At 42.9% G+C, this 71,443-nt stretch overlaps 3 protein-coding genes across 5 annotated transcripts; 1 reads left to right on the forward strand and 2 right to left on the reverse strand.

Annotated features, from left to right (window-relative positions):
• Positions 1-1,769: 1,769 nt before the first annotated feature.
• On the reverse strand, positions 1,770-5,252 carry LOC119012162 (melanocortin-2 receptor accessory protein 2A-like). Its single transcript, XM_037085706.1, has 4 exons — positions 4,303-5,252; positions 4,074-4,208; positions 3,480-3,579; positions 1,770-2,860 (listed from the first exon to the last, which is right to left on the reverse strand). The coding sequence occupies exons 2-4, from the start codon at positions 4,189-4,191 to the stop codon at positions 2,380-2,382; spliced, it is 699 nt and encodes a 232-aa protein (XP_036941601.1). The 5' UTR covers positions 4,192-4,208; positions 4,303-5,252; the 3' UTR covers positions 1,770-2,379.
• A 10,624-nt stretch (positions 5,253-15,876) lies between these two features.
• On the forward strand, positions 15,877-17,734 carry LOC119012163 (protein ripply2-like). 2 transcript variants are annotated; one of them, XM_037085708.1, is made up of 3 exons: positions 15,877-17,064; positions 17,202-17,272; positions 17,376-17,734. In XM_037085708.1, the coding sequence occupies exons 1-3, from the start codon at positions 16,963-16,965 to the stop codon at positions 17,542-17,544; spliced, it is 342 nt and encodes a 113-aa protein (XP_036941603.1). In that variant the 5' UTR covers positions 15,877-16,962; the 3' UTR covers positions 17,545-17,734. The 2 variants fall into 2 exon arrangements, with proteins under 2 accessions (XP_036941603.1, XP_036941602.1); XM_037085707.1 differs by having other exon boundaries at positions 15,884-17,076.
• Positions 17,735-42,805: 25,071 nt separating this feature from the next.
• LOC119012158 (single-minded homolog 1-like) lies at positions 42,806-55,481 on the reverse strand. 2 transcript variants are annotated; one of them, XM_037085700.1, is made up of 12 exons: positions 55,272-55,481; positions 53,909-54,377; positions 51,976-52,058; positions 51,772-51,861; positions 51,527-51,635; positions 51,266-51,351; positions 50,203-50,402; positions 49,981-50,087; positions 49,629-49,776; positions 46,347-46,503; positions 45,849-46,233; positions 42,806-45,407 (listed from the first exon to the last, which is right to left on the reverse strand). In XM_037085700.1, exons 2-12 carry the CDS (start codon positions 54,081-54,083, stop codon positions 44,665-44,667), a joined length of 2,283 nt encoding a protein of 760 aa, XP_036941595.1. In that variant the 5' UTR covers positions 54,084-54,377; positions 55,272-55,481; the 3' UTR covers positions 42,806-44,664. The 2 variants fall into 2 exon arrangements, with proteins under 2 accessions (XP_036941595.1, XP_036941596.1); XM_037085701.1 differs by lacking the exons at positions 51,976-52,058; positions 53,909-54,377; positions 55,272-55,481 and having other exon boundaries at positions 51,527-51,631.
• Between the last annotated feature and the right edge of the window lie 15,962 nt (positions 55,482-71,443).

The raw sequence follows: 71,443 nt of genomic DNA on the forward strand, positions 1-71,443 counted from the left end.
GAAAGGCCGATTTGGCGGAGTTAATGCTGATAGACTATCTGGTATTCTGGGCATAAACCTTCCATCAGCTTAACGTACGTAGGTCGGCATTCGCTCATAATAGCGAGCAATGTTCTTTTGCATAATCGCCGCCTGTCGTGGCTCAAAGTAATTTAATTTGTTTTGACGGTGAAGAAGAAGATTACATCATGAATAAAGACAGAGACAAGTGGCACGACCGTGTAGGTCCTATGACTTATGGCAAGTGTTCATGTCAAAACAGATACAAAACATGACAAGACATCCAGAGACATGACTTATATTATATTATATATATTAAAGCTGCATTCTTTGATTCTTTATGGGTTTTTTTGGCCACTTGAGGGCAGCGCGACAGGCTTTGAACACGACGCTGTTGTATTGTCACCTCGAAGCTGATACGGCGGACATGTTGGCAAACACTTGTTTAATTGTGCATCCAGCAAACGTGGAGCGGTGTTTATCCGGCCTTGCGTTTTCGAGCCATCTGGCAAATCAAAGCCCGGCATTCGCTCTCATTTCAGCTCCGCCAAACTCTTGAGGGACACGTCTGGCTCTTTGGTTGCTAAATGCCTTTCTGTCTCTGTGGCTTTTGGTGCCAGGCAGGTAGAGTTCAGGGAGTTTCACTGTCAGAGACTGACTAGCTGGAAACCCTGAAGCCACCTGCTGCGGTTGGAAGAGGTGTTGATGAGAGCAGGGAGGGGGAGACTAGTATGAAAAGAACGACGCAGGAAGAGAAGCTTAAAGCACAGGCACGACAAATAACGTTAACAATGGCATGTCAGCGAGCGAGCGCGCACAGTCCCGGAGACGTCATTACACACAGGGATTTAATTCATCGTTGAAAGGAGCTATGATGTTAGAATTTTAGTGCAAAACGTTCAAAAAAATAATCAAGAAAATTTGAAGGAATAAAAGGTTTGATTCCGTGTTGTGTTGCAGACGTAGGTACTTAAAGTAGCATGCTAATCAGCTACACGAGGCCTGTCCCGTCTCATAAAAGTAAGAAACAACGCCTTCATGTAGCTGCCGTACGGGATGCTGAATCCCTCTTGTAGTGAATAATGGACAGAACTGTTTATTCTTGCCAAACGGACGTTTCGGGCAAGATGCCCTTCATCTGCGTGTATTCTGGCGAATTAAAATTTCAGAAAAGAAAAATAATTTTGCCAGGACACACACTGAAGAAGGCCGTCCTGCCCTAAAAATGTCCGTGTGGTGACGAGTAAACAGTCTGATGAGAGTGCTGTCCTTGTTTTTTCTTCTTCTGTCCCGTCTCGTACCACTTTGTACCTCAAGAGGGAGACAGCATGGATCTAATAAAATCTGGATACAGCGTTGGCTATGGCGCTCCTTTCATTCCTGTGACAGCTGCTCACGAAGTCAAAAAAGCTCAACCCCCTCGCTGAGGGCGGCACTGGAGACTTCCGCCGACCGAGCCCGTCAACTTCCGATCGAGCAAACTTGAACAGAGATAAGACTGTTTAATCTTGAGGCTCTTCCAGACCATCAAATTTTATTAGACCAAATGGCTCGAATCGCGATGATGAGTCATTTCACAGCGTTGTGTCGCTTACAAAAATGGATCCACAGCTGCTTGTTTCCCAGTATTAGCTTATGGGGAAAAAACCCCAACACAGCCTGCCTTAAGTGTGGCATGAGTGGGTGGAGAAGCAGTGCTGCCCCCGAGAGAACTACTCCTCCATAGCCAGTCTGCTTTTAAGAAATGTTACACCACAGCGATGTTCAGTTGAGTCTCAAATCCATTCAGGCTTTATTTGGACGTTCAAAGAGAACTACAAAAGTAATATATCACACTGCCACCCAAAGTCTCACGTCAACCAACCCTGTAAACAGAACAAGAGATTTCACTTTGTGCAACCTATTACACGGTTCGAGAACACTTCACCTTTTCTAATCGAGGGCACGTCATTTTAGAACAAAATAATTGAATTTCATGCTTTTAATCTCGTTTGGAGACCAGCTGGCATTTGCGTCCCGTTGGAGAGATAATGTCCATTGTTCAGAGTTGCACAAGATAACAGGACAGCAATAATAGAAGATTGAATTGTACAAAGAATCCTTCCCCGGTGACGTCCCTCTCATTCTGTGGCGCTTCATTCATCTGGTCCTGGAACCACTCAGACGAGCTTAGTGCTCAAAGGTAAATCTTCAGGAAGAAATGTCACTTCATGTGGACTGCGGGCCATCTTTTGTGCTTTCTCGCTGTTTTATCTGAGTGAGCGCTTGTTTAAAAAGGCTAAAAGAAACTCCGGGTGAGTGTGCAACAGGTGGGCATGTGTCTCCCTGCTGGGTCACAAATGAGGGGAAAGCGAATCGCATGATGACGCAGAAACAGCCTTAGTGGATGTCACAGTGGGCATCCTGAGAGTGAGACTGGCGCTCCAGCATGTTGGACGCCTCGTACAGCAGATCGTCCTCTCCCAGTGTTGAACTCTGCTCCAAGTTCACAAAGTTAGGGATGTTGAATTCGGAGAAGAAGGCGCACTCTTTGTCCGTCTTACACTCCTCTATTAGTCCACTGAGAGGCCGGCGTCCCGCGGTTTCCTCAGCATCCTCCTCCAGCTCATCCATCCCGGAGGAGCTGGTTCCTCGGGGCCGGTCGCAGGCGTCCTGCCGCGCCGAAGCCCCCGCGTCCTCTCCTCTTTTGTCGTCCGGCCTCCGTTTCCCCTGGTCCTCCTCGTTGATGTAGAAGTGGAAATAAGAGTGGGACTCCCCTAGCAACGGGCGGGAGAAGGCTTTGTCATTTTCCTCCTGGGGACCATCGATGTCTACCAGACAGCTCCCCGGTTGATGGCGCTTTTCAGCAGAGTCTAGGTTTCTGTGGAGAAAAGCAAAATAGATCCGGAGGGAGATTGCAGCAGGAAAAGGAAACTGTCAGAGGCTTTCATTATAAATTCTGTCCTCAATTAACCTGCGGTTGAGCACTTGAAATAACTGATGATTTCTCATTATGATCTGTGTCTGATTTTAAGAATCACCCCGGTGCTCTTTCCTGAAATTACATTTAGCCAGCCAATGGGTTTCCCGTTCCATCTTGTCATAACCTCAGTCTGGCCTCAAACACAAGTGATCTCTCCAATTCCCACTCTTGATCTTCACCTGACATGGCAATGTCCCCTTTGGCCATACCAAGCTCAAACTCTGCTGTTCACAGAAGCACACCGACGCCCTGAGAACAGCCACCAGGCACCCTTAATCAAAGCCCTTCACCTACATTTTCTGTTCAATATTAAAAAAAAAGCGAAAGTAATCACCTTCCTGTCGCTCTGCGCCTTTCCCCATACATTATGAGCTCACCCACAGACAGGAAATCTGCCCCGGCTCTGATGAGTCGTGCGGGAGCTGAATTGTTCGAGCTCTCCTTGATGCTGAGAGAGTCCCCACAGGGGCAAATTGGGGGGAAATGAGAGGAATCTGTAAGCTGCAATTATACTCACTCCTGATGGGGCGCTCCGGTCTTTGTGAGCAGCGTGAGAACAAAGAACATGAAGATGACAAAGACGGCGAGTCCGACCCAGAAGCCGATAACGATGGAGTCTGAAATGTCAAAGAAGATGATGTTAGAGCGCATTGCTTTGATGGTGGAACCCACCTCTGCCTCTCCCTCTGTGCCTGTGATTTGAATTCCTCTCAGGGGGGGAACCTCTCCCCAATTACTCTGTCAAAGTGAGCAATCAGTGTTTTCTAAAAATCTGAGGGGCCTGTTTGTTTGGTGTTTTTGCCTCATAATTTGTCTTGCAGATTACTGTTGGGAGTATTAAAAAAAAAGGTCAGTCCAGCAGGTGCTGCATGGAATATCACTGCCAGTCAATTAGTTGGTGTCACTGTGAAGCTGAGGAGATAAATAATGGGAGTGATAAAAAAAAAAAAAATACGTGCTGGGGGTGACAAACCAACATGAATCAACAGTGGTGGAGGTGGTTGTTTGCAGACTCATGGGCTTGGTTTGCACGCACACTGCACAAAGTGAGAGGAGGTGAGACCAAAGGGAGATTTGGGGGGGCTGATGTCTGCAGCTGGATTCATCTTACATCTGTGCGCCTTGAGTCCCTCGAAAGACACTGGCTCCTCGTCGTCGTAATACTCGTACTGCCACACGTAGTCACTGCGACGTGCGCTGCTTTGGCTCCGGTTGTGGAAGTCGGACATTTTCAGACTGTGTGCACCTTTTGGGAAACATAGTAAAACACATGAAATCAACCCGACAAAACGACGCGCAAAACGTCCGTAAAAGTTTTTTTTATTTTGTTTTTTACAAACCTCCGGTGTTGCGAGACCTTCCACCCCGGCGTTGTTGACAAAACACAATCTACAGCCTGGGAAATTTGGGGAACCGGCGGGCAACCGCTCCTCCTCGGGTGCTGTGTCCGTCTTCAGGAATTCACCAGCGCGCCGGAGAGGTGGTGAGGAGGAGCGGGGCGAGCCATCGTCTTCGGCGTTGCGCGTAAACTCCATCCATTTATCCAAACGCGAGTGCCCCTCCTGCCAAGGAAGGGAGCAGCCTTGTCGGCGAGCTGCTCAGTGCGCATCACCGTCAGCCAGCGTCCTCTGGCCCACACTGCTGGCTCGCTCACTCTCTCACTCGCTCGCTCACTCGTGAGATCACGCCGCAAACCAAGGCTCCCGTTAACCAGTCAGTGATGCCGCTCTCTCTCCCCCCAAGACGTGACGAGGCTCTTTCACCGTCCTTGGAGAGGGTCCAATGGATAGAGCAGGGTGAGCTTTGATGTGCGCGTGATTTACATATCAGTTTAGCTTTGTGAATATTTTTGCATATTGCGCTGAAAAGTCTGAAAAATGTCAGAAAAGTGAAGATCTTGGGAAAGGATGGCTGGAGTGTACCAGTGTGGTGGATATAAACACACCATCAAGAGTTTTGCACCAAAATCTGCAGACATATGGGGCTTATTTAAAGAGACAATATGTAGAAATTCCACATCAAGATGTCTGAGAAGGACTCGTCCTTCCTTATGTATTTTGTTACATTGTGCACTCAAAATTATCCCACACGTTACCACGTTTAAACCCAACCCAGAGAAAACCACACGTTGGCCGTCATGCCGTTGCCTCATGGCGCTGCCTTGATGGGAAAATCCACAAAGGAGACTAAACTTAAAGGCACAGTTTGTAACTTTTGCCTCCAGGGGGCTCTCTGTCTAAACAAAAGCCATTCGAGAGTTGGCTGCTGAGCCTGACCCTCTGGAGGATCAAGATCCCAGAGTCACATCAGATGCTGCTGTCATCCAGAGCCGCGTACTGACGGGAGGAGAGCACAGAGACTCATTTTTAACTTTGGGGATAAGAAAAGTAGATTTAACTTCACTCCTGATCATCAGCTGCAGAATGTGATGTTGACTGCCGACTGAAGTTGTTGGGGGAACTGTACTTTACTTCAAGAACAGAGAGGACAGGGGAAAAGAAGAGAGAGAACTGGAGTCTCTGCTGAGGGTCTGAATTTGTGTGCACCGTCGCTCGCTCACATTAGTTCAGGCCGAATGCAGCAAAGTAATCTGGGTGTTCGGGGCGAATAAATGCTGCTTGAGTAACCAGAATAAACACGAATGACTGTCCGTCCTTCTTGCATCACTGCTGATGAAAAAGCTAAACGATGCGAGTCAAGCTCAAATGTGCACAGAGGAGGTTCTGTTTTAAAGTTTCGTCCATGTTAAGTTCAGTTACGTTTGCAATGTTCATTTTCTATAAGTAGCGACTGGCGACCAAATGAAACATGCTGTTACCATGAGTGAGTTTGTGGATATGAATATTCTCGAAGCCATTACCTCGTCTGTGAACACTCGCGCCTGAGTCCTGTCAGATAGATTTTCCTCAACAGTTGTGGTTGTTTAATGGTGTATTCAGCACAAGTGAATCAAAATGTCCCTGTCTTCTCTGAAACAGTCAAAAAAGTCATGAAGTAAACTGCGTTTCCCCTCCAGCTCCAGTCGGTGTACTAAAGCACCCGACAGTGGAGGCCGGCTCTGTGGATCACTGCTGCAGTCAGGTCGATTATCAGGGGTGAAAATGAAACCACCTTCTAATCCCAGACGGTGAGAAGGTCATCTCTGAGGTCTCTCTCTGTCAATACACTTCTCCAATTCAGTGCAGAATCTGACGTGAATCTGGGTGTTTATTCCTCCAGAGTGTCTGGCTCTGCAGCAGACTCTTTCCTCGCTCTTGTGGCGGAAGTTACAAATCGTACGTTTAAATATCATCATTACTTTTTCATTAAAAAAAGAGGAAGAAATGTAGGGAGTAAGTTAGAAAGTGGAAACTACAAAGCTTTGCCTGAACCCAACCTGCTAATCCCAGCCGACCTGAGGTGACTACTGTTTTGTGAGCCCTCCTGTTTTTACCTCCAGGCTCAAATTGTATGGGCTTACTTTCATCTTTACAAGAGTGTGACACACCATTCATCTGAGGACAAGAACAGTCCATCTAGAAAGATTCATCATTAATGTCAGTGTGCAACTGCAGCATCCGATAATATCGAGCAGTAAGATGTGATCTCATATAAACCTTGGCTCAGAGTTATTAAAAAGCAGCCTATTTAGTCAGTTTCCTGGATTTTCACCATCATCGTTCCTTGGTGACCCCAGAGTTCATAATTGAAAAGTTACTTTTTACACATTGTGCAACCATATTGACTGTAATGTTTTAAACGTTTTCACACAAGAACTCCATGCACTAATGGATTGATATGATTTATGATATATGCGTGATGGAGAGGATCACATTTAAACTAAGACACCAGGTTGATATCCTTGAAGAAAATTGGTTGAAATGGCTCTTTTATGTGTCAAGTATAAGACCGTATTTTGTGTAAGTGCAGAATCCCTGTGTTTCTCAGTTTAGTTATATGTGCCCACGCAAAAAGGAGAGGGTATGGTGTGTGTGTATATATGTGAATATGTGTCTATGCACAAGTGCTATGTGTAAACTGACTGAGCCGTCGAGATAAGTATGGATGTGGGTGCATGTGTCTATGTATGAATGATATATTTATGCTGATTCTGCCGTCTTATTTAACATTCAGATTCTCCCCATGTTATGTGTCGTGTGCCCAGTTGGCCCATGTATGTTGTTTTGTAAAAATCAATAAAAAAATAAATTACACACACAAAAAAATCAACTCCATTCACTGTCCCGTGTTAAAGATATAAAGGGGATCAACGGGAAAATAAACTGGAAATAACACCTATGTACGCCCGTGGACGTAAATGGAGCTGAATGCAAAATTGCCAATTTCAAGACAGTCAGATACATGAATGGATGATTTAAACATTCAACTGTGCCTATTTCCTATTTCAATAGCCCACTGATTTCACACGAATGGCTCCACAAACACCGGACTTAACAATAAAGCCCTTTTTATTGAAGAGTTATCCCATGTCAGTAGAATTTCATCACAGTGAGTCAGCAGTAAGAAAACCGACCTCAAATCTTTCATAAAAGGCTCAAATAACATGTTATCAAGTGGCTGTAGGCACAACCCAAATCTTTTTAAAGCGGCAGATAACGACATCTCAGGAAGGTCTTTGGGTTTACCAAATACAGCCATGTAATTAGCCACCCACCAGCTCTCCTGATTACGCGCATATCTAAATGACCTGACCATTTGCTGTTCCAGCAGAGCGAGGGATTGTTGAACTAGCGCAAACAAAGTAACCACGACTAATGGCTTTAAATTACCACCGAGGAGAATGTGTTAATGTTGGGATCTGCCTTCTTGAAGCTGGAATCGCTTATTAAAACTCTAAAACACCACACCAGAAAATGCCCTCTTTTCACGCTTTGGTAAATCATCATCCGAGCAACAGGCTTCATAAGTCCTGCATTACTTTAATTTCTTAAGTACCTCTCGAGCGGAGCCACTCACGGTGTCTATTCATTCACCGATGCCCCGTGATGAATTTGCCGCATCATAAAAAAAAAATCACATTCACCAGATGGAGCACAAATGCATAAACATGCATTCAGTTATTTGTTTGGAGACACCGTCACAGTGAAGCTGGAGAGCGGCAACGCGTCCGCCTCCACTGGATGAGTTCAGGTCCAGGTTAAGGTTCAGCTCACAGAAGCTCATGAACACAAGACAAGAAACCAACATGTATGTAGGACTCTGCATCGGACTGATCGCAGTGTAGACCTGCAGTGTGAATGATGTCTTTTTTTTTCTTCATTGCCTTTACTCTTGCCAAAAAATATCTGGACACCTCAGCTGTAAGGCTCCCTGTCTTTTTCGCAGAGCTGGCATCATCACAGTCATATCTGAACACAGTCCTGTTCCAGATCCTTTAGATCGAAGCCACTTTGTGTTGGATTCTGAAACATTTGGAATATTCTGAAATTTCACAGAAGAGATTGCTCATAGCAAATCACCTGCGGTTAAAACATGGTGAAGATTTGTCCCCCAATACTAGTCCCCCAGTCGAGATTAGTGAAAGATCGTGTTTAAGTCACGGAACTGTGTATTCTTAAATGTTCATACACTGGATGTCTTTGACGAGGGACCCACAGCGTTTTAAACATTTGTAGGTGTGACACCACCGCATACTCTTCTGTGAGACATGAGAACCAAACTGGGTGCTGAATGAGTTACTCACAGCTGTGATTCAGACAGTGTGCCATCACCTCAATAACACCTCTTTGAGTGTTTTCATATAGTTGTGCTCTTTGTTTCCAGATAAGATCATCACGTCTTTCTTGTCGCTCTGCTGCTCAGTCGAAGGAGAGAATAAGTTGAACCGTACTATAGAAGATACATTTGCTTTTGCAGTGAATTCCTCACCACAGTGGATATTTCCCCCGAAGGCCCAGACTTTTACCAATTAAGAGTAGAACCGTGATGTCGGATGATGACTCACAAATGGGCTATTATAGTGACATAACATGCATTTATCAAGTTGCATTTTATTAAAAGCTGTAAGGGGTGGAAAAGCTACATTAAAGCTTGCTGTTTACAGAAATGTGTCTTATTTTCACATGCTGCTCGGCAGATCTACATTTCAGTGAAAGCGACCAGTTTCTCAGAGCTGTCTCACTGCCTCTGCTTTATTATTGTTGTTTGTTATTTTATTTATTTATTTATTATTTTTTGCTGTATTCTTGTGGCTGTCGCTTTGTTCTGCAGCGGTCACGGGGCGATGCCATGCTGTGCTGATTGCACGGTGGATGTTGCAGGGGGGGGCTTTCATCTACAGAGATGTGTTCAACGGTAGCTGGCAGCTAAATGGTCAAAGTACTTATCAGGAGGGAGTGAAAGCTCTTTGCACGGCCACCACGACTTACATATGTGCCAAAGCAATTTTGCTGCACCCAACCTTCCGTGTGCTGTGACTAACAAGCGTACAAGAACTGAAATTACTACTGACTGCTTCATTATGATAATCAAAATATACATGAGGTATTAAAACCAAAACAAGTCGTTGTAGAAGAATGTCCCTGACGTGCTATTAAGAGCTGTTTTCACAGTGCCATTTGATAATACAAGATATTTTCATGTTTTGTTACTTTGTTTGTGTTATGCATGGTGATGCTGATATTTCTGTCACACAATACGGACAAAAGTGTTTCTAACTAACCTTTAACAGTTATGTGACAAAGATAAGGATCATCATGGGGCGTCTTTAGTTTTCACAGCCTTGAGCAAGGTTACATCATTAAAACATTACATGCACTGTACTTGTACAGAGTTCACTTCACAATAGGAGATAATTAGAAATCCATTCTCAATGTCAGCTTTCTGTGTAGGTTTCTGGCACGGTGCCTTTATGTATACAGTGAATGACATCTGAGTTACCGATCATCCTCTGTCACATACGATGTTCAGCTTCTCACTGACGTTTACTGAGTCCAACCACACGTGAGGTTCGACTCAACCCACCTCTGAAGAAGCCTGCAGACCTCTGATGCATGTAAATGACCCTGACCAGCGGATGCTGCACCCTCTGACTCACCACTGCAGGTTCTGTATGTGAGGCATGTTCCTACTGAGATTCCGCTCTACCAACCCTCACATTTACTGGATAGAAACCGATGTGAGAAACAAAGCGAGTGGAGGCTGCATTTTTTCAACGTGTCGGCCCTCCGCATCCCGGCCGCTCGTCAATACACTGCTTTTCTCCAGTGGTGCTGTGGGTCAATTTTTCCGATGTTGCCTCCTGTTTGCTTCCACTTACTTTACTTGCCCAATAACACGCAGCTCACAAATCCTTTCTACAGCTGCGAAGCTAAAAGTACGCACCTGCTTTGAATGTGTCCGTTTATGTATTGGGGTTGGGAGCATTCAAGGCTTCAGAATGGATCGCATGAAATATTCATGGTTTTTGCATCAGCATTGTTGCTACGTGCATTGAATCCTTCTGATATGGCTCAGATAAATATAGAAATTCCTCAGCGACAGTGAAGTTGCATCATCAAGATAAAGCTCAGCGGTTGATCCCTCTTTACTGTCTCTTGTCACATCCTGTCTTTTACTTTCTCCCAAAAACTCTTTCTGTAATTCATGGAGAAAAAGAAAAGAAAATTTACCGCACACTGGCACACTGTGTGTCAGAGTTTCAAGAACTTCTTGTCTTCACAGGCTTTAATTCACTCTGTCTGTCTGGGTGATCGAGGCTTCCCTATTGCGGCTCTCAATCACACACTTAAACTCACACTTTTCATTCAGCAGACACTGTTTTCCCCATCCTTCACTCTGCAGCATCCACCTTAAATACCCTTTCCTCCTCCTTTGTCTCCAGAATTGACTCACAAAAGTGATATTTTTCAGTGCATCAGCCCTGATGGATGAGTCTCTCAAATCTGCTTTTTGTAAGCCAAAGCCCGAGACTGTGCTGCATATTGAGCAGTCACAGAAGCGAATCCGAGCCTCCATCTTGACCCTTGTTAAGGGATTTAGTTCTTTGCTCAGTGTGGCAGAGGGTTAGCAACTGAAATTAAGATGACAGAGTGGGAAGGAAACAGAGAGGAAAGGGTAAAACAAACCCAGTGTGGACCAGCGAGTTATGATAGGCAGTCAACGCAAACCACTGATATGTTCACAACTGTGCGTTTCATACGGAACGTAACTGGAACACTTGAAGACACAGTTGGTGCTGAGAGGTCAGTGTATACAATGCCGTCATAGAAAACTGTCCACAACACGTGTACTGTAGCAGCTTGTAGATCCATATTTCTGTACTTAAATAAACAAAGCTATCTGAATATAAAATAGTCCCTCAGACTCTGTTTTCATGGCACATCCTGTGATTTTTCATGATTATAGATGTATTGTTTTGTAATTTTATATGCAGACATTTTTTCTTCCTTCTCTGAACGATGTTTGCTTCTAATTCTACTGGTCTTTTACCATGCCGGCTGGTTTCCAAGGGAACACTCGGGACTTCAATTAAACTGGGATCTGGATCATACTGACCTCCTGCACACATAGCTGTTCTCAGAACATAATTCCAAGCTCATGGAGACCCACGTAAACAAACTCAAAGTCCGCCATGACCTCACATCTTATCAGGGACAAAACTTTGGGCCCGCACTCGGTCTTAAAAGAGAATGTACCGTACGATTATTGAGCTGCGGCTCCTTCAGGTGGAGGATATGAATACCAATCAGGTTTGATTAAACTGCCACCGGACACTTGATGGATGAGCGCTGTGCTACTTTTCCTTCCAGCTCAGTCCTTATTAAATGACTTGGTGATCAATGATCGTTCATACAAAAAGGTCGCTCCTGAGTCGCAATTAAAACGAAATCAATCATTACAACAAGAAGTTAAATTGTCACAATAAACTGAAGCATCATAATCAAGAGCAAAACAACAGACAAAAGAATCTATGTTTCTCAGAACGTGCTCAGTGAGGCCATTGAAACAAACAAAAAAAGACCCAAACCTCGCTCCCTGGGAGAGAACAGTGCGAACAATAACTGATGCAACACACAAAGCAACTGCCAAGCGGTGCATTGTCTCTCACAAACACAACCACACACAAAACATGTCAGACGATTTATCATGGCCGCAGCAAGAATGCAGGAACCTACAGAATATTTCAAAGTTCCCTAGAAGTTTTACCTTTTGAATCAGGGGCTGAGGAATGACAGAGCATGACGAAGCTTCTGAGAAGCCAGTCTGACTCCTCAGATTTGTCTTCTTCTTAGACTGAAATGTAATGAAAAAGTAACTTTCGAACAAAGTCGGCAAAATCAAGGCCTCACTGACCGTGCAAAGTCCCAGCAGGCATCAGTTTGGATATGAGCTGCTCTGCGTCTGTAGATTGAGTATAGATTTAAAAATGGCCCCCTGTATGACCGTTGAGACCACCTCTCCATCCTCTCCGCAAATCCTCCAGTTTTTGTTACATGATAATTAAATAGGTTTTCATTTGGAACTGGGAACTGAAGCATGTTTGGAGGAAATTGGGAGAGCGTAAATGCGGAGAGGAGGATATGAAAAACCTCTCAGCCTCCCAAACAAGCTGCTCAGATCTGGTATGGACATGCGTGAGTGCCTGAGTGGTTTGATCACAAATAGACGGCCCTAAGTCCGCCCCTTCATGCCTGGCAACAACGTACGTCTCTAGATCTTGTGTGATCATGACAAACAGACACAATGTTTTTTGCACGGAACTTGATGCGCAACATGTGCTGAATTAAAGAGAAAGGCTCAAATGATTAATCATTTGTCATACGCAGGGTTTCGCAACCGTTTCAAAAGTTTTTCATAACACAACAACTCACATAATTGAGCATGTTATCAGGGGAGTCTGGGGACTTCCTCAGCTGCATCAAAGACTACATCAGTGTATACTGTTTACTGGATTTGTAAGATTTGACATGTTTACCATCGATAAAATGTTGTCTTCTTTCATAAATTAGGCCTAAATCAGTCAAAGCTGTGTGTTCATCAGCTGCTAACTGTTGGCAGATATGACGTACTTACTTACTTGACACTTACAACTAGAAAAGAAGAACCGTATGTATTTAATGTTTTGCTAAATAAACATGACGGCACCAATGATTTAGAATTTGTCATAAATGGCATTTCATAACATTTATAATGTTTCTCCTGACTTTTAAGGGAGTTTGGGGACTTCCTCCACGGATGTCAAAGAAGTTGCTGTATTGGTTGAAACCGACATGTTTGCCGCCAACATAACGTTGTCTTCTTTCATAAATGTAGTGTAAATGGTGAGATCAGTCGAGACGCGGTGTTCAGGCAGCCGCTGAATGTTGCCAGAAGACGCGCTTTAGGCGCTGGCGGCGGTAGAGCAGCGCTGCAACAAACCGCCATCCTCTGCAATCAAAGAAAGAACTTTCATTTAATGGCACGTTCACAAGAAGGCAAGAGTGATTTTGAATCTGTCATGAATAGCATTTCGATGTGTAATACATTCTGCCTGGTCTTGTTGCAAAGAGGACGTCGGTTGAGTAGGTAGGCGTTTATTTGGTGTGGCCCAGGACACGTGTGTGGACACGCTGCTAAAAAAACCCACCTCCTAACGTACTTGGAGCCGTCCACTTGTGATGTGGGGGCTCAGGACGGAGGTTTTCATCACGTCTGAAAAGCATCGCCATCCCTGAGCCTCTCATTCATGGAGTGTATTCCATACAGTGTGTCTGAAAACAGTTTGGCTCAGACTGAGCCGATGTATCACATTCAACATGTGCTTCATTACAGTGTGGATCAGAGGAGGGTCCTCTTTGAGATCCATCTTTCCCAAGAAAACAGCACTCTTCTCATTAGGGAACGCTGTGTGTTTAGTAGCTCAGCGTGGATCAACCACCTGCCCACTGAGTCCCGGGAATATATCAAGCGGACAGTTAAGGCGCGACAGATGCCTGATGTAGTAACATTTTTCTTTTTTTCCCCCCACTGAGTGTCACAGAGTGCGAAACTAATAAGAAGGCTCCTCGACCGAAGACTGATTCAAAAAGGGAGCCCGGCACAAGAATAATAGCTGAAATAATGTACCACGAGGAGCATGAGGATGTCAGAATTACACGACTCACATCCAGCTCGATCTTGAACTAATCACCTGATAATGAACTCATACAAAATTTGGGAGCACATTTGAAATCGGCAATCAAAAGTGATGGGGTCCAAAGAAAATATAAAAGGATGAGGGTTACAGAGCGGACCACAAAGAAAAGTGAGTTTTTGTGGTTGACTGTTGCCATGGAGAGGGAATTTTTGCTGTTTTTGAGTGTCAAGAGTCTTTGAGGGAAGGAAGAGAAAATGAATTGGGGCGATGAGAGGGAACATATCCTATGAATAATAAGCCAGAGAGAGGGGGAGGGGGGGGGGGGGGGCGGTGATATTGATTGAGGTGATATAAGAGAAAAATATAACAAGGGGGTCCTCGTCGTGAACTTTTCAGGCAGAAATAAAACACGGATGTCTGAAATATTACATCTTTTTTTTGTGCGCCATCGAAATCTTTAACAAAACCTGTCAGCGGGCTCTGTTCATCTCCACCGTATCCTTTGTGATTCATTTTAATTCAGTGGATTGAGCCAATAAGGGATAATAGCTCTTTTGGCTCTCCCTTAATTGTGCCCTTAATATTTTGGCCATCCTTGCACGAGCGTGTGAGGTAGTGGGCGTTTTTTTTAATTTCCTGGGAGCCGGCAGGAAAATTCAGAGCAGACAGAGAGCTGGCTTTACCTCTCCCTGCTTCTTTCTGCACTTCCCTTCTGACATATTTCACACAGTGCGACACAACATGCTGTGTAGAAATATTCAAAACATACAAGGTGGGTCTTTCTGGTGGAGAAGAAAATAGTGTGAAACCTACTAGCTGACCTACTTTTACAACCAGATATATATGTATATTTCTTTTACAATGTTGCATTAATTTGGCCCTTTTTTTTGTGGCGGCGCAGGTCATCTGTTTGAGCCTGCTCGAGCCTGTGACGCCTCCGTGGATTTTTTCTTTTTGCTGCCATTATAGAACCCAGCATGGCAAAAACAGTGAAAGGCTGATGAAACACAAAAGCAGGGCAGCGAGCAGAGCCAGACCCAGACCCAGCGCCCAATTAGCTCCAGAAGCAGAAAAAAGGGAGACCGAGGCAGAGATCTGTGTGGACCTTATTAGTGTGGAGCTCTGACCGCTGTACTCCAGAGAGCGGTGTTGTGATGTGGATGGAGCAGCTGGTCAGAAGGAATTTAATGCTGGTCATGCATGGCGAACACAGAACCCCAACCCCCCCCCCCACACACACACACACCTCCTCCCCCACCCTCCTTCACTGCAGGCCGTGATTACATGTGATGCTTGCAAATGCAGCACCCATTAGCCCTGAATGGAGTCCGATGAAAACACACACTCGGAGTCCTCTGAGTTCTCAGCTGCTTGTTTTGCTGGCACTTATTTCTCAAACAAATGTGTCACATGTGACACTGATCCCCCCTCCTTTAGCATCTTTACATCCCGACCCCACACTGCCCCCTACTGGCGCACTTGGGAGAGGAAAACGCTTCCACTTTTCTGAGGAATGGGACTAATTAAATGAATGGCCTTCACGTGCATCTCGGGTGTAACGCACTCGAGCACCGCACCTGCCGCGAAGAAGAAGAAGAAGAAGAAGAAGAAGAAGAAGAAGCCATCAGCGCCAGAAGTCCTGCTGCTGCTGCTGCTGTTCACACACAAAAGGCTGGCGCGTGTCGACCCCTCCTCGCTGAGCACGCGCCTCCCTCCATCATCTGCGCCCAGCGGGGCTGTGACAGGAGGGCACGTGTTTCTTCACACCTCGCGCACGCAAATGGCTAAGCAGACGGAGATAGGAGAGGAGGAGGAGGAGGAGGAGGAGGGTGAAGAGTTCATCAGCAAGTGAGTGAGTTGAGCCCATCCATCGCTTCTTTCGTGACCCCGTTTTTTTTTCTTCTTGATTTGCGATGAGTGAGTCACAGGTTTTCCTCCCTTGACTTGTTTTTAATCGTCACAAATGCTTCTTTTTCATTTCCCCCCCCTTACTTAAAAAATAATAGAAATAGTTTTTGCATCACTACCTTTCTGAAGTCATAACACAATTTCATGCATGGCTGAGTGCTTCTCTGCTTTATCTTGGCCACATCAATCGTAATGCAGCGATTTGAAAAAATAAATCCATAAAATAACTTTTTTTTTTTTTGCAAAGGGGGAAAAAAGTGAGCAATTTCCATGCATGAATCACTTCCTTATTGTCCATATGAGATCAGAGGGCAACATGACATGAGGCATGAGAACTCCTTGGACTCCTTTATCTAAGTTTTCTTGAGTTTTTATTCATTTTTTTTTTAATGCTGCTTTTGTCCAAATGATGTGACTTTATGTTCCAGAGAGCGACAGCAGCAGCTCACCTTTAGTTTAGAGTTGTCTGCCTGCCCACATACAGCACAACACAGAAGTGTCTTGTTTAAATACTAAAAAACACCCCAACATGAAATAACCCTGAAAGCTCGTGCAGATCATTTTGCGTCCCTTTTTTTGTGCATTTGGAGTTTGCGTAGCGTGTGCATCAAAGGGTTAAACACGTCACATTACCAAAAAGAATACAAACTAAAATTATACCTCTAAATTTGCCTGAAATCCTTCAGCACTGGGCTGCAGTGGAGGGCAGGTGCGCCCTAAGAAATAAAACAAAACGTTTCAAAACTGACCAGAAAGCCTGAAGTTTATCTTGGATGCACGTTTCAAATGTGGCGAGGGATGGGTTTGATTCCAAATTCTGAAATTACGAAAGAAAGAAAGTGGCCATATGGTTGGAGTTTGCCAAAGTGTGACTTCGCACCTCACCACCGTGGCGCATGGAGACACTTGGGGACGCGTCAAAGCGCAATTTGGCTCCGGCTGCGAGGGCCCCCTGATAAATAGGAGGCTCCTGCTCACCAGCCACACAACGCCTGAGGACTTTACGCAGGACTGACCGCTATCCTACAAAGCAACCATGGAATCTTTCGCTACTAACAATGGATTACCTTCTCTTCCAATTGGAGGAAACGTTACCCAGCAGCCTGGCCTCTTCTGGAGACCGTGGACTGGAATAACGGCCGCGCACACGGTGAGTTCCGACGACCTGAGAGGCTCGAACGTTTTTAAATTCAAACTCGTGTTGTCTGCCGAATTGAAAACTTAACAAGATCGCGTTCTCTCTCTCTCTCTCTCTCTTTCCCTTTTAAATTTCAGGCTGAGTCTCTTCATGGAGACCTTTCAGCCGCAAAACACTCCAAAACTCCCCAGTTCGTTCATCCAGTGAAGTAAGTAAAGATAATTTAAACTCTCTTTTAATTCGTTTGCACGTGGTTTCTTTTTTGGAACTGTCTTATTCATCCCTCCTCTCCTCTATCTATCTATCTAAAGGCTGATGTGGCCGAAATCGAAATGTTTCGATCACCTGTACCAGGACGCAGAGGTGCTCCTGCGCAACTATCCGGTCCAAGCGACCATCTGCGTGTACACGGACATCAGCAGTGATGAAGACAGCGACGACGACGATGAAGAGGAGGCGATGGAGAAGGATCTGAACTAACGACACTGACCTGTAGAATAACGTGATAATATATTCCTTTTAACTTATTGACTGTAAATATGTGTACATAAACCTTTTTTTTTTGTTTTGTACTTCTTTACTGAAGACGAATGTAAATGTTTAAGTTATTCCTTTTTAACTTTTCTACCTTTTTTTGTAATTTTCTGAAAAATTGCAATAAAATACTTAAAATGAATGTCGTTGTTTGGGGCTTGATTATTGATTTTGAAAAATTCTAAAGTGATTTTTACTCCACTCATTCACTTCTGAACTACAGTGAAATGTTCCTCTAGTTTCATGGTTGCAAACAGAGTGTAGCTGACTTGATATCAGAAGTTGTAGGGTGTTTTTTTTTTGTCTGTAACTATGCGGTCAGTGTGTTCGACACATCCGCCTGCTCCTGGCTGAACTGCTGCTTTCCCATGGATGTAGTAGAGTGTCACGGTGGTAAATGCACCACTTCCTGCCGCCTGAAGTGTGGAAACTGTGTGACAAGTGGAAGGTGTCGGCTGTGTCAGGAGAGCATGAAGATCTGCACCGAGATAGTCAGTCAGTCAGTCTGAGGGGAAAATGTTTGTAGACCTTCAGTGAACCAGCTAAAAACCAGATCACCTTCATATGTGAAGACATTGTTCTCTATATGCTATCTGCCGTTATCTGCTTTTTTTTTTTTTTTTTTAAAAAAAGGTGTTTTCTTCCTGCCATTCACAAAATAGAGCATGAGCGAATGGATGGATGAATGGTTTATTCCAACGGTCACATATCTAAGTAGGATCAGACAAAACAAGGCAGCAGAATGTAGCAATCAGAGCTGCATTAACACATTATAGCCCTGCAGCGAATGTACCATGTCTGGCCTGTGCTGACACTTGTTCCTCCCACATCTCACTGTCTCCGTCATCTCGAGTTAAAATCACCCACCAGCACAACGTGTGTGTCCATAATAGGCTGATTAATTTAAATGAAAAGCAGTTTCATTAGAAAATGCACCATGTCAGGACAAAAATCATCTTAAAGTCTTTACTTGGCCAGTAAAAAAAGGAGATTAAAACACACAAATTGCTACAAATTGTGACGTAGAACATACAACAGGGAGCTTTTGACCTTGTAAAACAATCTCAGTTTAGCACTTACGACCTACATGAGCAAACTAATCCATCAGCGAGGTGATTGGCTATTTATGTGCCAGCTCTGTAATAATTTTTTTATATCTGTGACCGGGTCGGATTCAGATTTATCCTGGTCGGATTCTAATTATGAATGATCATAAACTCCGAGTGCTGAGGATGAACTGAGCGGTCTCACAGCCTGAGGAGAGAAGCTGCTCTGTAGTCTGGTTGTGCGGCACTGAAACAGAGTTTACCTTGTTCCGTCGTCGTCACATTGCAGTTTTTAATCTTACAAACTCCATAAAATAGATAGGTGACCTCACCCTGATGCATCCTGCACACAGCTGTATTTAAAGAAGAGAAGTATTTTTGCTGAAACAGTTTTTGAATTCTTATCCTCCAGTTCAAAACAATCCAGTACTGCACGTGTGTGTTTCATGAGTTTGCTCTAAGTTCAAGTATTTGGATTTAAAGAGGCAAAAATGAAGATACCATTCATCTTTCCTATGGGTAATGTACTGTGTAGAATAGAAGAGAGATGAGGAAAAGAAAAAAGAAAAGTATTGAGTACATTGCGTCTCTCTCACTCACTTCCAGAACAAATGCACGCACCAGCCAGGTCGATGATGTTTATGAAAGTGGGCGGTGATGCTCATACTGCTTATGTCCGGCATCAACAACAATGAAATTTCCTCAGAGCAACTTTGAGTTCTTAATGGATACATTTACACAAAAATGAAAATTAAGTCACTATCTCCTCAGCCCCCGATTCAGGTGAAGTTTTGTAGTCAAAACAACATTTGTGGAGCTTCACAGCAAAGCAGCGCTGCAGAATTCTCCTAAAAACTGAAGTAGATGGGACCTTTTGTTTTAAAACAGAAAAACAGAAAAAAAGAAAAAAAAAAGTGGCCTGCCTGGTTAGTGATTCTGTGAGAATTGAATGGAGTTTGTGTGTATATATAAAGTTATTGGCACGCAGAGGTGAAGCAGTTTGTTGTTTAGAGAAAAGCATGATGCCCTTGTTCCAAAGTTTCTTAAAAGCTGCATGAGATTCACATCATTTGAATAGGATTATATAATCAGGTGCTACATTTCCCTCTGCGCTCTGCAAAACATATGTTTTGGCTTCGGGCTTCTGATTCTTGCAAATGATTGTTTGAACACATTTTGCCCGACTGACCTGACGACTTGAACCCTTCAACCCAACCCGGCACCAGCCTTTCAAGCCTTTTCCGTGGGAACCCGTGGGATCGTCTTTAGGTGTTTCTCAGGGTGCAAAGTTTGCACACCTCTCTAACGTGAGACATGGTGGCCTCCTGAGTGCACTGAGCGACCTCCACTCAACACACTGTATTCCAATTACAGGACAGACTTTTGATAACAAGTGAAAACAAAGCTGCCTTTCCAATTACCTTTTTAATCCTCACACCCACGCTGATACAAAGATTTATTAGGCCGGCGCTAATATATTTAGTCATTACCAAGACTGTGGAGGTGTAAAGCAGCTAAGAATGCTGAGCTGAGATTTCAGTGTTGGTTAATAATGACATGCAGGGCCTGATATTAGGAGTTGCAGTGATGTGATGAAGCTCTGATAACCTCTTCAACTCTGGCCCCGGACCAGACTTTCCCAGGGTTGGGTGTCAGACCAGAGAGTGTCACTTACTTGGGTGTGAAATTTGCTCACCTCCAGAGTTAAATCTAAAACCAGGGACTGATGCCCTCTCTGGTGAACTTCCAACCTTTACTGTGCACACGTAATGTCAACTGAAGCAGATATTTTCTTTTTTGTATATGCAGTAATCACCTTGTGTTTTCTATCGGACTGGTGGTAGAAGCTGCACAGTTAAGAGTCAGAAGGCCGACTGTACCAGGCTGTTTCAGGCACATAGTGTGTGTGAGTGTTCAAAAAGTGTTTACAATGAAAGACACGTTATATGTGATAAATGAATCGGACCAGAATGTGTTGACTCCAGTCATCTGAGTTTTTCTGTCATTATCTACTCCGTCTCATGCAAATGGAAAGTTGGGCGAACATTTTTGGAGCTTCACAGCGAAATAGCTTTGCAGCGTTCCCCAAGAACAAATTGAAAAAAAAAAAGAGACAAAAAACAAAACAAACATAAAATGTTTTCTGTAGGTATACAGCAATACAAATATAGCAAAGTTATACTGTAAACTGTAAATCAGTATACATGAAGTAGGCGGTTATATCCAGTGTATGCGTGTCTATATACAGTACAGCACACACAGCATGCTTAGTTACATGAATAATGATGGATGATATGAACACAGTGAAAACAGTGTAAAAACAGGAAAGTGTACATATTTAATTTGTACATAATCCTGTGTCTACGTGCCGTCCTGTCCCAACGTCTCTTTGTAAACGTTGGTGAACTTTGCGCAGTTTCAGCTTCTCGGACACACGCTGCCCTTTTCCCAGGAGCTGGTGTGAATCTGGGCGTGAGGACTCCACACCTGAGGGGGTCAAAACTGTTCAGGCCCATGTTTGACCTTTGTGGCATGCATTCTCTTTTTGCCCCTCCCATAGTCGAACACAAAGCTTTAATACAAGTTAAATTCAGTTTTTATAAAATAAAGAACTGAGGAGACGAATAGAACAGTTCTTCCGATCCAGTCTGAGATCAACACCCTTTGCAGATTTAATTTTCAGCCTTTTAAAGGTAGTGTCTTCTCAGCAAACTCACACAAATAACTCAATACTCTGTTAAGTAATCATTTAATTGTGTTAATGAAGTTAATTTGGGGAGTGTGACTGCTGGCATGCCCCTGTGAACTCTGCCTGAGCCGGTGGTGTGATCGCAGACACCAGAAGAGGTGACGAAGTGTGACTCAGCCGAGCCGAGGCTGAGGCGAGTGCGCCGGCTTCTCACAGTCACACCTCTGTCTGTCACTGGGAACGGAGAGCTCGCTGTCAGAGTCGTACCATGTCATGACGGTTTACATGCAGGGGTAGTGGCTGATTTATGGCTGCTCACACGTCTGTGTTGTTTTCAGTGGTAGTTCAGCTGTAAGCCAGAGGGGGGCAGTGTGCTGTGGCTTATGTACAAGCTCCAGTTGAGGAAGTGTTGGTGGGAGATGTGTTGAGAATGTTTGCTGTTGCCTTCAGACAACTGTATTTTATTCATGTGTACAGCTAAAGTGTTTGAATCAGTGTTTACTGTCATTCATGCAAGAAAAAAACTGTTCCAGATGTTGAATTAAAGAAGAAACCAAAATATGATTGATGAAAAGCTTTTGGAACATGAGTGATTCATTCACTAAATCAGTTTTAGACATAATTTGATTTCAACTCTTGGTTATAATTATCCAACTGTATGATTTATTATATATTTGCTAGAATTTAAATGAACCCAACTTTGAAGCTGTTCCTGGACCAAATAGCAGAATCCATCACTATTACAACTCTAGAAAAACACAAGCATTAATATATTTTTCATGATGTCTTGTTCTCATTATTTTCTGTCTTGTAACATTTTCCCAGAGGTGATCAATGATTTACTGACAGGTAAATCGTAGATTACTGACTCACATCATTATCGCTTCTTACAACTGTGTTGCAGTTATTTATGGTTTGTTTTTGTTTTGTTTTTTTAATTATTATTGTTGTTCGTCTGTATGCATTAATTTTCTTCTTGTGTTGTATATTTAGGTGTATGGGGCTGGAGGGAAGGGATGGTGAATATATGAATATTTAGTATATTGTTATGCTGGTATGTTTATTTACTGGTGCTGGTTATTGCACAACTCTTTGGAAACAAACAGGGATCCTGAAAAATAGAGAAAATACAGGTGATTTATATATAATATATTCAAGTATATAATGATATATAAGTATATAAGTGATTTCTGAGACACTGATGGATAATGATACAAGACTAAAAACAGATTTAACTTAAATGAGTGCTTGTCAGAGAAGCAGTGACGTATAGTGTGATGGACATTCAGCTGTCAGTGTAAGATCCACCTGACACAGATAAAGTCTTTCTCTTCTTCTTCTCCTTCTACATTAAATTGTTGAGTGGTGATCTGGTGTTTCCCTTGTTTAAAGTGCAGCACAATAACCATTTGACCAACAGATGGGGCAAGATTCCTAAAAATGAGATTTCAAACTGGCTTTGGGTCTCATGATGCAGCTTTAGAGTGCATCCACCAGGGGGCTGTGTTGAGCCTGTACAGTATCCAGGTTGTATGTCACATTTACCGAAAGGTCTGAGGACCGTGGACGGTTTGAAATGTCACTTTTTAAGACGAAATAAATACAGATAGCATAATATTAAATATTAGATTTCATAAATGTAGTTATGTTTCATAATTCATATTAAGTGCCTGTAAATCTTTGATTTATGGGCAAATTCTTGCTGTCTGCAATTAAATGGGTTGCAGTATTTTCCATTGGAAATGCAGTCAAAATGTTCTCATCAAAATTCATCTTTAAATGAATTGTGTTTAGATGTAAGTGGGAAATACTATTAACCATATTAATATATGTATATGTATTTTTGCTTTAAACGACTGAAATGTAAAAAGTGAAAAATTAAAACAGATTCTAACCAAAAATTTACTTTGATTAAAATTATAAATGTGGCTTGCCGCAGGATCCAAAATGTATTTAACAGAATAATAATTAATAAAATAAAAGTAAATCAAAAGTGAAAAATGAAGTGAAAAAGAAAGAAAGGAAGAAAGAAAGAAGCTTACTTTGGAATAAATAGATTTTCAAAAGCTAAATTGTAACCAACATTTTCCTCCTTTTTCTGTATTCATTATTTATACTGTATCTTAATAATTTGGTCGTGTAAGTGTGATGTAAGCGGCTCCCTCACGGCACCGCACATAATGCAGCACCCTCATCCATCCTGAGAATATAATGCACAAAAACATTAAGTGATTACGCAGCAACAAGGCTGAGCAGCAGCCGTGGGGTAATGAGATGATGGACAAGAAAGCATAAATCTGTCACTGCAGTGAAACGCCTTCATGTGTGCGTCTCTGTTGAGCGGGAGAAACCACAGAGCTGCTCTGATTCCTCTCAGCACATAAACATTCTGGCTCACGCGGCTGTCGAAGAGATATAGCTGTTGTGCTTTTCTCCACCTTGTTATCTCACCCTCCACTTAAATAGTTAGTTTGGTCTCCTCTCTCCGAGATGTGTGCAGTGGAGATAATTACAATTTCAGCAACGTTTGCCAGGTGATTACCTCATAATCCCCTATTTCATTTGATAAGTCACGCATTGATTTAACTCAGAGTTGGACCTAATGGAGTATCTTTTCCACCGCCACAGTGATTTGTATGCCGGGGCGAAAGGACAACGGTGGATTGAAGGCAGAAAAACAGCCGCTCGCCATTCGTTTTTTTTTTTTTTTTTTTTTTCGTTTTTTTTTCCGCTCAGTCGCTGGTGAAAGATGAGCAACGAGAAGGCTGGTTTAATCACGGCAACCTGCGTGCGAACAGTAAATCACTGCTATGGCTGATACAGTAACGTGTGGTGGTGGTTAAAATGGTGCCACATACACACATAGAAGCTCCCTGTTTCCTTTGCTGGCAGGCAGGGAGGGGGATGGAGTGATGAAAAGATGAGAGATAAGAAGAGTGAAGGGAGTGAAGAGCGACCTGCTTGGTATTCACCTGTCTCTCTGGATCAATAAAGGTAATTTGGGCTGATTCCTCCCTGTAGGCCTCTTAGCAGACAGACGGGGAGAGGGGTCAGCCACTGCTGAGCTGCGGGGAGCTGGAATAACTTAGAAACACACTCTGCAAATTACTGCCCCTGTTTGAGAATCTCTCATTCAGCTATTCCACTGCCCGACATGAGCTGCAGTGTGATGCAGAGTCCTTACTGGAGGTAAGAAAGGGCTTACTGCCCTGTCACTTCTAGACCTCTACATGTTTAGATACATAATAGATACATACATGCCTGGTATGATGGCATATTTAGATATTGTGGCTGCCTTTTAACTGTCTGGCCCCAACTTTCTGCAATTTTCTCAGAATTTACTGAGAAGAAAAACACTCAACTTTCACCCTTTTCCCAACCTTGAAGGACAAGTCTCTGGAAGGTACAAGGTACCCAAGTGATTCAACAAAAGCTTTTGAGCATGCTTTTCGAAAGGGTGTTGATATCATTTTTTCAAATTAACTGCAGAGGCTGTGTCCTCGAGTTCAGAGGCTGTGTCCTCATGTACAGAGGCTTTGTCCTACCAATGGCCCTTTGTGCAAGTGATCCCCCCCTCTCTCATTGTGCTTCCTGTCTGTGTTCCACTGTACCATCAAAATAATGCCAGAAAAATGCCAACAAAACATCAACAACAAAAAGCTGGCAACCAAACAGTTCAAGGCAAGGTTACGATACCCATGAAGAAGACAGTGCTGGGGGTCGGAGCTGGGCGTTCAGAGTCACAGGTCAGGATTTATAGATTACCATGGAAATAGAGGCGTCAGGTTGAATGAGGAGTAATTCACACATATTCATATTCAGAAGCCTTGATCCAAGATCAGAGAAGGAGATGTGATTTTCCATTTTAGGATTTTGTTAAATCTAATGTGTTCCTGCTTAAATTAGCTGTAAACCTTTTGACAATTTTAGCTTTTCTCGCATTATTTTCTGCGCCCTTTTTTCACATTCCTGGCCTTTCAGTCTCTTGGGGCTGCAGCAGGTCTCGTCCGTTGGTTATAGGCATGGAGGAAGCCCTCCGTCATGTTGGGTCACCAGTCTGAGAGGAATGCTTCGTGTCAGGGATGTCAGGGGTGGAAAGGGGTGGGTGGGGGTGGGGGGCTCCCAAGGGAGACAAAGCCCACAACGACTGAACCCCACCTCCAGCCAGTCACTGCTTGCATGTCCTGCTTGTGTAGTGGGTTTCATCAAAGTACACAGGTGTGCACCGCACCTGCACGTTGACACACATGCATTCTCTCTGTCACTTATATTCAAGCTCAGCGCTTTGACCTCGTATTGGAGCTCTCACATGTTTCCAGGCACACTCATATGCTCACACATGCTCTCTTACTTTGCCTCTTTTAAAAAGTATTAAGTTGGCTGCAGAGAGTGCATAAAAGGTTTTAATGTATGTTGAAGAATGGAAGTGAAATAGGTGATTGGTGCAGGGTATGGAAGAGCAGGTCCCTTTTCAGTTTTCATGCACTTAATTGAGGAGATGAATGGGGGTCCACAAACCATTCCCATTCCCATTCCCATGTTTTGTTTCCTTAAAAGGGGGGAAAAAATGTGGTCCTGCAGCCTGGAAAACTTAGTTTGAAGGGATGCAGTGAGATCCAGTTTACTCATAAGCCAGACTCCTGACACATACGTGAATAAAGCTTCAGAAAACTTTAATGATGTTGTTATAGAAATGAAGTCTGAAGTTTGTGACTGTGCATTAAACAATGTTTATATCAAGCTTCATGTACAAAGTTCAAAACCACAATTTTTTGTGTGAAGTTTTCAATATTTTGTAAAAAAATAAAAATAATAATAATAATAATAATAATAATAATAATAATAATAATAATAATAATAATAATAATAATAATAATAATAATAATAATAATAATAATAATAATAATAATAATAATTTAAATGTGTAGTAATTCATAATTTAAGTAAAATTACAGAGTGTAATGTAAAACAAATTTAAGGTTATGTAAAACTATCGTGAAATACAACATACAATATAAGAAATGAATTAAACTTAGAATTACAGGAGAAGTGACTTAATACATTTCTGTACATGAAGTAAGTAAGTAATTTGATGTAACAAGAAATCCTGAAATAAGTCATTATGAATAAGAATATTGAGATAAATGTCCAAAGGTTTGAAATTAGTGGAAAACCTGTTTAAGACTGAATTACTTGAGCTCAGACTTGCTGAATATTAGTAAATAAGTCTTAATACGATTTTAGTTCACTCAATAAATGAAGACAAAGGAACAAGGACACTAAGTTAAGATGAAAGAGTACTTGGTACGACACAGTATCATTATGCTTTTAAATGAAACAGGTTATTTTGAGTGAAAGAGATATGGTATGGTATGAATGACATAAAATACATATTGAGTTTAAGGATACGCAACCAAATCAAGATAGAAACTAGTAAGCAACTATTACCTTACCATACCTGATATGTTCGTCTTTTACCGAAGCGTAACTCTGCAATAACAGTCCATCTCAAACATCAAGTGTCTTGCAGAAATGTGATTAATAGTCTACTTTTGCTTTCCACATCCTACTATCAAACTTCAATTATCTTTCAACATCATTAATTGTTTCTTGAGGAAGCACATATTGATAGTCCAACATGTGCAGAACTGTTTGAGGCCGACTTAGCTGACAAGTCATTTCCATTCTAGTACCCTGACCTAATCACCATATCTTATTATCATTCACATGAAAACACTAATTACAAAGGCAGGGTGAACCTGATTTATGCTAATGGAAACGTGAATATGCGACGGATGCATTAATCTAGAGTATAGGACCCTGCGCTGGTGTTAACTGTGATTAGCATGTGATTACCATAGCACGGGTTATATCTACTGGAAGCCCTGCGTCTGATGGGCTCGTGGAAATCTCTCCACTCACTGGCGGGGAATGAGACTGTGACTCTTCACGGCATGAGGAAATAACGTTAATAATACAAAATGAACAATTTTGATTGTTTTCCTCTAAACAAAAAATATCTAATTAGCAGGGAGTCACTTTTTAACATTTTCTCTTTTCAAATTAGTGGAGTAGCTAAAAACATGGGGGGGGCATTAGAGCTTTCTGTCACGGGTGCTTCAGAGGATTAGCACAGAAAAAAAAAAACAAGACATAGAGTGCCGGAGAAATATGTTAAAGGGTTAGTTCACCCAAATTACAACCCTTTTTTTTGTTCAGATGGATTTGAGATATTTATTTGTGCCTCCAACCCAAGACAACAGACGTGAACAGAATCTTGTTTAGGGAGTGCGTAGCTTTGAAGAGTAATTTCTGCTGACACATTTTCACAATTACTGTGAACTAAACCATCATAACGATTATTTCTTTGGTAGAAAGTAGTTTTAAAGTAAACTGTTCAGAAATCTTCTCAGAATCTCATCATATGAAACCAAAACTTTCTGCATGAAAGATACCATGACAGGTGTTTTGGGGGGGAAAGTTAATTTAAAGAATATCTAACATTTATGCAGTAAAATGTCAACAAGACTTGAAATGAATTTTGTTGAGTTGTTCGCTTAATCATCCCAGATATCCCAGAAGTGTCAGAACGGTTATACCCCAGAGCGATCTGTGATTTTATTTAAGGTTTTGGTTCAGGTCCAGGGAAACGTCAGATGATACGTTGGAGGGTGAGGAAGAAAGGTGGTGGTCGTGATAAACCATAAAGTGAAAACAGCCTTGTCAATAAACGTCTTCTTGAGACATGTCGGAGGACAACAAGTCCCACGATTCCTAGCTACTTACAAGGTCATCAAACTGCACCATTTTAGTTTTAATTGTTTTAACTGAAGGACTGCTATAGTGCCAGAAACTGCATAAATGACAATTCTCTAGCACTTGACAATCAATCCAAGGGGTGAAAGGGCAAAAACCAACAATATGTTGGTTTGTCTCCCAGAACCATAATTGTTTGTTCGATGGTACTGACTTTAAACTTTAAAAATGTGCCACAAATCTATAATTCCATTTTGAGGTAGTTTCATGAAAAAAAAAACAAAAAAAAAAACAGGGCACTGTAATTTTTAAGTAAACATTTAAAAAGTTTCAGCAGTGGATTAATACACATTTGGGGCTATAGTGACAATTTATGGCGGGAGCAGAGCCCAGGGGTCTGTAAAGGGAATAGCTTATATACTTGGGGATTCATTTATTGTTGGTTTGGGTCTTTTCGTGGCATTTGTTGACATTATAAAAAATATAGAGTATCAACCGATCCGATCCATTAAACGCTCTCAAGTGGTTTTTACTTTGACATTCAAGTGAGACGAATGGTTGCGCTTAAAACCAGATATGAAACCACTCAATTAAGCAGGAAGCAACGTTTTCAGCAAATCTCTTCACAGCACATTATCTATCATATAATTTCACGTTGTTACGTGGTGTATTATGTCTCCAAACCTTCACCATCCACACACCAGACACTCGGATGTGTTGCGCACAGCGCTTCCTTTTAGCAGAGTGCAGGTGTCTCCCAGTGGCAGTCCCCTGCACCATCTGTTCCTGCAGCAGCACCACCTCCATGTGGCTTCCATCGGACAGGAGGATGCGTTTGTTTTGGGAGACACGAGAGCACAAAGAGAGGGGGCCCATCCCTCTATCCCTGCTTTGATCCCTCCATTGAGAAGACCCAGGCGTGGCCCTCTCTCGGCTTGCGCCTGCCTGGATGGCTGGTCCGGCGGCCGAGACTGGGGAGCTTTGCACATGGCACTCCAGCAGAATGAGCCTATTGACGAAGGCAACAGATTGGCTTTGAGTGTACCTGATGGTTATACCCCACTTCCCCCGGCTCGTCCCCCCCTTCTCCCTCTCCCTTTCAACCAACCAAAGACAATCCCCTTGTCTCGATCTTTGCAATCAAATTGCCCGTGTGTAGTGGATTTAAGAGAGTGGCAGAAGCCTTTGTTGGGTAATCTGTGCCGAAAAGGAGAGGTGGTGTTGAGTGTGGTCCTTTTCTTAGTCGGGATTAGGCTTGGTTGTTCTCTGTTAGCCCTCTTTAGTAGCTTGGCAGAGATAGAACAACTCTGTGATGGTGACAGGTACCGGACCAGCCGGTGGATTGAATAAAAAGTGCATGAGAGCGCACGTGCGTGCGCGAGAAGTTTGTATTGGGGTGGATTCATCATTAGCCGGGCAGAGGGTCATCTGGCTTTAATAGGTGTACTCAGGTGTTGGTTCCGATGTCTGCAGCAATGGAGTTGTTTGCTGTTGGGAATCAGATCCTGGCTCTCCCCTTCCCCCTCTGCCCTCCCTCTGCCCTGCGCCGGTCCCTCTGCACCCCGGCTAATACCAGGCTCATTACACCGCTATCGATCGGCCCTCGCCTCACACCAAAGGGCAAAGAAGTCCTCTCCTCCCTTTCTCTCTTTTGTCACTCTTTTCCCCTCTTATACCTTTTTTATAATCTGCTCTCTTCTTCCGCGCCCTCTCTTCTCCACCGACTTCGGACACACTGCTACTTGGCTCTGAAGAGATGAGCGTAATGATAAAATAAGCATGCAAGGGTGAAAGCCACTAGAAAGCAGACTGGAGATAGACACTTTCTGCTTTGTTAGACGCTTTGCTTACGTGGTTTTGTTGACTGCTTGTGTGCAGGATTATAAGGCGGATCCAAGAAAGAATATTCAAAGACTTTCACTCCATCCGTCGCTCAACCCCCCCTCCCCTGCCGTCGAACCCCCCACCCCCCAACCCCCTCTGTCTCTGAGCCGTCATGCTTCTTATTCTAATTCTTTTCCCCTTATCTCGCAGGAGATTTGGTGTCTTGTAAAATAACACCCAATTTATTATACAAATCTCTGTAGAAGTATGCAGCCGTACAGTACGTGGGCCGAAGTGTAAACACTGTGAGGTCTGAGGTCTAAGATTACAGCACTTTCTGTAGTAGAGAGTGCAGCGATGGCATCAGACAACAGATTTTCTGCACACACGCTTGAGGCAAAGTGCTGAATTAAAGGAAATCTATTCTGGCATTAGCAACGTTTTAGGGGCCACTGCAAGGTATTTTTAAAACCATGTCTTTAAAGTGGATTTTCACTTGAAAAGAGATGAGAAGACTCCTTCAACTGGTAAAAAAGAAGAGATAAAAATAAACTTTTGATGCACTAAACTCCATGAAATCACTACTCTGTTTTAGTTGGGAATTCAGTTTAGAAATATTAAGATTATTTAAAAATGTTTTGCCTGAACACCTCTTACTCATTTAGAGAAGGACTAATAGTGTTTCAGGACACTATTTGTACACCTGAGATTGAAAAAAAAAAGACTCATAATGAACACATTGTGACTGAGCAGGAAAAGAAATTAACAAGAAGAACAATTATTACAGGAGTATGACCTCAAACATTGTAAAAGGCTAACATTTAAACTGTATACCAAATTCACGATGACCAAAATCCTAAATAATTTCCATGCTCATAACAATATCCATAGTATACTGTACATTGACCACCATGTCTGTAATTATATTTCATTATTTATAAAACAATTAGTTTGATGGAGGACTGCGACCCCTCCCCGTCCAGAGTGCAAGAGAAGCTACAGTCGCCGCTAAAATGCGAAAATGTTTGGTCAGTGTTTGGTTTGTCCCTTCGGGGCTGCTGTAGAATCAGGGATAGACTCTGTAGATATTAAAGGGTCATTCAAAGTAACGTTTGCTTTGCACTTACCAACTTCTACTTCAACCTGAACCAGAGAGCTCATTTGAGTTTTCTAAGGCTTGCCAAAGTGCGTCTGCGACACGCAACAAAAGGCCTGCCCTCTCGGCTGACAGAATTTATTTGCATTTCTTCAGCTACAGTAACTCGGCAAGGGGCCGTCTGTCCTCTGACCTCACAGCTCACAAGCTGCATCGCCTGTTCAACCATAATTGCTTGCATACCATATTACACCATACTTGTCGACTTCTTTGCATTTGCATCCTCCGGCACCCCGGTTGCAGTGACTTCACCCTGTCGTGTTGTACAGGTTTATAATGGAGCACTGTTCAGAGCGGCGTTACAGAGGTGACGCTGGGTCTCCTGTTGTTACCCAGGTTGGCTACCTCTGACCCCCCGCTACCTCTATGTCTTTGTTTCACGGCTGACAGAAGGAGTGCCAGAGCTCCTCCAGCTCGGGTGATTTATGACCAGCAGCTGCTCTTGCAGCCCATGACCCACACAGCTGGGTGTCAGATGTGGTCTCCCTGTAAGCAGAAACTTATCTGGCAATGCAACATCAGTCGAGGGCTGGACAGAGAGAAAGACAGAGGGGGGGGTAAAGAGGGGAGAAGACAGAGTAGGAGAAAGATGAAGTGGCAAAGAGAAGGAATGAGACGAAGCAGATGAGGGCGAGAGCTAAAGAAAATAGATTCAACTGCACAGAATTAGTCAGAGCTTGAGAGGTGTGAGGGAGACATCCAATCCTGACGCAGGAAAAAGTGCGACATGTGGTTCAAGACAATTGATTTGAATGCGGCGGCTAAGCTCCGCATTGATTTCTGCCGGTGTGGAGAAAGCAAAATGTTTGTATTATTTCATAAGCCAATTAGCTGCAAGGAGACTCCTCTCCCTGTGTGCCTATTGACCCACAGTCTGTGGCTACAGCTTTATTGTCTGGGGGGGGCGCTCTATAAAAGATCAATAACAGGCGAGTGATTGGATTATGGGGTAATCAATGCATTGTGCTAATACATCGCGAGTGATTACAGGGCACTGGCTAATAAGAGGCCTTAGAGAACTGTAATGACATCACACTCCTGCTGGCGGCCGGGAGAAGAGCACGTGTCTTAAATGAAAGGATGAAATGATGCACGTGTGTGTGCGCGCGTGTGCAGGTGCATTTCATATCGCTGGGTGTTTATACGTGTGGATGTGTGCAGGGGGGTAGTGTGGGGGTAGATGATGGGTTGATTTTCCTGATTCTTCAGACAGCTGAAGGATAGCACTACCAGATGGTGCGTGATAGCTCTCTCAGAAGAGGCCATCATCAGTTTCCTGCTGTAACATAGTGACAGGGCTCCATTCTGATGCTGGGTTCACTGCAGCAGCATATGTGAAGCCGTCAGACTAACGGCTGTGGAGAAATACGCTGCTCACGAGCGCCGCAGTCCCGCGTCTTAATGGCGTTTTAATGTGTTTGTCACACTGTCAGAATGACCAACGTGTGACAAATGTTGTTTTTTAGTGGATAATATGTAGAAACTATTTCCTCTTAATGTCTGTGGATGGGAATTGCCGCCAGATGTTTCGTAGCACCGGCAATTCACAAGATTCTGATGCTCACGGTCATCATCGTCAGTAACAACAACATTAACGCTCACTAGTGAGCTTTTTATTTGGTGCCATGGATCAACTCAACAAACACACTTCTAATTGTTAATATTTCAGTCCTGTGCGAACTATGTATCGCAAAATTATTTAAATTGGGGGAAAAAAAGACATATTGTCGCTTTTGCTTAACTGTGTATTTTAGGGCAAGAATTTTTTCCACATATGTAATGTAATGAATGTAGACCTAATTCACATGTGATAATGTACATTTCTCATGTGGAAGCTTTCATACATATGTGAAAAAAGCCACTCACTTATGTGATGGCCAGTTCACGTGTGACGACGTTTTATTTTCACGTGAGAATTTTTGTTCACATGTGATAGAGGCCAATTACCTGTGAGGATGTGAGAAAATGTGGAATTCACATGAGAAGTATCTGATTTTTCTGTGCCATGTTTATGGTTTTCCATAAATCCATACGTGAAAAAAATGACATATCGAAATGTGTGAAAATGTAGGATTCACATGTGAAGACGCATAATTTCACTTGTTTTGATGAGCCGTGTTTTGTTTTCACATGTGGAAATTCTAATCCACATGTGAACAAAAAACATATTATGTCATTCACACATGAAAGTGTAAATGTGGAAGTTTTATGTGAATCAGCCAATCATGTGAAAATAGCCAACAGCTGATAAATGTGGAATTCACACATGAAGAAGGAAATTTCACATTATTCAGTCTGCCATGTTTAGTTTTCACATTTGGGGGAAAAAAATGTGTTGATAAGTGAAATTTACGTGGGAGATGGCAAATTGTATGTGTTTTCATGTGCCATGTTTTATTTGTACATGTGAAAATTCTTAAGCAAATCACATTTGAAAATGTAAATTCCATGAATGTAAATTTTTATTCCTATGTGAAAAAAATCACTTGACATGTGATAATAAATGTGGAACTCACATGTGAAGAAGTTTCAATTTTACAATATTTCGTGTCATTTTGGACATGTGGAAATTTGTATTAATTTGTGGGGGAAAAAAAAGCCAATCACACACTGATGTAGAAAATGTACATTTCCCAAGAGGAAATCCTCATTCAAACCAACAATTTGTTAAAAAGTCCAGCTCACATGCTCACATCATCTTTTCACATGCTAAATTTCTAGTTCACATGTGAAAACAATCCATAAGCCTTTCACGTGTGAGACTTTCATCAGGGGGATAGAATTATTTTCCCAACTCAGAAAGCAACACTTAATCCCTCAGTATTTCTAACAGAGACAAGTTATTTTTCTCGTATCCCAAAATAGGAGGCCAGAATTCGAGAGTCCATTAAGGACCAACGAGCGAAAAAGCAGCCAGCTTGAGAAGTTGTCCATTGTCTGCTCTGCTGAGAGGAGAAACGTGACTGGCAGCCTAATCTCGTTAGACACTTAGCACCAGAATGCCAGAAAGTAATGATGTAATGATAATGATGAACCTTTTCACAACTAATTATCTGTGTTTATCAACACGTGTCAGGCCATTCACTATAATTGAGTGAGTGATGGCCACCAATCTCCTCACTGCCTTACGTTATTACTTTAATTTGCCAAGTGTTTAAAAAGTCTCAGTGATATCAACAGTGTGATATGGATACACACTGCTGGTGTGTTCAGGGTTTTGTGCCACCTCTTTATCTACCTTTTCTCTCCCTAAAGATAAGACGAAGTCAAATGAACGAGATGTGGTTTAACGCCTTAAATCCTTTTTAAGGTGTCTTTGTTTGGCTTCTTCTTAGCTGCTTTGTCCTGAGTCTCCTGCTCAAAGACGAGCCGGAGACATCATCTGGTCCCGGAGACTCGCACGGGGGGGAAGCTTTGGTAAAGTTTCTGTTTGCTCAAGAGTTTAGGAGGCTTTCATGTGACAAATTGTAAAAGAGCTATTACAGGATAAAAGGAGAGGAGATTTCTAAAGATGGTGAATGTGAGCTGTGTGGGTGTATTTCGAGCCGGACTTCACTGAAACGCGAGAGGAAATGAAATAGAACACACTGAAGCATTGGCTTGATTATTTATTTATTCATTTAATATTTTTTGTCAGTTATTTATTGATTTAGCTTGTAATGTCATTTTTCTCTATGAAAATGCGGTAAAAATAGATGATTTGCTTATTTCAGCACTCATTTTGATACTTAATATCAATATATTGATAATATGTAGATTCATTTGAATATGAAAATAGATTTTAACCAACATATGGAGACCATGTTGTCTTTCTGGAGCAGTGCAACACTGACACAGGAAATGACTTTGTGTGTGACATCAGACTTGTCTAAGTTATCTGTGTCTATATGCTAAACCCTCGTCCTGTTCCACATGACATGCACAGCCAGGCGCCTTGACGCCTGTTTCTCACCGCTGTCACTTCCCTGGCTGTTTAAGTGTCCGTTTTAAAGCTGCTCCGTCCCAGAGGGCCTGTCTTTTTACCCATCATTCCTGTCGAAAGCACTAATCACCGCACAAAGCTGAGGGAAACGCGGCATGCGCTTGTTAGCCCTCGTCCCAATCTTCTGCCATGTCCCCCTTTGACATCCGCACGGGCACTTAATTCCACCCTATTATGTTCTTATGTTTCTATAGCCTCCTAATGAGACAAGAAAGGGGAGTATCAGGTTGTGTCCATTGATGCGACGAGCTCAGCGTGTGTTGAATGCGTGTGAATGCATGTGCCGATGCTCTGAGCCATCTGCCCATCACGGGAACATGGCGTGTAATAACAGAATCATGACCGTGGAGATCAGGGCCCCGGCAGGGAGCCTTGTATTCATGGAGCTTTAAAGGCAGCCATCCAACACTGATCAGACACGCCCAGCTCGTACCCCCCACCCCACCGCCCCTGCCGCTGCTTTATGCGCACCCCGAACCCTCACGTACCCCCTGATTCCATCCTCCCAGCGGCTCGGGCCTCAGCCTCCATGTTGCCAGGGGTGACGTGGCCGCCAGGGTCAGAGGTTCTTGTTGAAGGTGAGGTTCAGACAGTGGGCCCATCTGATAGGACCATCTGGACGAGTGACCTGACATAATTAGTTATTAATTCTTCTCAAGGGGGGGGGGGGAGAAGAGAGGGAGTTGGTTACACACAGCTAATGCTCTTACTCACACTGAGGCTGTGAGCACCAGGACCACAGATGTAACTAGTTTTTAATCCATGATTGAGGCTTTTATCTGCAACTGATTACATGTTTTAGTTTGCTGCTTTCCTTTTAAGTCATACCAGTGTTTTTAAGTAACATTAAACAAGCTGAATATAAATATAATGTATTGAGATTATGGGACAAATAATATGCTATCAGTCAGCTTGTCCAATGGAGGATGTCTCATTCCTGTTTGTAGGGACATTGGTCTTATTCTCGCACACACATAGCCAAACTCAAAGGGGGAAAATTTAAGTTGAAATCGTTAGAAAATTAACTATCCTATTAAAAGAATACGGAGACATATCATTATGCTGTCTGTGCAATGTGCTGCAGAGATAGCTCCTGAAATTAGCATACTAACTAGCTAGCCCTGGGCCCATCTAGGTCCCATGCTAGCAGTGTAAATGCCTACCTCCTGGTTGCCGCGTTCCCTGTCCGAATCGCTAGTTGCACGGCTAACTGAGCTGACTAGCTAATGGCCGCCACAGTCCGCAGAAGTTTGCAGTCACTCTCATAATATTTGTTTCGACAGTTTTCTTACATTTCCCTCCATTGATCTTGATGCAGAATATAGCTCAGTTTGCAGTAAATAGCAGGTTCTGCCGTCAGAAAATGCATCTTTATACCACACGTTACAGTAATAAAAGAATCACAAGGTGAAATGTCTTCATCAGTAGAATGCACTGGAGCCATAGTGTGATATTGCTTTGCTTTCTTACTTTTGTTTGGTTGCCCCAGTGGCCAAAACATCTGCACACTTTTATGCATGTGCGTTAAAGGAGCACTGTGTTGTGTGAAAGTTTATATTTGGCGGACCCTGCCACATTTATAGCTTCAAACAGTGTTCTGGGGACCTTAGTTTCCTCTGAGATCAGCTCATTTATTCAGTTATCCAAAGGAAAAAAAAAAAATCTGCGTTTGTAAATATTAAACTTCTGAGTCTGAATTTCTCCTCCAGAACTAAATAGTGCCTCTTTCACATAAGAGCAGGGACAATGTAAGTAGGATAAAAAAAAGCGGATACTGATTGAGACTTTTGTGCTCAAACATTTTTTGTGTTTGTGGTCAAATAACATGGGAAGCTGGAATTTAGTCCCCTTTCTAAAGAGGCTGTCAACAGGCATTCTGGAATTATTATGAATCGACAAATCAAGTAGAAACAGACGTAGGAAGTGGAAAACAAAGCAAACTACAGCAGGGCACAAAAACCCCTCATGAAATACTCTGCGCTGTCATTGATTGATGATGTGCAATAACAAGAGACTGCATTTTTGTCTTTCATGCTGAAATAATCAGATAATTCGGGGTATTGTTGTTACAAAGATAATTATCACCAGCGTGTTTACAGTAACTTGGATTTAATCATTTCTCAATGTCCCCGCTTCAGAAATCCATCTGGTGCTCAGCTCTTTGTGAGGAGTGTGTAATGTGACTATCAAGGACTACGGCGGTACAGTGTCGGCTCCGGGCCCCCTCCTGCTGCTCCGCTCCACCGCCGCCGCGGCTGCTGCTGCGGCTGCAGGGGAATCTCCTCATTGGCATGCAGGCGGTGACTTGGAGCTGTGGAGCACCGGCACCCTCTCTCAAGGGACTCGCTCCCCGCTCTTCCCTTTCTCCTTGTCTGTCTCCTGCGCGCTCTCTCTCTCTCCCTCTTGCCCCCCTCGCGCAGCTGTCACAATATCTGCCCGGTACGAGTGCTGGAGGGGGATCGCAGGAGTGGAGGAGCCCGGCTGATGTGCCACTTTAGAGGCAGGAGATTTGAAAACAGAACGGTTGAAAGGCCTCTCACGAGAGGTGCTGAATCAATCTTAAGATTTGTGGACGATCCAGCGGCGTGGTTGTCAGTGCACGGGGGGATTAGTCTTTCAACCCCTGCAGGAAAATCATTTAATACAGACATATTACTATCTTCACTAATGGGATCATTTAAGAGAAGCGCGATAAATCAAATGCAAAGTGCCAGTATGAGAATTCACTCCAGTGCGGATCTTGGCAAATTGCTGAGGTGTTTACAGTAAGAGGGAGCGAGTCGCAAACAAACAAACAAACACAACTCCTTGGCATGAGCTGATGGGGGGGGGGAGATGTTGGAAGGAACAATGGTGGATGAGAGCGAGGAGACACGGATCCTGTGTGGCTCTGTGGATTTGGCAGGAGTGAAAGCAGTGAGAAGAGCGCTGATACCAGCCAGACTCAAGCTGTGGGCAAATCAAGCGTGAAATCAGGAACAAAGGGATTCACAGGATTGGACAGCATTAGATTCACACTGTCTGAGCCTCGGTGCTGTGTGTGTGCGTGCGTGTGTGTGTGTGTGTGTTACACAGCTTAGGATATTGTACTTGTAGTCTTTTTTTAATAGCCTCATTGCTGAGGGATTAGCGAGTTTTAAATTAAGGAAGGGTTTGTTCCGGTTTTGTGAAAGTGATCATGCTTTTGGTATGATTCTGACTTTAAAGAAAAAAACAAAAACAAAATTCCTTTTGAGGGGAGTAACAATCCCATCAAAATTACTCTATAATAACTCCAATTCTAGTTTGAAGTTTGTGGGATTTTACTCAATCTGACCGAAGAGTTTTTGTGGTTTTAGTACTTTCACTCACGTCCTGGGAACGCTGAGTGCTGCAGATGCATCTGGACGAGAGTCCAACCAGTACATACTTTTCGTGGCCGACGTGGACACTGATATTAGGGAGTAAAACATTTAGACGTCGATATTTAGGCCAGTAAACATTCCACAGTAATCTTTATTGTCAAAAATGGCATCAGTGCACTTGGAATTTAACAATTACAATTTACACCAAGCTTCTCTTTCTGCACTATGTCCTGTAAAAACAAACAAACAAACAAAAAACTATATGAGTCGATAATTGATGAAGCCGATATATCTGTCAGGCTCTAATCTGGTCCAGTCATCACTTCGCATGGTTAACCAATATTTAAAGTCAATCATCATTTCCCAGGAGGGATGATTTATCGTTTGCTGCGACGTCCACAATGGAAATGTTGTTTTGTTGTATTTTGAGAGAAAAACAGATTGTGAGAAGCAAATCGCTGTAATCAAAATATCAAAAACTTGCTGGGATAAAATTTCAGAAAATCCCTGACCCTATCATTATACTAACAAGCATTACCTGCTTATTCAAAGCCTGATATTACTTATTCCTCTGTGCCGTAGACGTACTGATGTCCAGAGCGTAAGAATGACCAACACCGCTGCACCAGGTGTTATGTTCCTTCATTACAGTGAACCTGAGCACTGCAGGTTATTTTTAAGATATAATCCAAAATGCTCTGTCCGATCTTATATGAAAATGTATAACAACATAACATTTGCTAAAAACTACAGTGCCCAGCAATTTTAGGAAATTATCAAGTGCATGTTAAAGATCTAATATGTAACATTTCTGAATGAAAATGTCCAAAAATGTTGTATTTTCTGAGTCTTGCAGTTATATAATAACAAACATTTACAACGATGTTTAAATCCAGACCTTGTTTAATTTTTTTACTATTATTAAAAGTAAATGTGCATTCTAATTGGCTGCTTGTTGACTTCTAGGAGTCAGAAAGTGAGGAAGGAAGTCACCAAATGCAACCTGGATACAACTTTAAAACATTGTTTCATTTGTTTACATTTCTGTCTGAGTCAAGGTGACAGCGTTTGATCGTGAATGATGGTGGAGGAGACAACAGCTCCAGTGATAAGACGCTGCTTTCAACTCTCGTTTTGTTTTGAGTGAGAGTTGATCTTACTGTAGTAATTACATACTGTGCATTTAAAGGCACACACATATGCATTTGTTACATGGTTTTAAAAATGTAGGAAGATTTCACAACATTTTAGCATGAACTCCAAAGATAAATTACCAGCCTGATCCTTTACTTTTACATTTCTGAATGGTTATTCATTCAAACTGCAGTTATTTTTAAAAGGAAGTCATCAAAAACAAACAGATTATGTTACAAAGTGCTGTAATTAACAGCCTATTTTCTAAGCGGCATCCCCGGTTCAGGGGCTGCGACACAGAGACCAACCTTATTTCCTCTCCACTTTACAGAACGACCCCGGTCTCCCGGCTCAGCCAATCAGATCGACCGGTTGACCTCAATATCCTGGTCCACCCGATCAGAACATCTAAATGTGTTCTGTTGCTACGAGGTCTGCAGCAGAGGTGTCACTAAACGCCCCGGTTCAATGATTTTCCCAGGTCACGTGCTGTTTCGCCCTTTGGCTCGCTCATTTGCGAGTGACTCACCGGCAGACGTGCGCGATTTTATTGCTGCACAGGAAAACATTTTGATGCACACGCATTGCATGTTTGCATCTGTTTTCGGGGCGAGATATCTAAAAGCTGGAAGGGGGGGGCAGAGAGATTTAAGGAATTAAACAATTATAAGATGTCTGTACACACTCAAAGAGGTCATAAAGCACACACACACGGACACGAAACATGTTGAAACATTTTCCTCTGCGCTGGGCTGAAGCCGCTACACAAGGATGACTCTTCACTAAGCGCCAGGTTGAATTATGGAGGCACAAGTGGGGGGAACACTTTAATTGATGTATGAATATGCAATTGTGGCTCAAATCCCGGGCCTGAAATCAATCAAGTAGGCATTTCAGGGGCTATTCTGAGCCTCGCCACCTGCGCCGCCATGTTCTGCGGCCGTAGGATCCATTTCTCCTTCGCCGCAGTCGTGAAACCCCGGGATCTCGCTCCTGTGGCTCGTAGTTTACCTCCACGTTGAGCCAGCCGCAGGACACAGCCGGCATCTTTATCTGCTCTAACTGCTAATGCCACATGGTGTAAACAAAGCTGATTCACTCGAGTTTTTATTTGCAGTAGCGTGGTAGTTAAAGTCAAATGCTTTTATTTTATAGCGCCGCGGCTCATTAGGAGGGCGTTCCTGAGAGTGAGGGAATACTTAACACAACACATCTGTTTGTGTGATTACATCACCCTTTGTTGTGTTCCTGTTTGTATTTATCCTTATGTCTGCTGTTCTCCACCAGATTCTTAAACCACTCCATGTTTTTTTTTTTTGTTTTTTTTAAAAGATACCGTAGTTGTAGTTCTAAAAAGACTGCTCCCGGTGATGTGGACTGGGATATAATTTTTTTTATTTATATTTAACTTGAGAATTTGATATGATACTTCTACTCCGCTACATTTCAGGGGCAAACATTGCTTAAATAAACATTTTGACAACATGACATTTGTCTGACAGCTAAAGATGCCACTACAATTTTTTTTTTTTTTTTGGCAACCTGGCAACCCAAACAGTGTTATACTTCACAAGGTTAAGGAGCACTATGTTAAACAGTAAAGTAAATTAAAACAGTTGTTCTGTGAGGTCAGGTCGTTTGTAATCGTTTTTTTAGGTGTGAAGATGAAAAGGGTTTGTTTATTTAGTTTGTTTAGGCATAAAAACTGAAAACAGAAGTGAAAAACATGCTAGCCCCGGGCCTGAAAACCTCTTTCTCTCTGGGTCCGAAGCTCCTACGCTAGTGGTGTCTAGCAGTCTGGCTAGCTGTGCGGCTAACTGCGCTAAAGATAGAATGCAGTTAACAGCAATTAGCAGTCGCTCTGGTCATCTCTTACCGCTAATTGTTAGCATGAGTTCGGCAGCTGGCCAATTCTTATGTATCGTGCATTTTCGATTTTTGCTGTAATGGAGCATTTTGGCGTTGCGGTATTGCTGCTTTTACTTCAGCAAAGGACCTGAACGCTTCTTGTTCATTTTCCTCTCCAAGGCTTTATATTTGACTATTTCTCTAGGAGTGTGCTCGGGCAGAGGGGATCTTGGGTGGAGGGGTGAGAAGTGTGGGGAGGTGTGTGCAAGTGTGCAAGTCTGGGCAGAGGGCCCAGTGTTTGGCCACATTTGTAGCCAACTCTACATGTGAAAGCCTTCAGGGCACATCAGGAAAAAGCCCCAGCGTTTTAAAGAGGAAAAAAAAACCCAAAAAACTCCTGCCTCTTGTTATTGAAGTATCTCAGCAATAAACACAAACTCACACACACACCCACACACACACACACACCCTTCCTGAACTTGGGTGATGTCAGCAGCAGGGAGGTGTAGCAGCTCTGCCTCCTTGAATGACAGCAGCAGTGATATCTGGCAGACCATCACATGGTGGTGTCAGCGGTGACTGATGGGGAGCTCTGCACCGAGGCCCAGACTGTGTCCAGGTCCATTTCAGGCTCAGACAGCCAGCAGGCCCGGCTCTCCAGCTACATGTGAATAACTTGCATATATTAAAATACATGGCAGAGAAATTGCCTCCGAGCAGAGGTCAGAGCGGCTAAACATGCAGGTTCAACCGCCCCGGACAGCCGAGACGTGCCGCTGCAAGTGCATTTAAAACGTGACAGCTCGGTAGTCTTACAGGCACTTTGCTGTTAATGACTTGTATGAGGTCTTTGTGCAAGACGTTTCTAGTAATGATATTCTGTTTTAAATTATTGTCAATAAATCCCACGAAAAGACCAAAACTAACAATACAACGAACATGGAACTGTAGTCTGTGCATCCAGATCCAGACACGACTAATTTCTCTGTGCCATTTGTTCATCATGCTCAACCTGAACACTGTAGTTTTGAGTCAGTCACAGAATACACTGTCCTGTTGCTATTAATATTGCTATTGCACCAAATGTGTATACATTTGCTACTGAAATAGTCCCTAGCAAACAGACTTCGTACTCTTAGTCGTATAAAGTTTGCTAAAGACTACAGTGCCCAGCTGTCTCAGGAGGATATGTGCTTTTTAAATGAAATTATATATTTTGCTTTTTTTTTTGGGGGGGGGTCTTTTCATGCTATTTGTTCATAACAATGTACTTTGACACCAGACTTGTTTTCTTTTTTGTTAACACTTCATATTAACCTTTAAAAAAAAAAAAAAGAAAGAAAGATGCATTTATAATTAATTAAAAATTAATGTATAGTTATTTCACTGTGAATAAACAACAGATTTTATCATAAATCATTATCAAACTTTTGTCATGATTAATTAAAATTAGTTACAATATAACGGCCATCTGCACAGTGGTTTTTAACAATTCACATAAACACTAACTGACTATTACCTGAAAGTAAATATAATTTTGCCATTTATTAATGATCGTTATTATCAATATTATATTATAATATCAATCAATATCAAACTCATAAAAATACATTGACATTAACTTCTAAAATCTGCTGTAGCCTCTTTACATACATTTGTTTATACATCATATCTCATAAAGAGCTAACTGTCTTGTTGTTCGGTTCAGGATGGGCTAAATGTTAGAAATGACTATAGGAAATGAAAACTAACTAATTAACTTTGTATTTACAATTTATATGCAAGTGTATATTCAGATCCTTACATCTCAAAATGTGTTGTACAGACCTTTCTTGATTGTTGATGATCATCCACACAAATCCACATTTTTCTGAGGCAGCAGCCTTGTGTGTGTTTCGCTTTCACAAATAACACTGAATGACAAAATCAACGGAGACAAAAGTTACTTGTTTGCAACTGTATTCAGATTTAAGAGACTTTTTTTTTTTAAACCAATGAATAAATAATCTTGTAACTTCTTATCCAAAAGTTCATTGTGTGGTGATATTTACATCATAAATTAAATAAGAAAAACAAAAGACATTCAACATACTTTTTTCTTTTTTTTTTTCTTTTTTTTTTAGATAAGTTTGTATCAATTCTTTTTAACTCTTTCGGCTGTCATGACAAAACGAAACAGAAAACAAATGGTTTCCTTTGAGAACAATTGCATGAGCAGCAGGATTTTAAAAGCATACTCTACATATGCTAACAGGTTGGGGTAGCGGTCAGGTGAGGTAAAAACAGGAAAAATGATACTCTGATATGTAAACAATATCGCTTTTAGCCACAACTGTAAGTCAATACATACAATGCCTATATTTAGATAGCGCGGGGAGATTACAAATGTGTTGGTTTCGTAATCTCACTTTGCACCTGGAGTGAGGGCATTTCACATACAATTAAAACAGTTTCAAGTTGACCTGCATATTTTACACCTTTACATATCAGAATATCAGAAGCATTTCTTTCTTTCTGTTTTTTCCACTTCATTATTTTTTTTAACTTTTTAATTTTTTTTTAAATCTAATGTCGGTGTAATCAGAACACCACAGCTATAACTTTTTGTGACCAGAAAAAAAAAAAAAAAAAGATTCTACTCGGACAGAAAGAAAATGACGTGTACAGTAAAACAGCCCACTGACAAATAAATACCAGGAAACATCGACATCGAACGAGAGGGGAGCGCTTGTCTTTCCCACGCTGCGCCTCATGTGTCAAACATTATGCTCTGTGTGGTGGACTTTCTTCAGGTGAAGGGGCAATGGAACAACGCGTTTTCTGACTGCCTTTGGAAATCGTGTCCGGAAAAGATTAACTCGCGTGGCCAGTGGTGTGTGAGACGTTTGGAAACAGAAACGATGGCTTGATGTTTAACCAGACTCAGGACTACAATGTTGCCTTTGCGGGGCAGGGAAAATTCAGTTCACCGCCTTTTAAAATAACACTGGAGCAAACCTCCACCCTGTGAAGTGGCATACCGAAGGTGAGCTCTCGAACACTCGTTCATATCATCCCTGGATGACAGAGATGAGAGAATGGTTTGATACAACAGCTGAAAAACACAACTGCTCTGAGTTAGCCACCAAGGCTAACCAACCCAGTGCAGGTACCTTATATTCTTTTATTTTTTTTAATTGTCCAGCCGTTTGTTTCAAGCACCTGGTTCAGTGTCTGCATGTGCACAAAGCACCACCTTACTGCAACATCCTCTTCACGAGAACAGGACCTATCTGCACCAGATATCGTCAGCTCCCGTTGGTTATGATGACTGAGGTGGCCTTGTGTCCCTGCATCTGCTCGGCCTGCATCCTCACATGGGATGCCACGTCGTACTGGACCCCTCCGCAGGCCAGGCCCGAGTAACTCCGCAGGTTCTCCGGGTCGTACAGGTGCTCCAGGGAGTACCCAGTCAAAGCATAGGCCGCTTGCCTTTCCAGGGGCTGCCTCTCCTGGGCTGGATAGATCAGCGGGCTCCCTTGGGGCTGCGGAGGGTGGGGGGACAGATCCGTCTGCATGTAGTCTTTGGTGAGGGAGAGGCCTGACCTGGGGATCCCATCCGAGCTGGGGCTGCTGAGACGAGACAGAGATGCCGGGCTGGTCGTGTTCTCGTCGTTGTCGTGCGGGCCGAGCGCTTTGACGGCGTCCCGGTGATGGAGGCGGTCAGAGGAGAGGTCGATGTTGGGGGCTCCGGGGCCGCGGCACACCACGCTGGGCATGGTGATCTGGGAGTGGTGGGGTAGCGAGGAGCTGAAGCAGGGGCTGTGAGCCTTGGCGAGTCCCGACACCTCCAGCGGTGCCTTGTGCTGCTGCAGACGGCTCTCTTCCTCTTTGATCATCTGCTGTGTGGCTCGGATCAGTGTCTCCATCTTGCTGGGCTCTCGAGGGGTTGCCCGAAAGTGGTCGCCGTGGTAACGCTCACCTGAATCACTGGTGGACCCGCCTCCATCAGGTGAACTCACGACACTGTCTTCATCCCAGTGACCCCGACCTGTAAGGAGGGTTCAATGGTCACATTTCAAAACAGTGGAGTCAGTGAATCACATTTTGTTAATAAGTAACATGATCTGTATCCTCGTTCTTTTCTCGTGTATCTGAAGTGCCAGTTCCTAAAGGCATGAGTTGCCTGTGTAGCTTAAAAACTGTGAAATCCTGCTTTAAACACACATAGACTGGTGGTCTGTTAGACTGAATGTCTTGGCAGAAGCACAGTGGGGGTTGTTTCCCTGTTTGAGGACGTGAAATGTGAAATAACTTGGCTTTCAATTGCAGGCAATTTTTGAACAGATGGTAGCAATCGGCACACTGGCAAGAGATGGCGTAAACAACTTAGCATGTCCCATAATAACATTTGGAAAACAGCTACCAGGAGAAGCTAGGCCAGAGCTATTTTCAGAGACAGATGGTTGTGGTCTCAACCCTAACACCTCACCGTGAATGGCTCCGTGGTAGGAAGTGATTTCGTAGCCCTCGCTGTTCTCCACGGACGATTTCGGCAGCGACAGCACAGAGCGCGTAGCGTCCCACCACACCTCTCTCCCCGACTGGGGGGTTCCTAGAAAGTAGCGGCCGCTCTGGCATCGCACGCGGTCACAGGTGGTGGTGTGAGGATGTGTTTGTGCATGGGCAAGATCGTCTTCTGATAAACCCAGGCCGTAGCACAGGGAGCCTGAGTCTGGATACAGTCTGTAGGCACACGATGCCTCGGCGGCCTCGCCGGGATCCAGCAGCTGAGGAGAGGCAGAGTCTGTCAGCGGACTGCCTCCCCATTGGCTGTCTTGGTCTGACTCCGAACGCTCTGGATTGAACGCTGAAAACTGACACAAAAGAAGAAAATCACAGTTCTGAGAGTTTGCGAACATCTGTCCAACGTTCACGCCTGCCGCTGACGCCTTTCTTGATTTAGCTCGTCAAACAGGCTGTTTATTACCTGTGGGTAGGGTGACACTCTGGCTTTGGCCTTCGCCTGTGTCAGACGTGACTTGGTGCTCTTCCTGTCTTCGCTGTGACTGTCAGCGTAGGGGAAGGCTGGCTTGGTGGGGCTCATTTGGTCCAAGGACAGCTGCATTCCCTTATATTCAGTATCCCTGTTGACATGAGGATGAAATTAAAGTTTTACCTCATACTTATCCAGGTTGTGACTTTTTAGACACGTTAGCATTTTAGGTGTGACAGTGTCAGTCATTCTGTCACTCCATTCTGTCCCCCATTTTGGTCCAGACTTAATCATCTAGAACAAGTTAAAATGGATTACCCTGACTTTTCTTCTACTACCATTAGGTTGACCATGGCTTATTTGAGTGAAATGTACAAACTTTGGTGATATTCTCACTTTTTACCTCCCCTAGAAAGTCAAAAGTCTTGGTACGTCCATAAAAATGTTGCGTCTACTTGGTTTCTGACCAAAAACTTGCAAAACCAACAACATTTCCATCAGCTGCACTTTGTGATTACAACTAATTAGCTAACATAAGCATGCTAACTTGATGAACAAATACTACCTTTATGCCAAAATTAGCGTGAATATACAGGTTTTTTTAACCCTGGTTCGTCATCGCAAATGCACCGGCAAATCAGAGAACGGTAAACAGTTGTTTGGGAAAAGTCTAAATCAGTCACATTTTGAACTAGACACATTGTTTTCCTGGGGTTGACGATGGAAGCTAGAGAGAAGTGAGACATCTTGCTTCTTTCTCGGAGCTGCACATAATTGGTACCGATCAGGCAGCTGGCGGGGACACGGAGGGCGCTATAACAAGGTGACAGCTTTTTGGTACATTTTACTTCTGGCTTTCTGTCAAACTCTGACAATGTTCGGGCGCTGCTTGAAAAGAAACTGATGAAAAAGTACCAAGCAAGCGTTGGTGATTTCAACGCACATCATAGCGCGTCACGTCATTGCGCTGGACCGGGTGGAAATTAGCGTGTCTGATCGACTGTTGCTGACAAACCACTCTGACTAATGCAGAGTCATTTTTTTTTGCCCAGTGTGAAAGAAGATACAAGATCTTGATGAAAGAAATGAGCTGCTAAGGGTCATCATTGGTATTGTTGGCATGCTGACATCGTATGGCTAGTCCCGACACTGTAGAATGAATCTCGATTTAGTTTTATTTTCATTTGGTTTTACAAACTGTCTAGCGTCAATGGTTGAGTGCCTTGCTAAAGGGCAATCTGAATTGTTGTTTTTCACTTCCCGAGCTTCTGAAACCTTGAGGCTAGCATTCCCCAAACCCTCCTTTCTCCCTCATACCGTCTCGGTGGTGGTGTTGCACCAGGTGACATAATCAGTAATTAGTCTGCTGCAGACGTCTTGGCCAATATTGAATATAGATATCTACACAGACTCACTGTATTTTACAAACACACTCTTAATGCCATGAATGATGTGAGGTCTATGAGAAGTGAAAACAACATTTAAGATAAGTCCGAGAGATTACGCCACGCAGCTTCTGAGAAAAACAACAGACACCGTGAAGAAAGTTAATCATTCTTTTTCCGGCGCACAATCTTTGCCAGAGCCCTGCAGGATGACGACGTAACCGTGCACACACACAGACACGCATCTCTGCGCTGATCGCCCTCTTCGTGCATCCTATAAACCAATAATTTTCCCCGAGTAAAACATGTGTCCTTTTAATTTCATACGTGCGCGCAGCCGGTGCACCTTCTCCGACATTTTAACCCACTGTCCTGTGGCTGAACTCGGTCCAAGTGTCACTATCGAGGGAGGGAAAAGGCTCCTGTGTCAAGTGTTCAGCAAACACGAGCCTATTCTTAACTTATCACATCAACAGTATGTAATAGCAGCTGCCTGGCATTTTAAACCCCGTGGCCCATCCCTGACCCCGCGCAGCCAGCCTCTTTAATATGACTCTAAATATGACCCGTTCTTTATGTACAGCACCTTAGGGGAAAGGCTGTGTTTGGATAGCCGGTACACAGTGCGAGTGCTATTTGCTCTCGCAGGTATAGTTGCGGTGGCTGGTTCTGCATCCTATCTGTACCCTGGCTGACTTATGTCTGAGCCAATAATGCTGGGCCTTTGTGCAAACTCAGCTGTGTTAGCCGAATTCCACCTCAGGGTCAATGTCAGAGCACCTCGTGTCTGAAATGCGCCACCAGCAACCTCCAACCATGATTTATTAATGGATTTGTGTTGGGTTAAAACGCTGGTCGGGGCAAGGTGATTGAATTGCTGTTTGGTTTTTTTTTTAATGTTATTTTATTTATTTTTTGTGCTCATGCCAAGTGGGAGCTGCTTTTTCTTTTTCTTTTTTTTTTTCTTCCTTGGATACTTTTGAGTAGGAGCTAATTACGCGTTTGGAGATTCGCTGTCATTTTAATGTAGTTGCTTTGTTTTTTCCTCGCTGCATCGGAGGGATCGATAGCTAGAGTGCAGCCACACGCACACGCGCACGTACGGAGACTCACACAGGCACACGTGGAAGGACACACACACACACACACACACACACACACACACACACACAAACAGATAAAGCGACGTGTGGATCAACCGAACCTAACGAGGAAAAAAATCCAACATGTGCCACAGCTATGAGATAGCTATTGATTCCTAGTTCACCGTTTGATCGATTTTGCTTTCCTTAGGCTGCCGATCGATGGTGACAGTAGAGGTTTTTTGATGGGGTTGAACCCTGGTGTTTGTCTTGCTGTCTCAGAGGGGCCTTAGTGTGCTTTGTGCTCTCATAACACACAACTGCCTGAGCCCTGCAGCCGCAGTGTTTGGCGGATTTGTACAGAGAGGCTACAGAGGGATAAAGAGGAGGATTTCTCCGAGAGACAAAGAGCCATCGTATCATAGACTGAGCTTCGAGCACGGATCACAAGAGTGTACGATATGATTTTACTTAATCTGGTTAAATATTCAGCGCTGCTCTCTCTCTGCAAACACCATTACAAATGCAGCTGCTTTTAGCCCTGTAGAAACCTCGTGTTACTTTGTTTATGTGGCTGTCATTTTAGGGATTTCGGTCCAGAATGCAATCAGTGCAACAACTTAATATCTGAAAATGGATGATTCATAATTACAAATGAAAGATTCCAACCATGAGTGAGGCCTTTTCCATTAACAAACATCTCGATGATGTGATATAACTTTCAGTACTTAAATGTGTTTCTCTTGAGGAACGTTTCTCTCTGACTTTTTTTGGGTTGGGGGGGGATTTGGTTGTCTAGTGAGACTCACGTGAGGACGTAATTGACGCTGACTATGCAGTGAGGTCTTGACGACCGGCTGTTGTGGACGATTGTGGCGTAGCTCTGGACCCAGACCCAGCCGCCGTGCTTCGCCAGGAAACGATAATACTTAGTGGTGACTTGGCCTTTTACCAGCACTGGAGAAGATTGAAAAAAAAAAAAAAAGAGTCAGACAGAAGACAGAGCAAAATCATTAACAACATGCGTGTTTGTGTGTGTGCGACATGTGTGATTATCTGCACGTGGCGGCTCCGGCAGGTTGCCTCTGCAGTTACTGTCTGACAAAAGCAGGTCAGAGAGCCTGTTGTTAGAGCATAATGGAGAGCAGGCTTGTGACTCACGGAGGTGGTGCGCACAGCGGAGGTGGAAGATGTCACAGCTGTGGACGTGATGGTACAAGGTTTTCTCTATCAGGTCCTGGGGCTCGTAGCCTGTCAGCTCGGCCACCCTGGAGAGGAATTAACAAATTGTGTCGGGGATATATGCAGAATAATGCGGGAGTAATTCCCCGCTCGTGTTCTAAACGGCGACGATTTTAGCTCTAGTGGTTTTCCCTTCGATACCTGGAGTCCAGGAAGATGAGCTTCATGTCCAGGCTGGCTCTGAACATGAACATGTTGCTGTGCAGTTTGATCTCGGTCACGGCGCTGGGCGGCAGAGAGTGACCCACGGCCACCAAGCCCACGTTCTGGTAGCAGCCCTCGAAGGGAGACATGTCCAAACTGTACTGACGGATCTTCAGGTAGCCACTGCAGTGGATCACCTGTGGTGGAGACAGGCAGACAGAGAGAAATAAAAACAAGTCTAGTTGATTGACTGACGTGTAAGAAGCATACTGCATGTTGTATATGCTACTGACCAGAGATATAGGTAAGGGTATAGATTTTCTTCCTAGCCTATATTATTTATTTGTGGATAGAAAGTATATATTTTTTAAATACACTGTAAAAATATGACATTTCAAAAATTAGTTTAAATAAACAGTTAATTCAAGGTGTTTCCTGTTTGTTCCTGTGAGTAAAAAAGGTAACACTTCCCAAAATCTCACTGAAATGTTTCTATCTCTGTGATTTTGTCTGATATTAAAGGGGCAGTATGTAGTTTTGAAACAGAAAGTCAGGCTCTAATATTTACAGTGTAAATTAGGTAATATTACAACCTCAAAAATAGGTATTTTTCCCCAAATTGAATGAACAAGCTGTTCTCAGTGGAAAATAAGGTCCACAGAACACTGTTTGAAGCTGGAAAGGTGGCAGGGTCCGCCACATGTAAACCAAAGTAAAACAGTAAGAAATGTTGTTGTCCTTTAAGGTCCATTTGTTTATTCATATTGTTCAGTCATGAAAACAAAGTGTGTGTGTGTGTGTGTGTGTGTGTGTGTGTGTGTGTGTGTGTGTGTGTGTTTTAATTATTCATTGAAGATCTTTTCTTCCCCAAAACTACAGAATGCACCTTTAAACAAGACAAATATCTAGGATATAACATTTTGACTTTTTTTTTTTAAGTTTAACCATCTGACAAAAAAAAGTATCTCAATTATTCCATTAATTATTTTATTGCAAATAATTATTTTGCTAACGGATAAATAGTTAATGAGTCATATATCATATCAGCCTCACTGCCCACCTTGTATCCGCCGCTGGTGAGGCCTGCGTTCCTTTTTGCCAGCACACATTTCATCCGCAAGAAGAAAGAGCGCTCCATTTCATATTCTGCAGCAGGAAGAACATTTTTCAAAATAAGAGTTTACTAAAAATAATAAAATAAATAACACATATATGTGTGTGCGTGTGTCTAAACCACCTGCTGGCTGTAGGCATAGAAAACTGCAATTGAATTGCAAATGGACGGTGTGTATTCGTGGAAGGATGTATTTATTTACGCTACCTTGGACGAAATGTGAGTGATAGGGCTGATGAGGCGTCAGGACGGCTGTCATCTCGTCGTGGTCGGCGGGATGGACGTACTCATAAATGCTGTTCCCGGTCAACTCTACCTGTTGAGAATAACTCAGGTAATTAACAGCGAAGGACGGCGGGGGTTTTCTCATCCGGTCTTTGTATTAGATCATCTTTACAGTGTGAGAAATATAAGAGCAATTTAAGTAAATGAATGTGGTTGTAAGGGCGGACCTGAGACAGTCCCAAATGGACCGACGCTGTCTCTGAAATGTACATGATCTTCCCGTCAGGAGCCACGACGAAGATGAATCCGTCCAGCGTCTGAGAAGAAAACGACAGGGCGCACAGTTACCTCAAAACATGTCGATACAATAATAATAATAATAATAATAATAATAATAATAATAATAATAATAATAATAATAATTCATCTACCTGCAGCAGATGAGCTCCCAGCTCTCTTCCAACATTGTCCAGAGACCTTGTTCGACTTGCGTGACCCCACGCTTCACCCAAACCTGCACAGACGGAAGCGACGTGAGTGTGCGACGACATAATTAAAGCGCGTCTTACATTAAAAGAATACGATACCACAATTATATAATAATTGTTGTTGTTGCGGTTGTTATTACTGTGTTAAGCCTACAGTGAGAGAGGCATGGCTCTGAGTAACACACACACACACACACACACACACACACACACACACACACTTAGAGCCAGAGGCGTGCCTGTTAAAAAGGCCCATTTAGTGTTAAAGCATCCACATTGTGCTGCTGTTCACAAGTCGCCTCCTCCACAACAGCACATCACTTCTGCCTGGAGGGAGGACATAAATCACACATGTGGATTATATTTTAATTACCGGTGATGCCTCAGGAGTTATTGTGGTGATGATGATGATTATTATTTTTTATTATTATTATTTTGTTCGCACATATCCGGTCGAATACGTCCCTCCAGCTCGGGCCCCACTGGCTGTTTTTTTTTCCCCCTTCTTTAATTTATTTTTTTTTTTATTATCTTTTTTTTTTTTTTTTTTTTTTATCTCCAGTGTAAGTGGAACAAAGCGAGGAGCCAGCGCTGCTCATTGAAATTCATTCGGTCTCATCAGAAATCTCGTGGAGCTCGGGTATCATCAATAAATTAGGTGTCCGTCTCCCCCGCTGCAAAAAATGAAAATGAAAACAAGTCTCCGCTGTCGGACGCGTCGCTTAATATCAAACCCAGCAGATGAGAGGAAGCAGAAAGAAAAGGAGCTGGGGTAAAAAATAAACAAAGTATATTTCCTGGTAAATAAAAACAAGGCTGCTAATGTATTTTATTCTATAGTCTATACTTTTGAGTTAAGGCAGAGAACACAACTGGGTTTTATGAATCTGGTTTGGCGTCATTATTGCGTTTTTTTTCCTGACAGGCTGTGTGAGTGTGAGCGTGTGTCCTCCTGCTCTCATGGCTCCAGGTGATTAGAAACAAGCGCAGGGCCCTTTCTTTCTTTCTTTCTTTTCTTTTTTCTTTTTTTTTATTTATAGACATAATTGGGACGTCTTGTTCTGAGTCACGCAGTCGGAGGCAGCCTGCTGAGAGAAGCTGCGCTGTTGAAGCTGGTGGCGAGAGACCGTCTCCTCTGGACGCGCGGAATTAAAAGCGATCATAATCCATCTGTAATGACTCCCCGCAAGACCGATGGACAAAAACGACTGTAATGCTCCTTTAATATTTCTAATTATTATTATTTTTAAATCTTCAGTAACATCACAGCATTGTTTACAGGGCCAAAGGGAGGTCTCATGTTATGGATCAAAATTTATAATAAGATAAAAAAATAAATAAATAAATTAAAAAAAAAATAAATACATGGAAAAGCGATGGTTACCATTAAATCATGATAACACGAGCAATATGAATAAATGCTATAATTAAACTTGGTTATTTTCACTGTTAACAAACAATACAAAGCTTTATAAACCGTCTATTATCTAAGTGCGAAGGTTTATAAACATCAGCTGTCTCCAAATAATGTTTATAAATAAATTACAGTATTTATTGGATTATTAATACAAATATAAGAATTTTTTAAAGCATTAACTACTATATTTTAATGATGCCTATAAACTAGAGCTCAGTTAAGAGTACATGTTGCCTTGTTTTTGTGAGACTCTGACCTTGACGTCATGCAAATACTAAAAAATATATATATTTAATACATTTTTGAGTATGTATATATATATATATATATATGTATATATATATATATATATATATATATATATATATATATATATATATATATATATATATATATATATATATATTTGAGCTCCAGTGCAGACAGGAGACGGACTGGCAGCGGCGTGTCGTCGCTCACCCTGAGGGAAAACGATTCTCATCTTCAGGTAGCTGGTGGTCAGCCGTATGATGGACGCTTTGTCCAGCTGGGACGTGATGGCCGACGGTAAAGGCAACATTTTGGCCAGCTCGTAAAATTCACTGTTCTCCTTTTCCCGTCTAGTCCTTGCGGCCGTTTTGGATTTCTCCTTCATGTCGGCGCCGGTTCAGTTCTCTGCGTCCTTTCCTGGTCCGAGACGGAGCTCATTCAAATCAGCACAGCTGGACCGACTCCTCTCCGCCCTGCTTCCTTTTCATCGCAGATATATACCAACTTTAAAAATAATTTTAAAAAATCAAATAAAAAAAGGGGGGGGAAAAAATCTGGAGTTTTAACGCAAACACTCGAATCCAAGTGAGAGAAAATATCCCCGGTACTCCTCCTGAGAGACACTTCAGCTGGTTGTAGTCACACCTCCGCGATGCTGCCGCGAGATTTCATCCATGACCTGCGAGACACGGAAAGAAAAGAAGAAGAAAGAAAAACAAAAACATTACAGTCATATCCATTTCATTTTTTCCATCTGCGGAGGCCTCGCGCCAAAACCGGACGTGATGTAACCATCTGTTATTGTTATATTTCTGATGAAGTCATGATGCGGGCCTGCTGTGTGTGTGTGTGTGTGTGTGTGTGTGTGTGTGTGTGTGTGTGTGTGTGAGATGGGGAAACAATTAACACGTCAACCAAGAGTCTAATTAATTAAAGATGACGTAAAACCTGGACGACAATTACCACAAAATAAAAAAAGAGAAATTCAACAAGATGACAACAATAAGAGCAGCACAGAACACCCCTGCCTCATCGAATATATAAAACATGTGCTGATAAACTCAAAAATAACCAGAATATTGCCAAAAAAAACCTCACAATGTTTTAAATGTGTTTGTACTTTTATAAAACAAATACAAAAATAATAATAATAGATCAGAAATAAAGAAAAAAAAAAAGAAAATAAAAGACAAGACGTGTCCACCTTAAGTCATTCCAGCCTTTATAACTCATCCTAACACAAGTCGAGCTTCCGCAAAAGAGGTTAAGTAATCATGTGTGTTGTAGTTTTGTTGTTGTTGTTGTTGTTGTTGTTGCTCGGAGCGATAAAAACGAGGCGGATACGACCTCGGAGGCGACACGCTGCAGATCACCGGCGCTGAGGAAATGTCATCTGATCCGACAGCGATCCCTCAAACCGTGACATGATCTCACCTCGCTGACTGATTTGTCTCACTCGTTTTAAAGACGTTTAAAAATAGTAATAATCATAATCACGGTAGAAGATAAGATTAGCATCCGGCTGAAGTTTGACGGATTGGTTCAGACAGATACATTCGCAGTGTTTTCCTACCCGCGCTGCATTTTCCCCCGCATCCGAATCGATCCCGTGGCCTCGCCGGCGGCAGCCTGCTGGGAATTTCACCTGTCCTGAACCGGGTTCACCAGTCGTCCCAGTTTAAGTTCGGTCGCGGGGCTCCTCCTGGATTTTCCACCTGGAAAGGCGATCGGGCCGTGCGCTGCATACACCTCTCCAAATTATAAGGACGCGCAACGAGTGGCATTCGTGCCCAACAAGCCTCCTCTCCTCAACTATCTCAACGTCCCTCTCCGGAGCCGCTCGGGGGTTCCCGCCCACCGCGCGCCCGCCCCGCTCCGATTGGACGGGAGCGCCGAAAGCCTCGCCGCGATTGGACGCGCGGCGTGGGCGTCGACCTGGGTTGGGGAAGGTATGCGCGGCCGTGCCCGAAAGTGAGCTTACATGTGATCTTGTTGCGTTTCTGTCATTAGCGTGGAGATCACGGATCGAGCCGAGATAAATAAATGAATATATAAACAAATAAATAAATAAAATCCGCATAACGTAGCATGGAGACGGGATGTTCTGCAGGTAATCGGCTGAATAAAGGCTGCGACTGGTGATCGTTCCAGGAGCAACGAGAAATGCCTGTGTTATAGGAAAACAAAAAGAATACACGCCTTTATTTTCACAGATGGATTGAAATAGTTTTAACAAGGTGAAAACTGATTTTTCTCTTCATATAAAATGTACATTAATGGAAAATTCAACAGTAAGTGCAGTTTCTCTCATTCTCGCGCAGAAACACGAAATAAATCGAGCATTTTTTTTTTCATTATTTACAAGCTGAAGTGCTTTAATTCAAATATTCAATTTCTGATCTGCTGAGATAAAGATACAAGCTGCAGGTTTGTAGTCATACAAAACACAAACACACCAGTAGTAAGCCTAAATAAATAAATAAATGAATGAATAAATAAATGAAAGGTAAATATCTCTGTTAATGCTCCCCTGGTGCTGCTGCTGTTAGCTGTCTAATAAATAGGCCTCAAATCCTCTGCTTCGCCTTTTCAGCACGACAGCACTGGTAATATATACTGTAGGGCCTCTTTAGTCGCGCTGACCAGCAGCATGGACCTGCTCACCTGTTGTTGTTTTGTTTTTGTTTTGTTGCTTACATTAGATTTTTTTTCCCCACTTATTTTGTGATGGGTTTCCCCCTTTTTTTTTTTTTTTTTTTAAATAAAGAGAATTACTCTTAACCCTCAGGAGGCTCTTACAACAGAGACGGGTGTGCACGATCTTCACTGTAGGATTAATCTTCAAATTTGAGAATTTGAAAATTAAAATCTAGAGGCTGAATGATTTGTATTTCATTTGTAATTACGTATTCATCTTCTGCACGTTTAAACCACCGGGTTTGATTGTATTTCCAGTTCAGCCGTTTTGCATTGGGCAATTTTTTTCTTTTTTTTTTTTTTCTTTTCTTTTCTTTTTTTTTTTTAATTCTATGTTTTATTAAGAGAAAAAAAAAAAGCCAAATGCAAAACAGTTTACAACCGGCTGGGAGAGCAGTGCGCCGCGAGCAGAGCTCATGCAATAGTTTGGTGTCCGTCAAACGCGTTTATCTGTGGGATTAATTTCCATGGTGTGAATCAGATGAGAGCGCCGCGGCGCATGTAGTTTTTTAATTAGATACCGGGCGCTCAGATGGAGGAGGAGGAGCAGGAGGAGGAGGAGGGGGGCGGCTGGGCAGAGCGGCGGGCGCGGGGACGGGGGCGCGGACGCATGACGGTGAGCTCATTACGCACATAATTAGCCCTCAAATTGATGCTGCATCCTGCCATAATTGGAGATTCTCCCGCTGCTTGGGAACAGAGATCTCCTTGCTTTTGTGTGTGTGTGTGTGTGTGTGTGTGTGTGTGTGTGTGTGTGTGTGTGTGTGTGTGTGTGTGTGAAGGGGGGGTGCAGAGAAGGGGCTGAGATAACTGTCTATCTTCAATGGCTTTTACTGGACTCAATATTAGCCTTACAGGCTCTATACCTTTCCATTATTTTCTCATCTCTGGCAGATAAAAACACCAAATTGCCAATTAGAAAAGCTGCCCTGGACGCTGACTGGTGTGAGGTCCCGCCTTCCAGGCAGACAACATGCCACCTTCACATCTGAGGGCTGTGTTTGTCTGTCTTGGGAGTTCACACAAGCTCAGACCTATCACACATCAGCGGCTCTCACTTGCCACGTTTCCATAAAATGTCAAGGGAATTTTAAACGGATCTTTGAAAGTTTGGCAAAAAACAAACAAACAAAAAAGACATGCAAATGTGGTGCGTTTCCAGAAACAGTTTTGAGCGAGCGAGCGAGCTAGGCTACGTAAAAGTGTCATCTCGCCAGAGGATGAGGCGATGCAGGCTACGTGGATACGGAGGTGAGTGGAGGCTAGAGGTCAACAAACCACGAGCGAGGTCGTCATTGTTGTAATTCTTCTCTCATGTCGGCTAGCTGCAGCCACATCGCACGCTGTCAGCAGACGACAAAGAAACACAAGGGTTATAATGCACACAGTGGAAACAGCTGATCAGTCACGTTTGTTGAGTGTTTGCTACGGTGGAGTGTTGTTCAGTAAATCTGTCTACATCAAACATTTTGTGCATTGACTCTAATCGCAACAGACAAAAAAATACCTCAAGTGAGCTTACAAATCTTTTTGCGAATTTTGCCGTTTCCATAAAATTTCGAATGCGATATTCTTCAACATGTGCATAAAAAGGGCTTTATGGAAGCACGGCTACTGACTTCCGACTTCCTACATGGGCCGTCCACAGGTCAAAGGTCACCGTGCGTTGTTCACTCAATTTGAATTACATACTTGATGTTTTTTTTTTCTCCTGACACATTTGATGCTCCAAACCTTCTCTTCTCATGTTCTCAAGGGATTCTGCACCCACACATCAGGCTTAAGTCGGCCTCCTGTCACCGCCGCCCCCTCTGCAGTGACTGACAGGGATCGGGAAGTTCTCTTCTCCCCCCAGCCCCGACTTCCTGTTAATGCCCCCGCCACAGGAAGTCACAATGGGGGGGCCCGCTTCTCTGTCCTTCCAACCCCACCCTCCCCGCCACCGTGGACTCACCCGACTCATCCATTTTCATTGTGTTTTCACAAATCGTGCTTCTCTGCGGGAAACCGGGCCTGAAATTCTCTCCAGCATGAAAAAAAAAAAAAAAAAGCCAGTGGGAGGGGTCAGGTAAGGGAAGGTTATTAAGGAGGTGAGAGGATGGTGGTGCTCAGTGAGGCGCATCGTGCACCATTTCCTCCAGTCACCTCTCATAGTGGCATTTGTTTTCTCAAGCAAGGCACTTAAAGGATCAGTTCACCCCAAAAATTAAAATTGAATCATGATGTCCTCACCCTCGTGCTGATGGCAAGTCATGAGAAGTTTGTAGCCCCAAGACATTTCTGGAGCTTCATGGCAAAGCAACGTCACAGTGTTCTTCTCAAAGACTGAAGCAGATGGGGACTTCTTTGCAATTGTAAAAATGTAAAAAAAACAAACAAAAAATGGCTCCACACAGCTCATCTGGAGCAAACCCTAGTCTACCGAAGCCCCGAGATCTCCAACTGGTTTGAAAAGACGTTATTTACACCCTCGACATACGGTGGAGCTGGTGCACCCACCTCAGGCGAGTTCCACCCTGATGCTTCTGTGGAACTCATCTGTAGCATAGCGGCTACAGTGAGTTTATCTTTACAAATGGGTGTAAATAACATCATCATAAATCAGTGTGGGATCTCGTGGCTTCCGGAGACTTGGATTACACCAGAGGAGCTGGTGTCAACTAGAGCAGTCAGCCTGTCCTCATCAGAAAAACTAGCATACAGTATATGTCAACTGTTAAAGCAGCTCAATAAGACTCATATTTACTTTCCTTTATAGGCAGACTTCATCATTTCTAAGTTGTGAAAACTGTTTAGCTTATATTTTTAGCGTATAAAGAGAAACATTATTACGTACATGACGTAGGTGCACTGTTGATTCTACAAACTGACTTCATTTTAAAAAAGTCAGGAAACCGATTACCTCAGAATTACCAAGCACAGTAGACTATTAGATACGTTTCAGCAACTTCAAATGATTACGTTTACTTTACTCTGTAATTCTGAGATAATCGGTTCCCTTGAGTTTTTTGAGTAAAGCCCCTCGTCAGATTCTACAGTGAACATCCTTAACTGAAGTTACACATATAACGTAGCTTTTTTTTAAAAACCCAAATAGCGAAGTTTTCCCAAACTTAGCATGTAGTTCTGCCTAAACCTAACCAAACTGTGATGGTACGATGAGGGTCCGGTTTGCCTGTTGCTGCCAAATCGACCTATTCAGTGGTTCAGGCGTGAGGATGGGAACAGCCGCTACTTCAAACCAAACACAACAACAACTTCCAGACGAAGGTTCAATTCTTTGTAAAATGCAGGCTGTTCTGTAGCGCTGAAAACATTAAAATATTCCTCAGAAAATGATCATCGATAATGAAAACGTGCAAAAATAAAATCTGACCTTGGAGCATCGGGCTGACACAAGTGTACCATGTCGTCCATGTGCAGTAGTTTAATTTGAGGGCCCATGCTGTCATGGGGATCCTCCTCTGCATTTCTAACCTTTCCCCCACTTCCTCTTTCTCTCACATCTCCTGTTTTTACACTCCACATAACTTCATCACGGACTAATACACCGCCAGTACAGAATCAAATAAGCTGATTAGACGTCGGATCATATATACTTGCAATGAGAACGTCGGGAGCGGTATAGGGCCTATACTGTATATATGTGTGTGTGTGTGGAGGGGGGTGGAGGAGAGGCTGTATGGAAGAGCCAGGAGATATTGTGGAAACGGCGACTACATGTTAAAAAGAGGAAGAAGAAGAAGAAGAACGGCAGATGGGATACAGTCGATTCTAAACGCGTTAGCAAAAGATTCCGCAGAACAAGTGAAAAAGCAATGAGAGCGAGGCACCATGTTGGGCTCCACTCTGTGCGCCGAGATTGAAACGGCTGGGCATATGTAAACAGGCTGCATGTTTGACCAAGATTTGCCAGTTGTGTTTTCTGTAAGCTATTACCGACTCTTTGTGTTCTGTTTTCCCCACAAGGCGGAAATATTATTTAGTGCTCCCCGCCTCCTTTAGCTGTTGGTTCTGAACCAGCCATTTTTATTTGGAGAGAGCGACGGTTGGATATTTTTTATTTTTTATTTTTTATATTGTGTTCTTTTTCTCCCATTAACGGTGACTCCTTCCCATCAGCCCCTGCTCTCTGTGTCTCTTTCTGCCAGGCCCTTCACTGCAGCCCATCTGCTGTGTGCGAGCGTTAATTAACCACACTGCCATTTCCTCTGTGTGCGCTGCGTTTGAAGGTGCTTAGAGTACACGAGTCAGCCCCGCAAGTTCATCAAAATGCTAATTCGGCCCAAATTAAAGTTGTGATTAACATTACACAGTTTCCTGTGCAGACAAATTGATCCTTCCACGAGCTCTCTCTCTCTCTCTCTCTCTCTCTCTCTCTCTCTCTCGCTCTGGGTGATGAGTATCTGGGGAGAGAGAGAGAGAGCGACACTTCCCTCTTGGGTGTTCTTGTCATCATCGCCAAAGTGGAAGAAAAACAGAAAACAGCCCGCAGATGAAGCCAGTGGCGTGAGGAAGGATTTGTGTCTAAATGCAAACAGTTTTCCTTTTCAGAACATAACCATACGGCGCACTTAGCCGTATAGGGAACACGAGGTCGTCGTCCGCTCCCCTCTGCTTTTCATGCATACCAATCCGTGTTTGTTTGTGGGCATGTACAGTACCTGTGGGTATGCTCCTGCCTCGCCTCAGACTGTGTACATATGTGAGGAACCAATAAGCTGTGGCGCTGATGCTGTGCCACAGTTCTGACTGTATTTACCCTGCTCTCCAGCTGCCTCGGCGCCTCCCAGACACAGACAAGCACATGGAAACAAGAGCAAAAAAAAAAAAAAGAAATCCATTTAAAACAACAGATTTAAAAACAAATAGATAAAAAAAAAACCTCAATACTCAAAATGTATTTTCTGCTTTAATTTGCTTTCTTGTTCACCTCGTTCGTGACGTCAAGCGCCTTTAGTTTTTTTTGTCTCACGTTTTTTCCGCGAGCTCAGGGGGAAAAAAAAAAAAAACGTTAAGCGCAAAATAAATTTGTAGTGCTGAAAGGCAGATTAGTAGCCTCTCTAATAGGTTAGCTGTGCTAATTCGCGAGGAGAAAAATCAGCGAGCCATATGCTCCCGGCACAACAGAGGTGGTGCCATATGTGTTTCCGCCCCCCCTGCCTCCCCCTTAAAACAACAGCAGCTTCACATTCCCGATGGGTAAATAACAGTGCAACGCTTATTTAGGTACGTACTGTAGTCTCACACACACACTCACACACACACACACGGATAAACTTCTGGCGGTAATGAAAGCCCCTGGCGTTCATCACTCTGTCTTAAGCAGTGGTTATTGAGGCATTAAATATGTCTACACAGGGCTCAGTGAAAGGCTGCCAGATCAGTGTTCTCCTCTGAGGAGGGTGGAGGGAGGGAGGGGGGGCTGGATTCTGTTTGCATACAGACAGGTTGGGGGATTGGGAACGTGCACCGAATGGAGTCCGGGAGTCGTAACTGGGTGCCCACCACTCTGGTGTTAGCGCCATTATGGGATGTCACTGTGGGAGAACTGTGGCTCTTCAGCGGGATTACTGAGATTCTTGCTGAAATTGAGCGGAATTGGAAATGTGGCCGACGGATTCTCTCCAGAGTGATGCGTGCACAATGCCGCCTCACACACACACACACACACACACACACATGTGCGTGCACACACATGCACACGGAGCCTTTCACTCATGTTCAAACAAATGCAAATGTGTATTTACGGAAACATTTTTCGAAACTCCAATGACACAGAAGCTCGCACGAAAGAAAAAAGCACACAGGCCGCTACAGGAGGATTTGAGCAAATGTTTTTTTTTTTAATACAAAAAAATGTCTCATCGTTTCCTCATTTCGCGTTTCCTCTCGCGGCACGACGGCGCCAAATGCAAAACGGCGTCGGAGCGGCCCTGTGCGGCCTCTACTGTCTTTGATGCACGTTTGCATAGTACAAAACATGGTGGTTTGTCGTGTTTTTTCAAACCCCCCGCTTGCGAGCCAAATTTCTTAGAGTGGAACAATGCAAGATTTGAATTGCATTAAAATGAAGCGAGCTGGAATGAATCAGCAGCCCTAAAGGCAAACACTGATTGGGGATTCTTGGTCGTTTTCACCGCAAAGTCTGTGAGGAATCAGGACGTTCATGGGAGCTGTATTTTTCTACCCTGCCACGGCGGACGGTAGCTCCACAACAGTACAGACTAGTGTAACTGCATGACTCCGGGCCTTTACAGCTCAGTAGCCTCCTTTCTAATGGGTTTGGGGGTCAATGTGCTGAGGCCACCCTCCCTTCTGTGGTCCCTTCTCCCGTGTCATAAAATAAACATGCTGGGTGCAACCCTGGTGAGGGTGAACATTAACACCCCAGCCGCTGGCCCCGAGGGTCGGCCAGGGGTCAGCAGCCCGCGGTGGAGGGAAGGACGGAGATTATTCTTCCACGCTGACAGCCGCACCGACACGGCATCGGCGTGTAAGAAACTCACACTCCCGGGTGTTATGTTAATTCTGTCTGAAGGATTAATGGCCGCACACACTCTCTCCTAGGTCAAAGTGGTGTTTTTGGGCCTCTTGTTTACTCGGGTGGTGGGCTGAAGATTTAGAGACCCTCGTTATGGGTTGTTGTAGTGTTTTCCTTTTTTTCCAAAAATTGTCCTCTGCTTTTCTTACTTCCAGAGACTTTCCTTACTTAGGAGCCTCTTATAGCTCAAGAATTCCAATAAAAAGTGTTGGGCATCAGATAGCTTGTGTCCAACAACAACAACAACAACAACAACAACAAAGTGATCGCTTAAAGCAGCAATAACTGTATTTTTCTAGCCACATTGACACAGAGGGAACAAGCAATACAAAAACTATTCATATATTAGACATGTTTTACCCTTTGAGTTGATATGGAGAACATGTTAGCAAACAGATGCTACACACCCAGCAACTTTAGCTTTTACCTAGGGTCCCGTTTTGTTGCCACCTAATAAACGTAAGCCCAATATCCTGTTTCGTTTTAGCCCCGTTAGGCTCTCCACCAGCTCCTGAGGGAAACATCTGGCTTGTAGCAGCTAAAAGCTCCCAACCCATTGTTGCAACAGTATGTGAATTGTGTGAATTCGTCATGTGTCAGTTTTCAACTTTATGTTGTGACAAAGCTTGAGGTTTGGTCAGGTTTCAGCAAAAAACAGCTTGGTTAGGGTTAGGAAATGATATGATTTGTATGAAATGTACAAATTGAATTTCTGTTTGTCGAAACATACTTTTTTCTGTGACTGTGCTGAAATGCTCCAGTTAACAATGTCCTTCTGTCATAAAAGGAGTGAGGGGGACCAAGGACTCGAAGGCCGTAAAGTAAAAACAATGGGCTGAAAGATGCTAAAACGCTCCATAGAGCTGAGGGGTGATCATTTCCTGTTCGACTGAGGCAGCTTTGTCGGAAGAATATGCAAAATTTTGTTGCAATACATTACGCAGTGTAGGCTATATCGACCGAGACAAAAAAAAAAAAAAGATGGCAGGAAGAACTCCAGGCTATTTCAGCTTGGATTTAGTCTCATTTTTGAGGGGGCTTGCTGCTGCTCATAAACAAAACTTGCTCAGTTTTTAAACTACCTACATTTCCAATAGTGAATATGGCATCCCAAAATATGAGTGCAGAGGGTACATTTGCACACACAGTGCATCTTGTTACATGCGGGCAATGTCAAAACGACTCTGCAGCAACAACAACTCGGCCTTCTTGGTCAGTATAGCATGCACTGTGGAATTTATTGCTTTGACTGACAACATTTACCATCCAAGCTAATTGGAAGTACAGCCAGAAGTGTGCAGGACTCGTCTTTTCGAAACATTCAGAGGTGTTTTCATGAATTGCATGTCACAGGTCCAGAGACCAGAAGAGGCAGAGCAGAGTGGCGTGTGTCTCCCCCAGCAGCGCCGCCCTGGTGCATTATTCAGCCTGGCATTCACCCTGACTGTGGGGGGCCACAGATGTTAGATATGGCTAACCAGCTATTGTAGAGAGCAGGCACGGACATCAGACCCTGCAAAGACTACTGAACTAGATATTCTATATTGACATTAAGAAAGGAGGAAAGAGAGGGTGAAATGTAAGAAATGATTGACAGGCATTCAGGCAGAGGTCAAATAGCACTTATAAGTAATTATTAAGATCTGGTTAGAATTTTTTTTCTTCCAAATTTGGTATATTCTAATATACAGTGTAAATTTTTTTTTTTTTGGCTAACAAAGCCGTTGCTAAGAATTATTTTCAAAATGTATGTACGGTGGCTCGGGGGTAAAAAAACAAACAAACAAAAAAAAAACAACCACATTTTAGAAAACTACGTAACATTTCACAAAACACAATAATGTTTCAGAAAATATGACAGCATTTCAGGAAACAATAAAACGTTTCTAAAACCACAAAACATTTGACAAAACACAACAATGTCATTATAATTGTGTTTTCTGAAATGTTGATTTTTTTTTTTCCCCCTCAGACGTTGTTGCGTTTTGACCCTCAAGGCCACCGTAAATACGACAATATCATACCAAACACAGTAGCATTTGACAAAACACAAAAAACAATTCAGAAAACACAACTATGTCTTTATACTGTATTGTATTTTTCCCTCTGCCGTTGTTGCGTTTTGACCCTCGGGGCCACCGTGTGTACATGTCCATATCCTGCAGCTAGGAAAACACGGCAGAAAAGTGAGGATTTATAAGCAAACTACAAGCTGTTGGATTTATTTGTCCTTTTAGCCTATCCACAATGTGCTTATAAAACCTCCCCCTGCAACAATTAGGAGGGCATAGATCACATTCTTGCCTTTGCAGAGGCCAGATAACACCATAAGGCTTTGGGACATCTCATTCGCATTGGGAACGGTCTGGAAGATGCTTTACTAGATGGATTTATACGCGGCCTGCGCTGCTTCCCGGTGATTGAATGTCTGTGTGCATGTGTTGAGCGGACTCTGTGTGGATCTGTCAGGGGACTCATAAGGCAGGTTTGAATTAGGCATGAGATCGAAAGAGGTTGTGTGTGTGTTTGCCTGGCTGCGCATGTGTGACTCGGAGTACTTTATGGTGAAAGAGCGTGTAAATAGTGACCGGAGACAGATGTGGTCTCATCCCTGAAAGGCTGAGGATAAAAAATTACTGGGACAAGACCTCAGGATCAGGGCAAGCAGGTCATTTCTCAAGATAACAGACTTCCAGCATGCTGTAGTGGAGAGGAGGCCAAACATGTAAACGGCACAAACACCCTCTCTACTCGATGGTATTACGGGCTGATAATATCCAGTTGCACAAAGTGAAACTGAATCTGAGAAAAGTTCACACAGTCTTTTTCATCCGCTGCGCCCGCAGCCTCACCTAAGGGGTTAGCTCGAGCTCTAAACACCAGGAAAGCTATAAAACACGAGCTGGAGAGTTGTGAGAGACATAAAAGCAGTTCCTTTTAATGCAATATTGATTTACAAACCGCATGTTAAAACACCTCCCGGTCACGGGTGATTACTTTCAACCCCTGACAAATCGCGCTGGGTGCCGAACTGGAGCCAGTGCACATGAGGCACTGGGCGTTTTTAGATCCACATGCACAGGTTTTGGGTGTCCTGGTGTCTAGACGGTAGCAGCCTGAGAGCAAGAGCTCGAACCAAACAAAGAGATTATGCAGCAGTGAACTGCAGCAACAGTATCTTGATAAGAATCACGCAGTGCCTCGGAACTACTTAAACTTACAATCATTACCGTGCAATCCTGTACTTAACGTCCTATTTCCTTTACGTCTTACCAGTACGTTTCTTAGATATGATGACAGGCTGCGTGGAGATTATTGGATAAGCTGCTGCGATCTTGGCCCACGGATGTGTGTATTCACTGATGCCATGCGAGCATTTTTACCCGCCCATATTGATTAGTGCAATCAGAACAATTAGGCTAGATTACTGTCCGCGCTTTGACCTCACAACAGAGTGTTGTGACAACAGGGACGACAACAGGGTAAAATCACAGCAGTTCATTTCTGTCACTCGGTTATTATTTTTCTTTTAATGTCAGGAGAGACAGCCCTAACATTAACGGTTATCTTTTGCTGGAATAGGTTTCTCTGACAACAACACGATATATTTACAGAGACAGAACACATCAGCCTTTGTAAAGAAACAGTGTGTGTATTAGCGACATCCTTGTATTCATCATTCATCATTATATACATCCTTGTCCTGCCTGGCATTCAGTGGCTGACATTATTAACAGAATACATTTGATAGATAACAAATAAACCAGATGATGTAAAAACTATCAAGGGCAACCGAAAGAAATCAAGTCACAGAGAAAGAAAACAGTTGTGAAATAACATTCAGATAAGCCATCAATAAAGTAGAACATGGTTTATTAATTAAAGTCTCCACATTCGGTAAAGGAAGAAACTGTAATGTGAGTTGTAAGTCCATTCAAGGACATTTTTAAATGGCATGTTTATTAATGTACAGCAATTGTCAAACCTTGTAAATCCTCCTATGTAGACATATTTTTTTTTATTATTCTATGATGACATTCATTATCTGCTTATACATCAGCTTCCACAAAGTACCCACACGAGGAGTTAGGGTTGTTAACAATTACTTGAATAAACATTTACATCTGCTGTAGTGTGTTATAAACCCTTTTAATACATGTTTATAGACTGCCACTGAATGCTTTATTAGGGGAGGATAAAGTAAAGTGCTGCCAGGATACTGTCCAGCAGCCCTCGTTTGAAGCAGGATAAAAAAGTAACAGACAACGCAGGCAAACTCTTTAAACTGTCGTTTTTAAACTGCAAATATCTACTGATGTTATTCAGCTGCAGTAATACAAACAATGTTGTTACATTTCACTTAATTTTGACATTTCGATAATAGCATTTTGGTTCAGACATGGTTCCAGGTCAAATGACGGCAAATCAGTTATTCCTGTATTTGAAAGTATTTGTAATCAAGTGCAGAAACTGACGTTCATTTGAAAAGATTCCAAATAAAGCCGTGGTTGTTTTTTTAAAAAAATACTTTCAAACCACTGTCAAGCAGGATTTTTTGTTTTGCAATCTCGGGAATTTATTGTTTTTATATTAGCAACATATGTTGTAAATTAAATTGGGTGATTTCAGTATTTCTAGAGCCAATATGTGAACATTTGACAACTTCAGTTCAATGTAAATGAGTACGTGAACATATAGATGAATAATTAAACAAGAGCAAAAGAGTTCGGCATTTTTCCACCAGAACCTTTTCCTCTTAATGTAGACAGCTTTGAAAGAGTGCACAGAGAGTACAGCCAAAGTGAAAGAATTTGACTAAAAAAAAAGGAAATAATTAGAATCCAAGTAACTAAGATTGTGGGGTTGATGGTATTCTGCTTGAAGGACCGATATATTCCTAAACCCCTGGCAACAGCCTTGGAAGCGCCAAAAGTAACTGCAGTAGTTAATTAAACTCCATTTGCAAAATACCACTCAGAGCATAATTCTTTCTTTGAATCCCTTAAAAAACACACACGCAAATACCCTGAAAACCTTTTGCTGTGTTTAACACCTCTTACCAGGCCGACAAAACATGCAGCCTGCAGTCATGCCTGCAAGATGCTGCAGCAAATATGGCTCCCATTTACATTTTAATTCACCTACCGGGTAAATGCTTCCATGTGAGACTCTACTCCCGAAGAAAACTTGTGTTTTCATCGTCAACTAATGCTGTTTGTTTAGCGGCTCGCAGTATACAGCGGCGTGTGTTGTTTGTTTGTTGTCTTTTGTACGTTATTTAAAGGCACAAGCCAGCCAACAACAGCAAAAACTCATTTTCCCATATCTCATGCAAATGTGTGCAGTAACACCACCCTTCGCGCTTTTGTTTTCCTGCGGTAACATAGCATTTACATTTCATGAGCTCACTAACCTTTTTTTTTTCTTTCTGGTCCCTCTGTATTGACCTGTCACCTGGCTGATTTACTGGACCGGTCGTTTCCATGCGGGCCACTGGCTGAAACGCCCTCCCTGCTGCAAATGAATATTTACATGGCAGTTAACAGGTGGCGAGTAGTTTAATGGTGGTAATTGCTCTGTGGCACGTGTAGCAGGAGAGGAGGTGTACGACTTGTGTTGCTCGGGGTTTTGTCTCGCTTCTGTGATGATGGGATATATTTGTGTGTGTGTGTGCACCATATTTGATACTTTCAAAGTTGGCCTACAGTGCATATTTCCGTACTGTACATATTCCAAGCAAAAAACAACATTTTACACGGTGATACGGTGCTATCAAAGTGTAAACCCACCGTGACATCACACATTGGTTTGCGGACTACCGTTTTGAAGCCTTGAGTGTGGCATTACAGTCATCACCATCTTGGTTTTTTTTTTTTTAGCCAGATGTGACCATATGTGGACGACAGGTTGGAGCCGGGGAGGACATCCTGATTGGATCCAACTCTGAGGACGCGACGTGACAACGATATGTCAATCACAAGGTAGACACGTCCTCAAGCATATCCTGCTTTAACATCTATTTTACTCTAAATGTGGATGTAATTTACAAAATACACATCATGCTGTGTTGAAGAGGAGTTGAAACTAGCCATTCAGGCCATACACTCATTAGGAAACTGTTTACTGAGGTAGGGAATCAAGTAAGAAGTACAGTCGTTTTCTCATAAGCTCACATAAAATTGGACTTTTATTTGAGCAACCAGTGGAGTCGCCCCCTGCTGGCCATTAGAAAGAATGCAGGTTTAAGGCACTTTTCAACCCAGATAACTCCATCTGTATTTTATACAGACTCTGTTATTAGTGGTTCATTTCAACCAAGGTTTTTCTTTATCGATGACGATTGTTGAATTTCACTAAACTTGGTTGCACCAAGTTTTCTTCTCGGTGAGATAAGTGCTCTTTTCATTTAGTCTGTTGACTTTAAAAGGAGTATAACAGCTCAAGGCCCTTTTAAAAAGAACCAAAACATTCGGTGTCCTGGTTGCTTGCCTGGTGGAGCCAATACCACTAACAAGGCTGAGTCCTTACCGCAGTCGCCAGGGTTTGAATCCAGCCTGGGCCCTTCGCTGTATGCTGTCCGTGCCTCTACCCTGCCTTTACAGGGTCCATGTATAGCTCTCTAGCAGATGTGGGATTCAAGTTTATTGGTCCAAGTCTCAAGTCTCACCTGCAGTATCTGGTCTATATAAAGAGAGAAGACAGTAGAATCTGTATAATAATTATACACGCACACTACAGTGATTTTAATTTGTATTACCGTTATTTATATTTACTGAAATAAACTTTATTAAAACAGATTTATTTCTGAACCTTTTTTCAATCAAAAATATATTCCCTCCGTGTCACTTGCAAACAATGAAATACTGACAGCTTGAAAAAGACCCTCTAAAGACTAAACTGAGAACACAGCTCTTGTATAAGGAACTACATTTCTACAAATTTATTGAAGTGTGCAAATTTGCTGAATAAACCCCCTTGAAGACGAAGATAAAGACATATCCCCCTGTTTCCTACATTTAATGACAGAGATATAACTTTTATAGATCTGTTATTTCACACTAGCTTCATCTTTTCCTCTCCGGTGGAGGGAGATTAGGTTTTATTGTCCGTCTGACAGCCATGCTAATGTTAAAGCACTGGAATGTTCCACAAACTGGAGCAGATGGACATGACAAGCGCCTCCTTTTCACTCTCAAGGAACATGACATCACCACATATGGTTGCGGTGATTGATCTGTCGTTAGAGAGTGATGTCTGGCTGAGTGGAGAGAATGGGGAAGGGATATGCGCAGAGCAGCAGCAGAGCGCTGGCGTAATGTTTTCCATCCTAGAACTCATACAGGCGTAAGGACGAATGTGTCAGTGGTCAGAGTGTTTTTTAAATTGATTGCCTGTGCGTGTGTTCATGTGTGTTTGTCGTGTGGCTCGGGGAAAGAGAGACCTATGGGATGTTTAATTAAGTTCCTTTTTTCCTCTTTTTTTTTTTTTAAATATATATATTTCAGCTCATTCTGATTTAAATTCTTCTCCCATGAATTGCTCCTAGGTGGTTCATGCATTCATATTTTACTTTTCCTCTGAGAAGACATTGTCCTCACCTCCTTAATTTCCCTTAGGATAACGCTTTTTTTAGGAGAAACTTTGCGGAAACTTTAAAATCAATCTCATCACTATTATTTAAGTGCCTAAAACAGTAAATTACTCTCCCAGTTACAACGGGCGGGGGAGAATTAAAACTACAGCGTAGAAGCTGGGTGATTGATAATGATGACCGTAAAGCACCATAAACAATAGTTATTATCCCCTCGTTGGTGCAAAAAACAAACACTACAACTAAGGTGATTTATCTCTGCCCATAAAGTCAAAACACTGCGACTCTGTAACCAGAACCTAAAACAGATGCAAATGCTGAATCAAAGGGGGCGAGCGAGTGAGCAGGTAAAGCAACGGAGAGAGAGAGAGAGAGAGAGCGAGAGAGAGAGAGAGCGGGAGATGATGTCGGAGAGAAAAGCAATAGGATGGATATGCAGTTCCAGACACAGAACAGAAGCTGGGAGCTTGTCTTGTCCTGCTGTGTGTCTGGCAGATTGCTATGGAGCCTGTCATTGCAGCCAGCAGGGTGTCCAGCCACTACATGGCATTCAGCAGGGGAGGTGAATAAATCACTGGAACACACACAGTCCGGCTTACAATCCGCCTGACAAAGCCAAGACTGCCCTCTAGTCATATCTACTACACTTTGTGCAGCTAAAGACCCAACATTATTCTGAGAGATAGGGCAGCGCTGTTTATTTGATTGATTTTACACCCAGAAGCAAATATCCGTTTAGCACGTAAAGGTTGATTCTTAGCTCAGATAGTGGAGAGTGAAGAATGTCAAGAGAGAAATTTAAAAAAAACAAAACAATACTGACCCTTCAGTAACACATTTAGACACAAATTGCTTGTCTATGTTCTGGTACGGCCCAGCCGAGGCAACACATCCTCATACCAAAATGACCAAA

The sequence above is a fragment of the Acanthopagrus latus genome, chromosome 22 (assembly GCF_904848185.1).
Source record: "Acanthopagrus latus isolate v.2019 chromosome 22, fAcaLat1.1, whole genome shotgun sequence".
NCBI lineage: Eukaryota > Metazoa > Chordata > Actinopteri > Spariformes > Sparidae > Acanthopagrus > Acanthopagrus latus.

Bases quoted from the DNA above. Each gene is read 5' to 3' on its own strand.
- LOC119012162 (XM_037085706.1), bottom strand. From the start codon at position 4,191: ATGTCCGACTTCCACAACCGGAGCCAAAGCAGCGCACGTCGCAGTGAC. The intron at 3,580-4,073 runs GTAAGATGAATC...TTGACATTTCAG, and splicing joins GGGACTCAAGGCGCACAGAT to ACTCCATCGTTATCGGCTTC. The intron at 2,861-3,479 runs GTGAGTATAATT...TTTTCTCCACAG, and splicing joins ACCGGAGCGCCCCATCAGGA to AAACCTAGACTCTGCTGAAA.
- LOC119012158 (XM_037085700.1), bottom strand. From the start codon at position 54,083: ATGAAGGAGAAATCCAAAACGGCCGCAAGGACTAGACGGGAAAAGGAG. The intron at 46,504-49,628 runs GTGAGTCTCACT...TCATGTCAACAG, and splicing joins AGCGTCAATTACGTCCTCAC to GGATACTGAATATAAGGGAA. The intron at 46,234-46,346 runs GTAATAAACAGC...CTTTTGTGTCAG, and splicing joins GAGTGTCACCCTACCCACAG to TTTTCAGCGTTCAATCCAGA.
- LOC119012163 (XM_037085707.1), top strand. From the start codon at position 16,963: ATGGAATCTTTCGCTACTAACAATGGATTACCTTCTCTTCCAATTGGA. The intron at 17,077-17,201 runs GTGAGTTCCGAC...TTTAAATTTCAG, and splicing joins GAATAACGGCCGCGCACACG to GCTGAGTCTCTTCATGGAGA. The intron at 17,273-17,375 runs GTAAGTAAAGAT...ATCTATCTAAAG, and splicing joins CAGTTCGTTCATCCAGTGAA to GCTGATGTGGCCGAAATCGA.